The sequence below is a fragment of the Nicotiana tabacum genome, chromosome 18 (genome assembly GCF_000715075.1).
Source record: "Nicotiana tabacum cultivar K326 chromosome 18, ASM71507v2, whole genome shotgun sequence".
NCBI classification, from domain to species: domain Eukaryota; kingdom Viridiplantae; phylum Streptophyta; class Magnoliopsida; order Solanales; family Solanaceae; genus Nicotiana; species Nicotiana tabacum.
Window position 1 is genome coordinate 73,057,289 of NC_134097.1, and position 72,089 is coordinate 73,129,377.

General features: G+C 38.3%; 3 protein-coding genes across 4 annotated transcripts; 2 read left to right on the plus strand and 1 right to left on the minus strand.

Moving 5' to 3' along the window:
• Nucleotides 1-9,329: 9,329 nt before the first annotated feature.
• Nucleotides 9,330-13,739, plus strand: LOC107821270 (uncharacterized protein At4g38062-like). Of its 2 annotated transcripts, none has more exons than XM_016647698.2 (2): nt 9,330-9,624; nt 10,663-13,739. In XM_016647698.2, exon 2 carries the CDS (start codon nt 10,695-10,697, stop codon nt 13,254-13,256), a length of 2,562 nt encoding a protein of 853 aa, XP_016503184.2. In that variant the 5' UTR covers nt 9,330-9,624; nt 10,663-10,694; the 3' UTR covers nt 13,257-13,739. The 2 variants fall into 2 exon arrangements, with proteins under 2 accessions (XP_016503184.2, XP_016503182.2); XM_016647696.2 differs by having other exon boundaries at nt 9,331-9,624; nt 10,601-13,739.
• A 144-nt stretch (nt 13,740-13,883) lies between these two features.
• On the minus strand, nt 13,884-19,420 carry LOC107821271 (uncharacterized). The gene is made up of 4 exons (XM_016647699.2): nt 19,208-19,420; nt 16,888-17,059; nt 14,419-14,535; nt 13,884-14,236 (listed from the first exon to the last, which is right to left on the minus strand). The coding sequence occupies exons 1-4, from the start codon at nt 19,315-19,317 to the stop codon at nt 14,078-14,080; spliced, it is 558 nt and encodes a 185-aa protein (XP_016503185.1). The 5' UTR covers nt 19,318-19,420; the 3' UTR covers nt 13,884-14,077.
• A 37,711-nt stretch (nt 19,421-57,131) lies between these two features.
• On the plus strand, nt 57,132-57,662 carry LOC142172540 (uncharacterized). The gene has a single exon (XM_075236185.1). The coding sequence runs from the start codon at nt 57,132-57,134 to the stop codon at nt 57,660-57,662; it is 531 nt and encodes a 176-aa protein (XP_075092286.1).
• Nucleotides 57,663-72,089: the final 14,427 nt, after the last annotated feature.

Below are 72,089 nucleotides of genomic sequence, written 5' to 3' on the forward strand. Positions count from 1 at the left end.
TCAAAGATCGGATCTAAGACGTACCGGGAGAGGCGGAGCCAGGATTTGAAACTTATGGGTTCGGGGTTCTAGTCCTTTTAAGTTACTGGGTTTTAAATTAATAATTTGTACATATTTATGGATTTTTTTAAGATAAATACATGGATTAGACCGAAGTGACTGGGTTCGGCCGAACCCATACTAGATAGGCTAGCTCCGCCCCAGCGTACCGGTGAAGTGAGTCTCGATTCAAAATTTCTTTCATAGTGCGAAGACTCTATGCATATTCACACCAAGACCGATCATTGCTATCAACTCTTTGATCAATGAAATCCGCGAACAAATTGAATAAAAATATCGTGTTGAAATTTTCTCAAAAATCTCAACTCAATGATAGAAGAATAAGAAACAATTTTCTTGTAGTAATATTTTTTCTCTTGACTTTATATTGCATTCGCTCTTTTACAGAGTGATTTTCTTCTCAAGAATTACTACGGCCAATTTTCTCCATCATCTTAATATAGTATCACCTATAAACCTTTTTCCTATTCGATTGATGTAATAATTTACTTAGGGTAAAAGTTTAATTTCAAAATTGAATTTTTAGGGAATTTTCTAAGAAAAAATCGACAATCTCATTCCTTGGTAATGTGACTGCCGAGAAAGCTTTATAAACTCTATATATCCAATACTAAATTGGATTCTAATTATAAATTTTTTTATATTAATATTTTTCTACTGAAAGTATAATCCCATTCCAAATGGGGTTGTAGCAACCGACACGTCCTTTTGATTTTCCAATCCAATTTCAATTGGATTTCACGTTTTTACCGCATTTTATGTTACTAATTCAATTCAAAATTGGATTTAATTAACAAATTTCTTATTAATATTTTATATAATAGTACTTTATATTATATATATCTCATATATATATTTCAACCAAGAAATATAATTTAATTTTCTATTTCAAATAGAAAACTTTAATTTGTTCACAATATTAATTATATTCTCTGTGTTAGCAAAGAATATAATAATATTTCATTTGGACTAATAACTAAATTCATTTGACCAATTAAATTCTTTAATTTAATTATCAAATGATAAAGTAATTAATCATTTAGCAAAGATCAGAACACTCGTTAGTGTGCGACCCCATAGGTTCAATACTAAGCTAGTACTAAATTGATCACATCAATATACTAATCAAAGGTGGCGTCTAGCAACATTCCTTAATGACCGGATAGAATGAAGTATACAATTTACTCTCAAGAACCAGTAGAAGAATAAAGTAGTATTTTCTTCTATCCTTATAGCTCTGAGTCACCCTATGATATGGTTCAACTGTCAAATCCTAATAGGCGACTAACTATGTGTCCAGGTCAAATATAATCGACCATTGAATGACCTAAGAAACTCTTTTCTTCTTTCATTCAATTGCAATGGCCAAGGTCTTAGTTTGGTCGTTTATAATTCATGACAACATGGAGCTTAAACTCATTACCAAGAGTTGATAGATTCGATCTTGATCAATCACTAATTCTACAAGTATTTAATTGTACTCAATATCCTTCCAATTATCACCCCAGGGCCATAGGTTTCTATTATCAAAGCACAATAAATAACTTGTCAATTACTGTGGCGATATCAGGTCAAAGGAAACTCTTACATCACATTCTTCAAGAGAATATCCTATTGACAGTTTATGGTAATTCTAACCATTAGAAATTATTTAATTAGTCGGTTCAATGATCATATCTCTATATGCATCATCTATTATGTGATTTAGTTAATGCGATCAACTAATCTTTACCCTATAAAGACGATCACATAAATATTGATCTAACCGGATTATTAATGTTCAAATTAATAATTCTACAATCAAGAATAAATTTGGATTAAATTGTAAGAGACTTTACTCTCATTATCATAATCTCCATTTAATCAAGGACCTTATTAAATTAATCAAGCAATTAATAATAATTATGATAAAAAGAATATCAATGGACATATATTCTTATATCAAATAATATTCACAAATATATATTCAAATCATCAAATATGAGATTGATTCTAGGGCATATCTACTATCTCCCTAACATGTTTGACCAAAATGCGATAATATAACCAAAGAGAGTTGTATAACTTTCAACAATGTGAACAACAGAAATCTGTACCCCTAGCACTTGATTAAGGCTTCTTAGGCACTTGTGGTATTTCTGGCTTAGGAAACGTAGGGAATTTGAGGCAGTCCAGGTTTGGGCAATGATGGGAGCTAGGCATATCATGAGGGATTGTCCCACACTTGGGAGAAGCGGATTTTATTAGAGCACTCAGGCTACGGATTAATTTTCAATTGTTACTTCACTCGCACAACCAGTTAGGGGCTAGAACAGGTGGGTAGAGGGCGTCCTAGAGGGGGAGGCCCGACCCGTTGATATATTTGCTATGGTATGGCTAAGGGCGCTATACCAGATGGTGTCGTTACATGTATGGTTTCAATTTGTTATAGAGGAGCACTATCCTTATTTTAATTCGATTCTGCTTATCAAGGTGAGTACTCCTATCATGCTTCACATATGGGTGAGTTTCGTAATTTTATACTTTGCTTATGTGTTTACCCGTATTGGGTGGGAGATTCTATGATGGTAGCCCCGTATCTAAAATTTAATTCATGACATTATAGTTCAAAGGAATACTTTTGGATGTTGAATTATCAATTTTTTTCAATAGGTAATTCTTTTCATTATTAATACGGAAAAGGGCTATATGTGTCCTTGTACTATCAAATATTAGTTATATGTACCCCGTTATACTATTCGACGCTTTCTACCCCTACCGTTACCCATTTAAACATATTTACCCCTTCATTTAATGGACCCATTCTGGGTAGACACGTGGCAACATTTTAAACACCCTAACCCATTTTCTTTACTAATACCCAAACTCACCCGAAAAACCCGAACCAGTTCAACCTCAATCCGAAACAAGAAGTAATCCTTAACCCACTAAAGGCACTCCAACTCAGTGATACGGGACCCAAAATACCATAAAATATCGTATTCACCAGTATAGAAATTGAAGCAAATTTTCCAATTTCAGTTCGTCAGTGACAAAATCTCATCACGACCCCAATTTTGAAATTGCACTTGCTGAAATGGAGGTCGATTGAGGAGCTTAGGGTGATCATTCAAGTTTTTCCGGGTTAATAGCTCGAATCAAGGTTTGAAGAACATGCGGCTCCATCATATTGAACTTCCATAGCTTTCAATGGTCAAGATTTTATCCTTGATTCTCATAGCGTTGGCACCCCCTTCTTTCTTTATTTCCTTCGTACTTTTCTTTATGATGTGATTTCTGATGATGTCCATCTCATTGAAGAAGTATTAGGCATGTGCCTAATAAAAGTTTTTTTGGTTTGGTAATCAACCTTGTTGACTTGGTTTGGTTAGGTAGCCAACCTTGTTGAATTAGTTTGGTTTGGTAGCCAACCTTGTTGAATTTCTTTGGTTTGGTAGCCAACTTTGTTGAATTGTGAAAAGTATGTGTAAATAGTCAAATATTGTAGGCTTTAGAGGGTGAAGCTTTGGCTATAAAAGGAGAGCTTCAACTCTCATTTCTTCACACCAACAAAGAGAGAAAGAAAGAGTGAGGTTTCACAGACAAGGTATAAGAAAATAGTCTGTGAGGAAAATAGAGAGTGAGCGATATTGTAGTGAGGTGGGAATATCAAAAGAGGGTTATTTCTTTTGAGTGTTGTAGTGGTCTTTGGAGTATTTATCTCCGACCTACAAAGTGTAAAATTCCTTACTATAGTGATATCAGTTGCTCCTCTCGGGGCCGTGGTTTTTTCCCTTATTAAAAGGGTTTTCCACGTAAAAATCTTGGTGTCGTTGTTACTCTTTTATTCTTGTTAATTACCGTATCTCTGTGCTACATTATTATTCTACTTTTATTACCATGAATATTATTTTGGCAAGGGGTTTATTCCCAACAACTGGTATCAGAGCACAGGTTCTGCTCGTTCACTGAAATACTATTCACTATCGGTACTACTATACTCGGTGAAAAATAAATGTCCGGAGTAAAGTACGAGGTAGCAAAATTCAACGGAGATAACGATTTCTCAACATGGCAAAGAAGAATGAGAGATCTGCTCATCCAACAAGGATTACACAAGGTTCTAGATGTTGATTCCAAAAAGCCTGATACCATGAAATCTGAGGATTGGGCTGACTTGGATGAAAGAGCTGCTAGTGCAATCAGGTTGCACTTATCAGATGATGTGGTAAATAACATCATTGATGAAGACACTGCACGTGGAATTTGGACAAGGTTGGAAAGCCTATACATGTCCAAAACGCTGACAAATAAATTGTACCTGAAGAAGCAGTTATACGCCCTACACATGAGTGAAGGTACGAATTTTTTGTCACATTTAAATGTGTTTAACGGACTAATCACACAGCTTGCCAACCTCGGAGTGAAAATCGAGGAAGAAGATAAAGCCATCTAGCTATTGAACTCGTTGCCATCTTCGTACGATAATTTGGCAACAACCATCCTGCACGGTAAGACTACTATTGAGTTGAAAGATGTCACATCGGCTCTTCTACTCAATGAGAAGATGAGAAAGAAGCCTGAAAATCAAGGACAAGCTCTCATCACAGAAGGTAGAGGCAGGAGTTATCAAAGGAGTTCGAACAACTATGGTAGATCTGGAGCTCGTGGGAAGTCAAAGAACCGATCAAATCAAGAGTCAGAAATTGCTACAACTGTGATCAACCAGGTCACTTCAAAAGAGATTGCCCAAATCCAAGGAAGGGCAAAGGTGAAACCAGTGGCCAGAAGAATGACGACAACACAACCGCCATGGTGCAAAACAATGATAATGTTGTCCTCTTTATAAATGAGGAAGAGGAATGCATGCACCTGTCAGGTCCAGAGTCGGAATGGGTGGTTGACACAACGGCATCTTACCATGCCACACCAGTAAGAGATCTTTTTTGCATATATGTAGCAGGTGATTTCGGCACAGTGAGAATGGGTAACACAAGTTACTCAAAGATTGCGGGGATTGGTGACATTTGTATCAAGACAGATGTCGGATGCACATTGGTTCTAAAGGATGTACGGCATGTACCTGATTTGCGGATGAACTTGATCTCGGGAATTGCTTTAGACCGAGATGGATACGAGAGCTATTTTGCAAATCAAAAGTGGAGACTCACTAAGGGATCATTGGTGATTGCAAAGGGAGTTGCTCGTGGCACGTTGTACAGGACAAATGCAGAAATATGCCAAGGTGAATTGAACGCGGCACAAGATGAGATTTATGTAGATTTGTGGCACAAAAGAATGGGTCATATGAGCGATAAGGGATTGCAGATTCTTGCCAAGAAATCACTCATTTCTTATGCCAAAGGTACAATGGTAAAACCTTGTGACTACTGTTTATTTGGTAAGCAACATAGAGTCTCATTTCAGACATCGTCTGAAAGAAAATTGAATATACTTGATTTAGTATATTCTGATGTTTGCGGCCCAATGGAAATTGAATCAATGGGCGGTAACAAATATTTTGTTACTTTTATTGATGATGCTTCACGAAAATTATGGGTTTATATTTTGAAAACCAAAGATCAGGTGTTTCAAGTTTTCCAGAAGTTTCATGCTCTAGTAGAAAGGGAGACGGGTCGAAAGCTAAAGCGTCTCCGTAGTGACAATGGAGGTGAGTACACTTTAAGGGAATTTGAAGAGTATTGTTCAAGTTATGGGATCAGACATGAAAAGACAGTTCCTAGAACCCCACAGCACAATGGCGTAGCCGAGAGGATGAACCGCACCATTGTGGAGAAGGTGAGAAGCATGCTCAGAATGGCTAAACTGCCTAAGTCATTCTGGGGTGAAGCAGTTCAGACAGCCTGTTACCTGATCAATAGGAGTCCATTAGTTCCGTTGGCGTTTGAAATCCCAGAGAGAGTTTGGACCAACAAGGAGGTGTCCTACTCGCATATGAAGGTGTTCGGTTGCAGAGCTTTTGCACATGTACCAAAAGAGCAGAGAACAAAGCTGGATGATAAATCTGTTCCCTGCATATTTATCGGATATGGAGATGAAGAGTTCGGGTACAGACTGTGGGATCCTGTAAAGAAGAAGGTCATCAGAAGTAGAGATGTAGTCTTCCGAGAAAGTGAAGTTGGAACTGCTGCTGATATGTTAGAAAAGGCGAAGAATGGTATAATTCCTAACTTTGTTACTATTCCTTCTACTTCTAACAACCCCACAAGTGCATAAAGTACGACCGACGAGGTTACCGAGCAGGGGGAGCAACCTGGTGAGGTTATTGAGCAGGGGGAGCAACTTGATGAAGGTGTCGAGGAAGTGGAGCACCCCACTCAGGGAGAAGAACAACCTCAACCACTGAGGAGATCAGAGAGGCCAAGGGTAGAGTCATGCAGGTACCCTTCCACAGAGTATGTCCTCATCAGTAATGAGGGGGAGCCAGAAAGTCTTAAGGAAGTGTTGTCCCATCCAGAAAAGAACCAGTGGATGAAAGGTATGCAAGAAGAGATGGAATCTCTACAGAAAAATGGCACATACAAGCTGGTTAAACTTTCAAAGGGTAAAAGACCACTCAAATGCAAATGGGTCTTTAAACTCAAGAAAGATGGAAATGGCAAGTTGGTCAGATACAAAGCTCGATTGGTGGTTAAAGGCTTCGAACAAAAGAAAGGTATTGATTTTGACGAAATTTTCTCACCTGTTGTCAAAATGACTTCTATTCGAACAATTTTGAGCTTAGCAGCTAGCCTAGATCTTGAAGTGGAGCAGTTGGATGTGAAAACTGCATTTCTTCATGGAGATTTGGAAGATGAGATTTATATGGAGCAGCCAGAAGGATTTGAAGTAGCTGGAAAGAAACACATGGTGTGCAAATTGAATAAGAGTCTTTATGGATTGAAGCAGGCACCAAGGCAGTGGTACATGAAGTTTGACTCATTCATGAAAAGTCAAACATACCTAAAGACCTATTCTGATCCATGTGTATACTTCAAAAGATTTTCTGAGAATAACTTTATTATATTGTTGTTGTATGTGGATGACATGTTAATTGTAGGAAAAGACAAGGGGTTGATAGCAAAGTTGAAAGGAGATTTGTCCAAGTCATTTGATATGAAGGACTTGGGCCCAGCATAACAAATTCTAGGGATGAAGATAGTTCGAGAGAGAACAAGTAGAAAGTTGTGGCTATCTCAGGAGAAGTACATTGAACGTGTACTAGAACGCTTCAACATGAAGAATGCTAAGCCAGTCAGCACACCTCTTGCTGGTCATCTAAAGTTGAGTAAGAAGATGTGTCCTACAACAGTGGAGGAGAAATGGAACATGGCTAAAGTTCCTTATTCTTCAGCAGTCGGAAGCTTGATGTATGCAATGGTATGTACTAGACCTGATATTGCTCACGCAGTTGGTGTTGTCAGCAGGTTTCTTGAAAATCCTGGAAAGGAACATTAGGAAGCAGTCAAGTGGATACTCAGGTACCTGAGAGGTACCACGGGAGATTGTTTGTGCTTTGGAGGATCTGATCCAATCTTGAAGGGCTATACAGATGCTGATATGGCAGGTGACATTGACAACAGAAAATCTACTACTGGATATTTGTTTACATTTTCAGGGGGAGCTATATCATGGCAGTCTAAGTTGCAGAAGTGTGTTGCACTTTCAACAACTGAAGCAGAGTACATTGCCGCTACAGAAACTGACAAAGAGATGGTATGGCTCAAACGGTTCCTTCAAGAGCTTGGATTGCATCAGAAGGAGTATGTCGTCTATTGTGACAGTCAAAGTGCAATAGACCTTAGCAAGAACTCTATGTACCATGCAAGGACCAAACACATTGATGTGAGATATTATTGGATTCGAGAAATGGTAGATAATGAATCTCTAAAAGTCTTGAAGATTTTTACAAGTGAGAATCCCGCAGATATGCTGACCAAGGTGGTACCAAGGAACAAGTTCAAGCTATGCAAAGAACTTGTCGGCATGCACTCAAACTAGAAGACAGTGCTACCTCCTCTGGATGAATGAGACTGGAGGGGAGATTGATGATGTCCATCTCATTGAAGAAGTATTAGGCATGTGCCTAATAAAAGTTTCTTTGGTTTGATAATCAACCTTGTTGACTTGGTTTGGTTAGGTAGCCAACCTTGTTGAATTAGTTTGGTTTGGTAGCCAACCTTGTTGAATTTCTTTGGTTTGGTAGCCAACTTTGTTGAATTGTGAAAAGTGTGTGTAAATTGTCAAATATTGTAGGCTTTAGAGGGTAAAGCTTTGGCTATAAAAGGAGAGCTTCAACTCTCATTTCTTCACACCAACAAAGAGAGAAAGAAAGAGTGAGGTTTCACAGACAAGGTATAAGAAAATAGTTTGTGAGGAAAATAGAGAGTGAGCGATATTGTAGTGAGGTGAGAATATCAAAAGAGGGTTATTTCTTTTGAGTGTTGTAGTGGTCTTTGGAGTATTTATCTCCGACCTACAAAGTGTAAAATTCCTTACTATAGTGATGTCAGTTGCTCCTCTCGGGGCCGTGGTTTTTTCCCTTATTAAAAGGGTTTTCCACGTAAAAATCTTGGTGTCGTTGTTACTCTTTTATTCTTGTTAATTACCGTATCTCGGTACTACATTATTATTCTACTTTTATTACCGTGAATATTATTTTGGCAAGGGGTTTATTCCCAACAATTTCTTCTATGGTCTTTGTAACACCTCGATTGTCAGGGGAAGAAGGTGGTTGTACGGTGGATAATATAATGGTGGGGGGGGGGGGGGGGGTTAAAGGGTACTCATTTTTCAAGGTGGGAAGATTGCCAGTTTATTCGGATTGTTATGGAGCCGATGAAGGATGAAAATAAATGGTGTTTCAGCGGTAACGGTGAAAGGTGAACTGGTGGTGTTTCTAGCTTAGACGAACGAGGTGGTTTTTGGAAGGAAGGAGATGGTGTGAAATTTGTGTCGTTAGATTAGAGCTTCTTATGATCTACTAATTATGGGTATTTGTGAAAAGATCTCAAATATGATATGTTTGATACACAATTGTTTTTAGTGGAAAGATATGGCAGTTTTGTGTAGGTCGAGAGGTGTTTATGGATTTAAAGTGGTGGTGCAAAAAAGGGGATGAATTATTCTGACATGAACAAAGTACTTTATAATGGAGGAGGTTGAACCAATTTAGATTTTTCGGGGGTGGGTTTTGGTATTAGTGAGGAAAATGAGTTAGGGTGTGTAGAATGCCGCCACGTGTCCACTTGAAATGGGTCCGTTAAATAGAGGGATAATATGTTTAAGTGGATAACGGATGGAATAGTATAAAGAAGGATATATTTATTTGATAGTACAGGGACACATATAACCCTTTCCTTAAAAGGAAAAAAGGAGCGGGGAGTTTTTTTTTTATGAATAGACAAATAGAGGTGCGATTTTCCAAATTTAAAAAACATACCTAAGAAAGTTCCCGCTTCAAAGCCCCTCTCCAATTCCAATTTCTACCATCCGGGGAGTTCTCGCTCCCAGAAAACCCTAATATTTTGATAACGACAGCCGATTATACCAGTGAATTCCACTATTTTATGTTTCTAATAAAAGGTAAATTTTCATTATGTTTCGAATTGTTTAATAGTGGTCTCATATAGCTCCGAAATCTTTCTCATGTGCATTTATAGTGTCTTTTGCTTCCCAATTGCTGTAGAAATGTCTTGTTATTCTCTGTGTCTTCAAGTTATTATTGAGCCTTTTCTCGATTTGGTCAATCGATTCGTGGGTGTCCTGTATAATTTGGTTAACCTCAAGATTTTCTTCATTGTGCAATCTTTCTTTCCTGAAAACAGGGTTAAAGGATAATGAAAAGTTCGACTTTTTTTTTTTTTTGGTAAGAGTAGTGATTATTTAGTCAATTTCGCCTATAAAAGCTTTGGAACTTGTTCGGGGTAGAAATAGTCAAAGTTCTTTTGGATTTGTTGGGACGTGTTCACTAGGCACGAACTATTAAATGGACCTGAATAGGGAAGACATGTTACAGAAGATTCATACGGCTGACTCCAATTCAGACGCAGTAGTGATTATTTAGACAGTTTGATCAGCGGCGGAGTTAGAAATTCACACCAGAGCATTCACAAGAATATTAAAGCGTCGCACTTATGATTTGGACCCCTGATCTAGAGCATTTTTTTAACCCACTTTGCCACTACACTAGAATCTTCTCTTATGCCAAAAGGGATTCAACTGTTCGCGTTTAACCAAAAAGGCTTCATTTTCCCCTATTTGAACTGTACAATTTTTTGGCTAAGGGGATTTAATTGAACCCTTACCTTCTTTAGCTTCACCCCTGAGTTTGAGAGACGGAGGATAATTGCTTATGTCTTTGTTTGTCTATTTATTGTCGAATTAGTACATTTCATGGATCGATGAGGCACAGCTTCTGTTAAGCTTGATTTTGTTAGTGATTGATAATTCCCCTTGGGAGAGTGGTTATAGATGGTAAAATAGCTTTGTTTGTTGTTCAACAGTTCTTTATACTCTGATGATTCATTTTGAAAGTGAAAATTGTCTTTTATCCTTTCAGCTGAAGCATTAATGTGAAGGGAAAAAACGAAAATAATTCGTGGACTTGTGTTTGTGCATCAGAAAAATCATAATCAACATAAGAAGCTAGGCAAATGGACAAAGTTTATGAGGAGCTAGATGCTGTTAAAGGAGAGGTGGAAAAGCTCAGAGAAGAGTGCCGGACCAAATCGGATTTGACGGAGAGTTTGCGGAAAGCCCACATTGACCAATTAGCGAAACTTCAAGAAGCTAAGCTGGAAACTGAAAGAGGGGCAAATGACTTATTTGTCAAATCTGAGGAAATATTTGAGATCAAGAAACTCTGTGATGACCTAAAGTCCAGTCTGCATGAGAAAGAATCATGTCTCCAGAATCTTAGTTCTGCTCATGAGAAGCTGCAACAAGATTATAGGGAGAAAATTGGAAAGTTGGAGGTACAGAACAAGGATTTGGTGTTCTCTTTGGATGAAGCAATATCCAGAATTCAAGATTTGGAAATGCAGATTGGTACAAGTAATAAAGAAATCAACGCTCTTAAGCAACTCATGTCAGTTAGGCAGGAAATTGAATCAGAGCTAAAAGCACCGGCATCCAAGGATCTGAAAGATGGAGACGACATTATCCAAAAACTTGAGGAAGAAAATAGGATTGCAAAAGATCAGCTGAAATGGAAGGGCGAGCAGTTTAAACACCTTGAAGAAGCTCATGAAAGGATCCATGATCAGTTCAAAACTAGTAAGGTGGAGTGGGGACAGGAGAAGTCAGCAATGCTTGAAGAGATTTCGTCATTGCAAGCAAGGTTGGATTCTCAGACTCGAATCTCAGAAGGCCTCCAAAGCCAATTGAGGATGTGTAACCAAGCTTTAGCACATCAAGAAAGCAGAAGAAGAATTCTAGAAATTGAAGTGTCTGAGTTCAGATCTCGATTTCATGATATCTCTTTAGAGTGCCAAGAAGCAAACTCAAAGCTCGAGAAGTTGACCATCAAGAGGGGTGAAGAAATTGGAGAGTTAAGAAACTTACTCCGAATAAAAGAGACACTGTTCAAGGATCTAAAATGCCAAAGTATGCAGATTGAACAGGAAAATAAAGAGTTACGAGGATCTCTCAAAGAGATTCAAGAGGCTCAACTCCAGGATGCTGCTTCCACTTCTGCACTGAAGAAACTGCGTACCAATTTCCAGGATTTGAAGCAGTTACACAGAAAGTGTTCCTTAAACCTCAAAGAAAAAGAAGCTGAATGGAGCTCTCAGATAGGAAAAGTTACAGAAGTTATGAACAGATGCATGTCTGAATTGAAAGGTAAAGAAAAGCACATAGAAGAGCTAGAAAAAGAGCTGGAAAATTGCCGTGATGCGTGTGATGTTCTTAATGGTGAGATATCTGTGTTAATCATGGTCTTAAAATCAGAAATCCATGCCTTGAGCAAGGAACTCTCTAGAGCAAAGGCGGATCTGGAACCGAATAGCAAAAATCTACATCAGAAGTGTGAACAAGCAATCCTTTTAGAGGCAGAACTGAGTGAGTATAAAAAGATGCTTGAAGAGTCATCTGATTGCCAATTTCACCTCAGGGGACAGGTCCTGCAATTGGGTAATGCTCTGAAAGATGCTTCTGATGCTTCAGAAGAAGCCAAAGCTGACCTGGCCAAAGCAAGGGCTGAAGTCAAAGAGAGCAAACTTGAACTAGAGAAGTGGAAAGCTGAAGCAGGAAAGCTTAAAGACTACCTTGAAGAGAACCGGTTCGCCCAAAAGCAAGAGCAGGAGAGCTTACTTGGGATTTTGAAAGAGAGAGAAGCCAAAACAAATGAGCTACAACAAGAGATTACAGAACTCGAGTTGAAGATTGTTGAAAGAACAGAGGCAGTGGAAGCTTTAAATCAGGAGAAGCTAAAATATTGTCAAATTGCAAAAGGCAAGGATAGTAGCCTAGAAATTCTTCAAACTAAGATTTCTTGCTTGGAGCAAGAGTTGGCTGATAAAGACCTTCAAAATGAGCAAGCACAATCAGATGCTCAGAAGGCTTTTGATCAGGAGAAGGAGAGCCTTTTGCTGACTGTGAAAGAGAAAGACGGGGAAATACAACATCTTCTTGAACGGGCCAAAGATTTGGAGGATGATGTAATCTGTAAAGAAATTGATTTTACAGCTTTGGAGACTGCTGAGAGTTTAAAAATGCTTGAGATTAAAGAGAAAAACAATGTGATTGCTGAGTTAGAGGTGAAATTAGGTGATACACATCAGAAATTTGAACTTCTAAATAAATCCTTGTCTGATTCAAGACAGAAGGAGGGGCAGCTGGAAACATTGTTGCAAGCAAGTAAAAAGGAATTGGATGAGCTGAAAGCTCATTTTGGCAATGAACGGATGCATTTGGAGGCCCGAATTCAGGAGATTGAAGCTCAGAAAAATGATTTGCTTGAAGAAAATAAGAATCTTTCAGTTGATAGGGAGGAATTACTAATACAAATGGAAGGAATCAATGGAAGAATCAGTGAAGTTTGCTTTGAAAATGTTGCAGTTGTAAGCCATCTAGAAAAAATATTGGGGAACCCTGAGGAAGTAAAAGAGCCACCACTTAGTAATTTAGGAAGAGGCCAATATACTGGAACTCCTTTTTCAACTGCCAAAACAGGAACTGATGAAAGAACTCCATTGGTAGAGCTCAACTGTTAGGCCATTTTTGAAATGGGGGAGCAGTTCTGTACTTCAAACACCAAAAGAAAAAAAAAAACCTTTTGTTGTGGAGTTCTCCAAGATTTGCAAATCTGGATGGCAAACAGACGAGACTCACGGATTTTGGAACTTTCTGCATTTCTTTTCCAATGTAATCAAATATTCTTCTTGTTGCTAAAAGAAATATGGAAATCTGGTATATTGGTTCATGTGCTGGTCACTAATGACTAACCTGTGGTTCCTTTTCTAAAGGAAGATTGGTTAGTCTTTAAGTCTTAGAACTTACATTTTTACTTAATCTAGTTAAACGTCATCTTAAAACTGTTAATTTATAGTCATATACTGATATTACATTGTTAACTCTAGTTCTACAGTTTTGAGAATGTTGCTAAATTTTTTTTTTTTATTTTTTTTTTTTAAAAAAGGCCCAGATGTTACAATTACCTCTCTTACTTTGACAAGTTATGAAAATATTCAGTTTATATAAATTTTGAGAATGTTATATGATTACTTACGTTGGAAGTGTATTTGACATACTGCAACACCAAAATAACTGGCAGAGAGCAGGCCTTATATAATGGCTTGAGCATGCTAAAACACCTCTTCAAAGGAACTATAATTGGTCTGTTTTATTGTGAAAGAAAATGGATATATCAAATTCAAAGATTCAAAGCTGATAACAGAGATAACCACCGCTTTTAATGCATACAATTGTTCAAAAAGTTCCATATTGACATAAAAAATTTCTTAAATGTATCAAAATGCAAATGTCGAACTGCATATGACCCCTTAAATGCAAGTGGGGATCTTGAACAATTGGATTACTGTAGCTCATTGCTTTTTGATGAATCTGGCAGCCGTTTTTCTTTGTTCTTTTTCCCTGAAGCTGAATTCTGAGCAAACTCTGAGAGACCCTGCTTCAAAGCCCCAAGATTTACCCCATCATCCACCAATATGCTTGTCACGCCCATCTTCGAAACCTACAATATCAAACCACCATGTACTCTTAGTGAGTCTCCTGAAGTACATGACAGTACTATAGATGATATTAGCCTCAGGTAACAAGTGGGAAATGATAGAAAGATCAACAGAAAAGCATCACGCGATTCACATGGAAAAGTTTTTTTTTCCTGAGAAAATTTCACAGGGAAGAGATTTTTACCGACTCTATATTACGATCCTCATCATCAAAGAACAGCATCTCCTTATAAGGCACCCCTGTCCTCCTATTGATCTTCTGAAAGTGTTCGGTTTTGTGTGTCCAACTGGAAAATATTTCCTGCAATTCTAAGCGTTCAGATTATGGCCAAACCCATATATCGCACTTTAGAGCTGCAAAAAGTTAAAATCCAGCTGCATTCATGATGTCAACTTTCAGATATTATTATCATTAAGTTTGGTTTATAATACCAGCAGCTACAAATAAAGTTCGAGTTCTCAAAATCATTATCCCTAAAAGGCTGAGGAAACCAATCTGTAGAGAACGTGATTCATGAGAAAATCTCGTTGACAAATGTAAACAGTACAGCTATTTGTAACAGTTAGCAAAGAAGTGTAGCAGCACCATCGTGACAGTGCTTTAATTTAGAACTGGATGCATTATATGATTATATCAGTTAGTTATTTTTTTAAAATTATGCTCAGTACTCAATTTTATTCTTTCTTTCAAAGTAGTTTCTTTGGTTGACAGGAAATGAGTGTTTCAGATTGTTTGTCGTACAGTGCTTGAAGGTGCTGTATTAAAATATCGAGTTAAAGACAATTTTGTCAGTGATTTCAGAGTTTTAGTTTCCTCAGGGCTCCTTGGCTTGATAAAACAATAGGATGTTCTAGTGCTTATGTCTAAAACTTAGCTACACTTAGGGGTGGGCGGTCGGGCTGCTCGGATTGGATATGAAAATTTCGATTTGGTTTTTCAATTTTCTGATTGAAGAATAAGCTCGGACTGGATCGGATATTTTAAATTCGGTTTCGGATTAATCGATTTTGATATTTTGGATTTTCGGTTTTGAGCTTATAAGTTGAGATGCTTCTTCTTTTTACAAAAATGAATATCCAAATGAAGTACTCATGTTAAATTGCCTGAAAAGTTCCTCATTCTCACTGCAGTCATCCAAATATATATTCAAGTATTGAAATTATTATCAAGAAAATGTAATAGAGACATTAATACAGCCAATACGAGTAGCAATAGTAAAACCATGTCCAAATAGAAAGTATTCTGACAGTAACTTAGATTAATATTGAATATATGAGATAATATCTATTGGGTATAATATTTGAACTTATTACTATTTGCATATGGATAATGGACTAAATATAAAGTATAAAAATTTCGGATTTTCGGATATCCAAAAAATCGAAGTATCAAATCCAATATCCAATCCAAAATCCAATCCGTAATCCGAAAATACAAACCAAAAATCTAAAAAATTCGGACTTCGGGTTTGCCCACCCCTAGCTATACTATTGCAGACAAAACGTTAGGCTAATAGCATTAGAGCACTTTTTTATTCACCCCCCACCCCCCTCTCTTTTTGTCATAAAGACCTGGCTTATTATGAAAGATGCTTAGTGCAAAATCCTTCTATTATTTGGCCCTAGTAGCTGCAGGTGCATTATGCTGTAGTTTTTTATCCACTAAATAACTTCTTACTTCTCAAGAATTCAAAATTCTAGTTCATGGTTTTTGCCTATCACAATTCCCAGCCACGTATGACCTCATTCTTGAGAGACATACTCATAACATTCTTGAGACTTAACCATACCTTCCAAGTAAGTCATGCCCTTCGTGTTCCTTAAAGAAGATCGGTGCTACAAGATGAGATCCAATACCAAGTCCTCTAGCATTTGGGCCATATTACCACAAATCTAGGTGCTCCCCATGTTACATGTATCTTTAATTTTGCTTCACGTGCCCATGCATTCTTGAGACTTAACCATACCTTCCAAGTAAGTCATGCCCTTCGTGTTCCTTAAAGAAGATCTGTGCTACAAGATGAGATCCAATACCAAGTCCTCTAGCATTTGAGCCATATTACCACAAATCTGGGTGCTCCTCATGTTACATGTATCTTTAATTTTGCTTCACGTGCCCATGCCAAATGGTGATATGGATGGGTGTACTTCATGTAGATTTTAAAATACGAAAAAAATCCGAACATGCTAGAAATACCCATAGAATTGGCCCAATGTGGTCGGACACTTCTCCCAATCCCATGTGCAACGGGAGCTTAGTGCACCGGGCTGTGCTTTTAAACACGCCCGTACTACATAATTACACACAACCATGTAAGAAACCTACCTGTAAACGAGTACACGAATCAGACAATACTAGACCTCTTACTTCACACACTGAAATTGGATGCTCAGCTTCAGCCTACCATAAGGAATTAGAGAAGTTTTATTTTCGTCATTTTCTATACACTTTTGGTCCTAGTGTATTTTGCTTTCTAAAACCAAGAAGTGAGTTAGCGGAAGTCAACTCATACTACAAAAGGAAGTTGTGTTATGTTGTAAAAAGTAAGGGAAAGCTAAATGGAAAACAAAGTTAGCCATAAGGAAAAAATTGAGTGTGAGTACACCAAAAGGAGTAAGGTCGAAAGTAGTTTAAAGTTTTCCATCATCTCACCTTGGCTGCAAATATTGATGTTAGGCCCAACTTATCAAGAAAAGTGTTTGCTATATCAGGCGTCGGTGATCTTGAGGCAATAGCAATATTAACTCCCTTGTCCTTGAGGGCATATAAAATGTCTTTGGCATGAGGATATAAATATGGCATTTGCTGTTTTGAGCGGCATTCACTAGAAGAAAGCAGAAAAAATTATCAGAACACCAATTTTAAGCAGAATTTTAACAAAAAATGCAAATGTTATTTCCAGGAAACAAAAAGGTTAGGGGAATATTCAAAAGTCGAGTCATGGATACACTTCAACAGTCTTATGTGACAAAGAGCTCAAGAATTTTCATATGGCCGTGTATGACTTGGTTCTCAAAGAGCGAGTATGAAAAGGTAAAAAATACACCCTAAGAATCTACCTCTGTCAGTTCAATGCCGACGAGCAGATCCCTCAAACAAGTGAACGACCCTTACCTACAAAATTCTAAGCACCGGATACCATTACATATGGACCAACTTAAATCCAGAACAGACCTTGCTAAATACAAATTTCCATCTTAAACACATCTTACTTCTGAAATCCAATGGTCATAATATGTTAGAATTGTTCATTGACTTCAACAACCACCTATATCAGCAGCCTATCTTTCTCGATGCCCTGAAATTCCCGAGTCTTGTAGAGCATGTGAATGGCCCACCAAAAAGCATTTTTATCCCACAAGCTAATATTGAATCACACCTACTATACCTTCATAATCTGGCCAACAGCATCGCAAGCCATTAGGTTATTCCGTGGGTCCGAGATCCTGTATGGTTTATATTCAAGTTGATTAAACCAATATCTTTATCAAATGAATTTGGTTGATCTACCATTGGCGTTTGCTTTTTGAACAAAATGTTTATCCTTCTATCAACTCTTACATGTCCTTATTAACTGAATTATAATGAACATGGATAATAAAAAACATATATGCCCCCGATTCTAGTAGTCCTCAATGGAAGGAAAACATGGCACACCTGAAATCAAATTGTTATGGACCAAGCTTTTGCAACTAGCTTCTAATAAAAATCGAAATTCCAGAATTGCACTAACACTTGCAATCTACGTTGAGATTCAAGGTTTCCTTGAGTGACTTCTTAGTTCCAAATTCCAATTATCAGTGTTTCCAGATCTGATGTTACTATTTCTTTAGCCAAAACAGAACACTAAATAATGTCATGCTTGCAATTTGCAAGAAGCACAAACTTCCTTTTCAGTTGTTATAATCTCTATCTGGTTTCCCTTTTCAAGTAGATCACAGCAATTTATCGTGGTTCCTAATTCCTTATCATCAGAATTCACTGATATGTCACCTCTTTAAACAACTTATCTTCATATCAATCAGTTCATCCTCTTAAGACGGAATTGGATGTTTTCCCTGCTTATTAACGAAATACGCAATATGACAATAGTAAACATGATCCGAGTCTTTCGTTGGCCAAACTTTCAAGAGAATTTCAAAATCATGGCATTTCTATTTTCATTAGTAATAAGCTGCAACGACATGGCTGAACAAACTTGAGAGGTTAACCACAAACATGATCAACTAATAGCCTCAACAAGCACTCTCCTATCTCAAGTTGGCCTACCAATTACTCAGGCTAGAAACTGAAAACTATGAACACCCTTAAAGTTCTTAACCACTTACCTTGCATAAATATGAATGTCACTCTCCCATTATACATTCACACATAAATAAAACAGTCCTTGATCTGCTGCTTGTGACTCTATCTGTTGATGATAGAGTCAGAAGCAGATCAGCTACATTCCAATCCCAAACTAGTGGTATTTGGCTATACGAATCCTTGACAACCATTCCACTCTATACAAGCCCATTTTATTCCATCCAGTAGGGGAAAATAATTTGCCTTAAAAAGATTGCTGTTATAGCTAAAATATTCCACTACACGTGGATAATATGTATCCGATATGGTACCTTACATGAAGATATTTATACTAAAACACGGTAGTATACCAGTTATCTGTAAATAACTATGTTGCAAGCCCATTACCTAGCAGCCTACGGGTAAGACAAAAGAAATGAAGCTTTCCCATCATGATCAATAGAATTACAGAAGAGAACAGCCAAAAATAATTGTAAAAAGAAACGGAGGATGTAAATGGAGTCCAGAATAAACGAGTGATTGTATGAAATTTGGAATAAAAAAGCTAGGTGATTTGATTTCATCCGCCCAAACCTTGGGAGACAGAATTACGCCATATCTGTGCTGAATGCAGGTAGTCAGTGAAATAATCAACTTGTTAAAGGGAATAGAAAAAGATGGAAATTACCAGTAAAAAGGCCAGAGAGTGTAATCGAGATCGAAGACGACGAGACGAGGCAGCGCTTGGAACATCCCCATTATCTCCATTGCCTCGTTCTTTACCCCGTCGTCGCCCATCTCTCTCGTCTAACAATTGGGTTGGCCAAGAGACAACAGATTTTATCTGGCCAACTATTTAACGCTTCAGATGGAAATACATTCTAATTCCACCATTAGCTTTTCAAAAGTCAAAAAGTGTACATATATCGATGTACTTTCACCTGTATTTAAGAAGATTGTTTTTTTTTTTAAATTAAGGTGAACATGTTTGACCGGGAAAAAATTAAGATTTTTGTAATTTGTGATCCTAAACAAATTAAAAAGGAGCCCAGAGTATTTGTGTGGTTATAAAATCTTCTTATTAAGGATAGAATTGTAGGTTTAAGCTAAATTATTTTCAAATTTAGGAAGGGGTCATTCTTTTTGGAACGAACCAAAAAATAAATAGGTTCACGTAAACTGGAACGGAGGGAGTATTTTTTTTTTTAAGTGACCAATTATGTTTGAGAAAGTAATTCCAGCATTTGCTTTTTAAGATGTAAATTTTTTTTTACGCGTCAATGCATACAATTTTAACTCATTTTATAATATGATTTATAGCAATTTTTATATAAATTAATAAGAAAATGACAATAATTGAGAAATTGCTTGAAGAAACTAAAATTTGTTTAAGAAAATTGAGAAATTGATAGACTCAAATATTTCAGTCGTCGTTCTTTTAAATTATTCCGGAGTCACGTGATTATCTATTTTATCTTGGGTAGTATCTGCAAACAAATTAGATTAGAATTATAATATGGGAAATATAATAAAAAGACTAAATAAAACTAACGAGAACTTTTTTGTGAATATATTTTTTCAAATAAATATTTGATTTATGATATAAAATATGACTTGGTTTTACATAGAATAAGCTTGGACATACTTTTTTCCCAATTTTACCTTGATAGTCTTAAAAGACTTTGGGAGAAGATCTTTGGAGAAGAATATCTTTTGTCTTTTGATAGTTTTATTGTAAGATTAGCTAATCCCAAAAATTGCCGTCCCACCTGATATATGATATAAGATATAAGAATAATCTAAAACTTTGGTAAAAATAATTTTAGAATACCAAGTGCAAGTTAAAATAATTTTATATTTTATCACGAAATTAGTATTTTTATCCATGATACCATGAGATTTGAACCTCGGTCCTCTTAGTTCTTTTTCCAGTTTATTAACCACTAAGTTTACCCCTGTGTAACTTATGTCTTATTCTTTTAGGGGTCATTTGATTTGTGGGGTAAGCGATACTAATCTCAAAATTAAATGCAAGATTAGTTTATGTTTTTTTCATGTTTGTTGAATTTTCATATGCAGGATTAGCAATTCCAGGAATAATTTATAACACAATTGTGGTATAATTCTACCTACATTGAGGGCAGGATAATAATAATCCTGAAATTACTTAATCTCGAATAAAATAACTCAGTGACAAAAGATATCCTTTCAAATTACCAAAAAAAAAAAAGATATCCTTTCCCACGGCTCTTCCCCAATGCCCATTAACATATTCAAGGTTAAAATTGAAAATAAAAGTTACCCCAACTTATCTAGTACTAGTATATACTAAAAATATATTTTATATTATACTTCGTATATCCCATATTTAATCCAATGAACTAAACATCTCTCAATAAAAATATATTCACTAGATATATTTCATTACTATTTCCAATAACAACAACAATAATAACCTAGTAAAATCTCACTAGTGGGGTCTGAGGAGGGTAGTGTGTACGCAGACCTTGCCCCTACCCCAAGGGAGTATAGAGGCTATTCCCGAAAGACCCTCGACTCAAGAAGACGAAAGAGATAATATATCAGTACCGTCAACAGAAACCAAGGAATAATAACAGCATCATAAAAGCTAGAAAATAGATGAAACAATATCAATAACTAGTAAATAGACCCGACACTATAAAACGAAAGAGTAGTGAGAACACAACATTAACCACTAGCAGTCTAAGCCAAAAATTCTATAAGACTAGCCTCACATAGTTACGACCCAACCCTAACACCCTAATACTCGACCTCCACAGCTTTCTATCAAGGGCCATGTCCTCGGAAATTTGATGTCGCGCTATGTCATGCCTGATCATCTCTACCCAATACTTCTTACGTGCCCCTTACCTCTTCTCGTGCCTTCCAAAGCCAGCCGCTCGCACTTCCTCACTGGTGCATCTGGGCTTCTCCTTTGTACATACCCAAACCATCCGAATCTCGCTTCCCGCATCTTGTCATCAATGGGAGCCACGCCGATCTTCTCCCGAATATCATCATTCTTAATCTTATCCATCCTCGTGTGTTTGCACATCCACCTCAACATCCTCATTTCTGCTACTTTCATATTTTGGATATGTGAGTTCTTATCTGGCCAACAATTAACCTCATACATCATGGCCGGTCTAACCACCGGTCTATAAAACTTACCTTTGAGTAACAATGACACTTTCTTGTCACACAGGACTCCAGATGCTGACCACCACTTCATCCACCCCACCCCAATGTGGAATGTGACATCCTCGTCGATCTCCCGTCTCCTGGATAACCAACCCAAGGTAATATATAATTTCCGTATTATAATCCCGTCATTATAATCTTAGAATAACTCCCAAACCAAAGGACCTTAGAGAAAAAAACTTAGCTCTACGGAAACTTACAAGCATGTAAATATAAGAAGAAATACAATATTATGAAAATACTAAGTGAATTAGTTCAAATTGGAGGTCCCATGTTACCAATAAATCTCACGTATGTACAAGTAGCCTCAAATTCGTGTAATATATGTAATAGTCAAAATACATGGTAGTTATAATGAATCTTCAAAAACATATTTCAGAGTGTCAGTTGCAAAAATAGCTCCAATAAGACAAAAATGAACTCCAATAAGAGCGAGATGCCACCGAATTCTGAACTGCGGAAAATCCAAAAACCTGCCTTTTGTTAAAAATTCGGCCATCTAAACTTGATATTTCCATTAAAGCCGAATACTGCGTAGTTCAAGAATCAATAGAACATTCGAGAGGAGATGGCATAGTTTGGGAAGCCGAGCTCCAACGGAAATTCGAATTTTTTGGCTTTTTGGCTTAGATTTTCAGATTACACATTGAATTTTGAATTGAAGTTTTACTTTAAAATTTGAATTTCAGATTGGACGTTGAAGTTGGTACTTTAGATATTTAGATATCCAAAAATTCAAAACTTTTTACTATTCAATTTGCCAATAGTAATAAGTCTTATACCATACCAATTAGACATTATTTCATATATTCAATACTAATTACTAAGTTACTATTAAAAATCTTTTTGTCTTAGACATAATTTTGCAATAGCTACTTTTTATTAGCCTTATTAATGTTTCTGCTGCATTTGTTTAATAACAATTTTATTACTTCAATACTTTATTTAGATGACTGCGGTGAGAACGATATTTGTAGGCAATTCAATATGAATACTTCATTTGAATGTTCATTTTTGTAAGAGGAAGAGACATCACAAACTTGGCACAAAACTAAAAATCCTAAATATTCAAACCGATTAATCTAAAATCACGATCCAATCCGAACTTATCTTGATTGGATTTAGGTTGACATTTCTTTAATTTGAAAATAAAAAATTCAAGCTTAAATTTCTATCTCCAATCCGAAGTATCCGAACGCCTATCATGTCGTAAAAATTGCACGGGGCGCCCTATTTGGTCGCCCCCATTTAACCTATACTCATTTTTTTTAAAAAAATTTAACTTGTACTCACTTTTTAAACAACTTCAGCCCCCTTTCTCCTCCTCCTTCTCCTCCTCAAAGTTTTATCTTTTCTTTTTTCAGAAGTAGGGTTCATCTTTATCTGCTTCTTCTTATTTCTCCTTTCAATCATTTTTTCCTTTTCGCCGACACCCTTAGCTTTAAAGGTTCTATCTTGATTTTGCAACTTGAAACTTATGCACAATTTTGATGTGAAAATGGGACAAGAGAAATTAATTATTAATTTTATATTGTTGTTTGGTGAATTGGGTCTGCGGAAATTGGAGATTTCAATTGTCGATTGGGTTGGTAATGTATTGATGTTTCTTGGTTCCTGTTAATGTTGCTTTAAGTTACTTCGTCTGGGTACAACATGCCCCCTAGAGCTCTAGAGCTGTAGTTCGCCAGTTACAAACAAAAACTTTAGCTCTACAGTTACAAAACAAAAACTTCAGCTATAGAGCTGAAGATCACCAGTTACAAAAACAAAAACTTCAGCAAATAGAGAACAAAACTTCAGCTACTATTCTTAAGTTTAGCAATTACAACAAAAACTTCAGCACACTTGCTACTTCAGTCCCGTCTACTAGAATGCTGAAGTTTTGCGTGATTGTCTTTGCTACTTCAATCCCATATGCTAAAGTTACGTGAAAAAGTGAGTATGCTTGTAATTTTCTTTGCAAAACAAGTACAAATTAAAACGTGACCTAAAAAGCGGGTATAGATATAAATGGCCCTCGTGTCCAAGGTTGACCTTTTGAGTTTTGGCCAAATAAGTGGATGCAAACATTAAAAACCAAAGCTCGAATTCCAACTAAAGACAAATAACAGTTGATTTCCTATATGCTTTAGTTTCAGCGGGCAGAATTATCAAATACTTTACTACAAAAAGATTATCCCCCCAAAAATAATAAAGCATGTCCTGTAAAATCGACAGGATTCAAAAAGTTGGTTTCACTGGGATACACAGAAATAAACAAGGGAGGCAAGAACTGAAATGACTGCTCCTTCTTGATATGTCAAATAGGTATACTAATTAAAAAGGGATGATGGAACCTTCAGATTTTATTACTTTGGCTCACTCTTTATGAAGGCATTCTTTTCTTTCAGAAGCTCACGGTCAATCTCTTTTATCTCAGCTTTATACTCATGGAGTTGTGTCGAGAGTACGCAAAGATTCGACCATCGTCTCTAGCTTCTGCACCTTCTTTTCCAAACACGGAGTCAGAATTTAAAGTTTATGAGTTCTGAATTTGCAATCGAATCTATTGCTTGTTAGTTACTGGTTCGCAATTAAGTATTTATACATATTTAATAGATTTCTAATACAAATATAATGTCTAGGCAAAAAGCTATTAGGTTCGTCGATCCAAACCTGTAATTAACACTCCCTCCGCCCCTATTCTTTTCTAGCTTCCACCTCCTGTAGATGAAGCGCATGCAGCTATCTCCTTCAGCTGATTTCATCCATTCTAAAACCTTAAGTATATCTGCATAAACTGATCCATGATTAAGTTGCTGTACAGAGATCCACTGTACATGAAAGAGTTTTTTGACACAACTGCCTGTCTAGCAGGGTGAGATACCTCTTCTAAGCTGGAAAAAGAGAGCAATAATATATATAATACAAAAAAAAAAACACAAACAAATAGAGTCAACGGTACAACAATAATACTACTATCTGCATGCGAATTGGCTTGCAAGGTACTCCTATAGAGCAATTCCAATTTCGTAGGTTGCCAGCTAATCAGGATGGCAATGGGGTGGAACGGGGCAGTTGCGATACGGGTTTAACCTTAGCCCACGAAGACACGTACCGCCCCACACCGCATCGCATTGCAACATTTTCAAAAACAGGTCTCACTTCGGCGTGACAACAGGTCTGTGCCCAACTCTATCAGTGGCCCTTTCCTTTAAAAGCCTTATTAAAATTAGTCCCTTATGGTCGAATTATTATATTTCTAACAAACAACATTCTTTATAATATATAGTGCGCGCGGTTGAACGAACCTGCTGGGCCTAACTTGGATTGGCCACCAGCCACAGACAGCTTGGAGGGATCAAATACGCCAGCTCGAGCAGCGGCAAGCGCAGTCTCCTTCATCACTATGGGGTCTGAAATGCTCAAGAACAACCTAATATAACGGATGTATTGCTTAACAAACAGAAATAAGGAGATCACAGCAGTGGGTGTAAATACGGATGTGTCATTATTAACAAGTTTGAGAGGCTTGACTGCCTCTAGTAATTGTTCAGCCTCCGTTTTCACTCCTTTCTTACACAGGCGGCGCAACCAATTACTACTGCGTGCCATAATATAATGGTCCGTACGTGAAACAAGGAAAGAAAGATCAAAGGGGAAGATGAACTAAACTCTGCAGGACACCTTCACTGATGGCGAATTAGTTTCAAATATATAACACAACTGATATACTTTAATGATTCACCGCTTTGGTTACTGAAATGTCACTTTGGAGACTGGGAAATATCAACCATCAACTACTAACTTAATTAGTTAATGGGAAACTACTAATTAACTCCTCACCCTAGATACTTATTCGGTCCAAAATAAGTAGTAATTTTTCGGCTGTTTTAAGAAATTCATCTTTTAACATTAATTAACAATGAAATTGATCCTATTAACCTTTACTATCTCTTCACATAAACATTCCTAACGCATACTCCAACATTATTTACTCCAAGGACAATATAGAAAAAAAATAATTAACTCATTCTTAAAATTCGGAAAAATCTCTTATTTTGGACCACAAGAAAAAAACCAAAAATCACTTATTTTGGACCGGAGGGTGCAATGATTTCTTGACCAATTACTATACGAGCTTACTCCCTCCCTTCACTTTTAATTGTCAAGTATTTTAAATATAAATTTTTATTTTTACTGTTATTTTTTCGCATATCAAGAGAAAAGTAATTTATTTTTCCTGATTTGCCCGTAACATTAATTAATCATTTCAAATCCATTAAGACTATACATCAATAATATGGTTATCATAGCAAATTATGCACATTATTTATTGGAGTATTTCTTAAGGGACGGCGTACAAAGTTAATAGTGGACAAATAAAAGTAAACGATGAAGTAGAATTTAAGATCTTTTTCTTCTTTTTTTTTCTCTTTTGAATTGAACTACCTAGTATTAAACTTGGAGTCCTGCAAGGGGCAAGGTTTTATTAATATCACCGAATTATTTCAAGGTAAAGCAGGTCATAAACCATATTCCTACTTTACAAAACTAAAAGAGGAATTACAGCTTCCTTGTGATAGAATTATGAGAAAAGAAAGAAATTAAAGAAAAACGATGAAGAAATCCAGATGCCACACCAGCATATCAACTTTGGTATTGCCAAAAATACTATACCTCATAGTGTTCATGTTTTAACTAATCGCTCCGTTCACTTTACTTGACACGTTTTGACTTTTCACGCCCCTTAAAAAATAATAAGTGAAGTGCATAACTTACCATGATATCCATATTAATTGATGCATATTTTATTGGATTTAAAAAAATGATTTGAAATGAGTAATAAATACTGTGAGTATAATAGAAAATAAAATTGTCTTTTCTTGATATACGTAAAGTAACAAGTAAAAATGAAAATTTATTTTTAAGTATACGGAGGGAGTAACTGAATAACATCTCAATCATCATATCTATGAGGCTTCAACCCCGATAAAACTGGCTCCTTGTATGATTAGGGAAGAGACAAAACTCAAAAGTCTGATTGAGTGTCACTTTTGGAAATATCAACCATTAAGCAGTAATTATTGTTGTGCTTTGAATAAGTCACCCAATTTAAGGCGTCAGACCATACAATAACTTCTTGATTATCGAACTGTCATTTTGGAAATTACTAGCTTTACATTATTTTTATGGTATCAATTACGATTTAATTGGCTATGGCCTACTTTATTTTTCTTTATGTTGCCTTATTATGAAGAGCTGCCACTTAATCGTCAGTTGTTAGATTAACTTCATCGAAAGGCGTGTAACTCATTTATTATCGTTGCGTAAAATTGAATTGATGGTACTTTAAGAAACAATGGTAACTAATATGTTGTAACAAGTTATACTATTAATGGTGTAAAAATTGAACTTTTAGATTAGTAGTATAACTTGTTACAATAGAACATGAATTTCTCAATCGCTTCTATAGCACAAGGTACACTGTAAGTATACTTGAACTCACAAATAGGCGTCAATGAAAGGATAAACCGGTTGTTGATTTCATCAATCGATGGAGGAATGCAAGCCTCAACTACAAATACAGACTTAGTGAAGCTTCTGGAATAGAAATGTGTATCCAAGGAATGCACTGGGGACTTCACTACAACCTACAGGGTATCAAGCCTAAGTCTTTTGAAGAATTAGCTACACGTGCTCATGACATGGAGTTAAGCATGTCTTCAAGTGGAAATCAAGGACCACCCATTTATGAATCTCGCAAAGGGAAGGGTAAAAAAGAAATAAAGAAAGGAGGCAAATTTGTGTTCAAGTCTGAGAGCAATGAATCAATGAATGTTAATGTCTCGCCATTAAAGGTTACTACAAAAGTGAGTAAGAAGCAAAGTATGAAGACAACATCCTTGCAGGATAAAGCTGGCCGAATGTTAACTCTGAAGGAAGTGCGAGCGAATGAATATCCATTCTTGGACTCTAATGTTCCAACAATTTTTTAAGAACTCCTTAAGTTGAAACTCATTGAGTTGCCTGAGATGAAGCGGCCAGACGAAGCTGGAAGGACTAATGATCCAAATTATTATAAGTATCATCGGTTGATTGGCCACCTATTGAAAAGTGCTTCATCTTCAAGGAGAAAGTCATGAACTTGGCCGCTGAAGGAAAAATCTTGCTCGAGGATGAGAAGGAAGGTTCGAATCAAGTCTCCGTCACTTTTGGTTCACTTGATCCCATTGCCCTTTGCAATTTTGCTGAAGTACATAAATGTGATGGCATCCGAACTGCATCACCACCAAAGATAATTAAATTGGTAACTTTTAGCCTATCAATGCGAACACATCATTGTTTCTCTCTATAGTAAATAAAATAATAGCGGAGGAAGGATCTGAAGAGGAAAGTGAATCACGTGCTGGTCAAAGTGATAATGACGGTTGGATTCTTGTGACTCGACGCAAATGCTACAAGATAAATTCACAAAGGGAATCAAATAAGCAATTGACTAGGGGAAAATGGTGAAAAGACCCAATAAGAAGATGATAAAGAAGAATTGACAAAAAAAATGGATGAGAATCACTATCAAAGGCTACGTCGTCCAGTGACATTGGAAAAATTCCTGCCAAGATGGCTATGCGCGCAAGTTTCCTGTGGATATTCAAAGCCTCATGTTGTAAGGCAGATGAATAAGAAACAAAGAAGGAAGATCCATCATTGCTGCCACCTCCCCTGTCTAAAAAACTCACCGAGAATTCTGAAGAAGTGGACATTTGTGATGCAAAAACCACATTTACTAATGATGATCTTTTTCTTGGTGAAACACACCATAATCGTCCCTTATTTATGGTTGGCTTTGTACGGGAACAGAGAATAAGTAGAATTTTGATCGATGATGGATCTGGCAACAATATTCTCCCAACTCGTACTGTCAAAGAGCTTGGCATACCGATGAATGAACTATGTGAAAGTCGTTTGATGATTCAAGATTCAATCAAGGGGTCTAAAAGCTATAGGGGCTATCAAATTGGAAATAAATATGGGAGATATGTGTTCGAGTGTCACGTGATCGATGCAAAGACCTCATATAATATCTTGTTAGGAAGACCATGATACATGAAAACAAAGTGGTTTCATTAACCTACCATCAATGCTTGAAGTATGATCACGCCCAACTATGCCTTATAAAAAGGACAATGCGGTCGTTGCAAATATAATCCGGTTTACAAGTCCGGAGTCGAATCCCATAGAGAACTAAGGTTTAGCTACATCTGTTCACTATCACCAAGAAGACAAGCTTGAACAATTCCTAACTTATAAATATTTAGATTCTTGTGTTTAACTAATTGATTAACAAATTAAAATAATAAATTAACAACTAAAGATACTAAGAGTTAGAGACAAGATTAAGGAGGTCTAGAGTTATGATTTCCCCAATTGTCGGAATCCTTCCCGCTATGTTCTATAATTTCGCCTAAGTATTCTCTACCGATCATGAGCACTCTTAATACCGTAAATCTCTCCCGAGTAATCACGACAATTTACTAGACGCACTCTCCCGAGCTACGCTAGCTGGCTTTTGATACAGCTCACTTCAGATCGCACCCAAGGCTTCGTTATCCCTAATCCCGCCTTTAAACCCTCGGTTATTGATCCCTCATATACTCTGGAAGTGGTATTGTTCAACAATTACCTAAATATGCACTCTCTTCCGAGTTATGCATACTAAATAGGCACAGCTAATTGAGAGCTCTTCAATTATCTACAATAAGAACGTAGTTGAACAAATAGAGATTATACTACGGCTCAATTATATAAAAACATAACAAGAATTTATCCTACAAAAGGTTATATCAAAACTCTAGATAATAAATTAGCTATTCATAATAGTATGTAAAACTACAATACTAAAAGTCATAACCAACAATGAAAATAGGAAGATGAAAGAAAAAACTTGTAGAAGAATTCCCAAGCCTTGCTCCTATTGTGTCTCTGCCTCCTTAGGTCAAACCTATGTCAAAAATATGTCCAATTCCTTTTCTTGGCCGGATTCCTTGGTTTAATATAGGGTTTAGGGCTTAAAATCCAGTGTTTTGCACTTTGGTACCTGAAATTTACGCATCCTGCCGCGGTTCCACCGCAGTCGCGCCGAAACCGCGGCCAAACACCCTCTCAGGTTCTTCATTTGTCCGTGACTGCCTTCTGCCGCGGTTCTGCCGCGGTCCTACCATAACCGCGATTTTTCACCCTGTTCCGTTTGGAATTTGGAAAACTGTAAAACATGACAGTTGTAGCCCTTTGAGTTATCTTTCCAACTATATATTATGGAGCCCAAATGGAGTTCTGAGAAAAGAGTTATGTCTATGTTACTAGACAGTGCACAATATGCCTCTTCGAGTTTTCGTTTTGTTGTTTTATCATCCGTTGATCCCCGAACACGATCCCGGCTTAATTCCTTGAGCTCTTACTCAGACTTCAAAGCTCCAAACCACTTAAATTCATTCCATAACATCTATATAGCTCGGAATCACACCTACAAGGTATAAAACACACAATTAGTGCAAAACACTAGCGATTAAAGCGCAAACTCAACTAAAGTGCAGTAAATTAGAGTGTAATAATCGACTAAAATACGTAATTATAGCCTATCATCAACACCCCACACTTAAACCATTGCTCGTCCTCGAGCAATCAACCTACACTTTTTTTTATAGACACAACCTTTTTAAACAATTCTCCTAACTCATCACACCAAGAGTATTTAAAATAGACTAAGCACAAAAGTGTAACATCTTCACCTCAAGATTTGACTCCCAAGTACCACGCATTATTCACAACTCACCCACTTACTCTAACATAGAGGTCACTAACATTACCTTTCCTTCATGAATCAAGTGCCCTCACACAACAAAAGAGAGTAGTTCCACACAATAAAATTTAAGAACACTTAGGAACTCAAGATAGAAAGAATTCACTCACTCTCAGAAATAACATTCATATGCCACAAAAAATGCACCATAAGCTTGCCCGTAGTGTACTACTCCACTAATCGAGCTCATTCAATCTTGGATCAATTAGGACTTTATTTGGTTGTAATGTAGGCTACGGGACGGGTAGGATACATTTAGATATAAGAGTGACTACACCTCCCTAAGCACTTTAATACACATACTTTAACATTCAAACCTCATACTTATGTTAAGCCAAACTCCACCTTCACATCAATATACATCAACTCCCAAATTATTTAAGCAAAATTATATCAAGAGTCACCACTATCAAAGAATATAGTTTTTTTCACAGCAATGCAACTATTTTTTTCTTTTCTTTTCTTTGTCAATTCGAGTGGCTTTTGCTCTTTCAAATCAGTGCACCTTTCTCCTTATTTCATTGGTTCCACTCAAAAGCCAAACCAACCACCCCACACTTTAACTTTTACAAAGTTCATAACAATTCAAGTGCTCATGAGAGGTTACAATGGTTCAAATAGATGGTTAATTCAAACAAATGGGTAAGGCTTGTAATGTGGTTGCCAAAGAAATAAGATTATAGGCTCAAAGGGGTTAACTACGATACATAACAATTAGGCGGGTAAAGTATACATATCTGGCTCAAAAAAGAAATGCCTATATCACTTCCTAGACTGAATAAAACTACTATTTCGCTTTGCAAACACACGGGGCAAGTTCTAGGCATCAAATGCAATGCACAGAATACAACAAACCTCACACACACATGACACATAACTCACTCAGGATTGGATTCATGGACACTCTAGTCAAAGCAGTTAAGCAATTTTAAGATCATACAATTTAAGGTACTTCTACAAAAGTCAGAAACTGAGCTTAAGTGTCACAACCAAAGTACTCACTATTCTCAAGGCATAACAAATTCAAGAGATATTGCTTCAATTCAAAACACAACACAATGGCTCCTACTCCCAAAAACAAAACTAACTACACCCGGTTCAAATAAAACCCTTGAAAAAGAACCGTGGTTTAAAGAAAAACCAAGGGGTAATTATTACACTACCTAACAAAAGAAAATCTTTTTGTACTTTTTCTTTAGACTTAAATCCCTCACGAAAATTGTCTAATAGATCCATCGTTAGGAAAAGTCCAATCTTTTCTATTTTAAAAAAAATTATTCAATTAAACTAACACAACTAAAATAGCATAGAAAGTCACCCAGTCAATCTCCTCACCCCACACTTAAAATTGGGCATTGTCCCCAATGCACACCATAACTAATAAAAAGGGTAAAAGAGACTCCCTGGTAGGCCAAAGGCCAAAGCACTAACAGCTCATGGGATACTCAGACTTCTCCCAAGCTTGGTCCTTCGTGCGGGTACCTCACACTTAGTTCCATCCATTTGGTTTATTATTGCATCCTTCCAATACTTTTGCTTTCCATGCTCCTAGAAAATAAAAAATTGACACTACAAAAATAATACAATTAAAAAAAATAATACAAAAAATAAAAGAAAGCAGTAAAGCTGGGTTGCCTCCCAACAAGCGCTTGATTTAACGTCGCGGCACGACGTAAATCACTTTCTGCCTCCACTTCGAACTTATGAATCGCACCCCAAGTTTTGCTTCAAGCTTATGATTATGCTCTTGGGGCGGTACAAATTCTTGCGAGCCAAAAATTAGATAGAGTCTTATGCACTTTTTGGCTCTCGACCGAGGAGTGTCACCTTGCCTAGACGGCCTTGAGAATTTCAAAATATAAGGCCCATCTACCTCTTCCTTGGACTCCTTTTTATGCTCGTAAAGATCCATTCCCATTTCACCGTCCGAACATAATGTAGAGAAGTGTTTGGAATGAGGTCCAACACGTTCCAATACATGAACTTCAAGATTTTCGACCTCCTCAACACCCAAAACACTAGAGTCAACTAAATTTGTATCTTCAACATCCCTGGTTGACTCTAGTATTACTTCTTCAACATCGGCATCCTCAAATTCTAGATGGTTAGAGTGTTGGGGTTCTACTTTGGACCCCTCAATTGGCACCTCAATTTCCGTCTCTAATGCAAACTGCTCCTGGCTACTATCCATAATATTGACATATTGAGCATTAAAAGCTTCAACTAATTGACTCACTTGAGCCTCTAAGTTGTAAATAGTTTCATCTTGCCTTTCTATTTGCAGCAGTATTTTACTTTGTTGTTCTATAAGACACTTCAACATATCTTCGATCTTCTTTAGGTCAGCTTCCCGAGGTTCTTTGTTCCTATTATCCTCACAAGAAAACATAGAATCATCATAATAAGGGGTTAGGGGAAGATAAGAAATATAAGCACAACCGTGAAAGTGACCATCTTGACCACCACACATATCACACACATTCCACACATAAGATTGAGTTGGTGCACAAAACTCGCTCTCGGAAATATTTTGATAATTTTGCCAAGGGTGGTTTTCATCACAATATGCATAAGGAGGATTAAAAGTAGAATTACCAACATCAAAACTTTCATAATTCCATGATGCCATGTTTTTTTTAAAATCAACAAGTAAAACGAAAAAAGAAAAGAAAAAAATCAAATACAAAAAAATAAAAATAAAAGTTCAAACTTGAAACCTAGCAATATGTACACCTACAGCTACACCGTTAGTTCCCCGGCAACGGCGCCAAAATTTGATCACGCCCAACTATGCATTATAAAAAGGACAATGCGATCGTTGCAAATATAATCCGGTTTTCAAGTCCGAAGTCGAATCCCACAGAGAACTAAGGAGCTACAGCTGTTCACTATCACCAAGAAGACAAGCTTGAACAATTCTTAACTTATAGATATTTAGATTCTTGTGTTTAACTAACTGATTAACAAATTAAAATAATAAATTAACAACTAAAGATACTAAGAGTTAGAGACAAGATTAAGGAGGTCTAGAGTTATGATTTCCCCAATTATCGGAATCCTTCCCGCTATATTCTATAATTTCGCCTAAGTATTCTCTACCGATCATGAGCACTCTTATTACCGTAAATATCTCCCGAGTAATCACGACAATTTACTCGACGCACTCTCCCGAGCTACGCTAGCTGGCTTTTGATACAGCTCACTTCAGATCGCACCCAAGGCTTCGTTATCCCTAATCCCGCCTTTAAACCCTCGGTTATTGATCCCTCATATACTCTGGGAGTGGTGTTGTGTGCTAATTACCTAAATATGCACTCTCTTCCGAGTTATGCATACTAAATAGGCACAACTAATTGAGAGTTCTTCAATTAACTACAATAAGAACGTAGTTGAATAAATAGAGATTATACTACGGCTCAATTATATAATAACATAACAAGAATTTATCCTACAAAAGGTTCTATCAAAACTCTAGATAACAAATTAGCTATTCATAATAGTATGTAAAACTACAATACTAAAAGTCATAACCAACAATGAAAAATAGGAAGAGGAAAGAAAAAACTTGTAGAAGAATTCCCAAGCCTTGCTCCTATTGTGTCTCTGCCTCCTTAGGTCAAACCTATGTCAAAAATATGTCCAATTCCTTTTCTTGGCCGGCTTCCTTGGTTTAATATAGGGTTTAGGGCTTAAAATCCCATGTTTTACACTTTGGTCCCTGAAATTTACGCATCCTGCCGCGGTTCCACCGCAGTCGCGCCGAAACCGCGGCCAAACACCCTCTCAGGTTCTTCATTTGTCTGCGACTGCCTTCTGCCGCGGTTCTGCCCCAGTCCTACCATAACCGCGAGATTTCACCCTGTTCTGTTTAGAATTTGGAAAAACATAAAACATAAAAATTGTAGCCCTTTGAGTTATCTTTCCAACCATATATTATAGAGCCCAAATGGAGTTCTGAGGAAAGAGTTATATCTATTATACTAGATAGTGCACAATATATCTCTTCGAGTTTTCGTTTTGTTGTTTTATCATCCGTTGATCCCCGAACGCGATCCCGGGTTAATTCCTTGAGCTCTTACTCAGACTTCAAAGCTCCAAACCACTTAAATTCATTCCATAACATCTAATAGCTCGGAATCACACCTACAAGGCATAAAACACACAATTAGTGCAAAACACTAGCGATTAAAGCGCAAACTCAACTAAAGTACAGTAAATTAGAGTGTAACAATCGACTAAAATATGTAATTATAGCCTATCATCAAAGTACTATGAAGATGGGGTCGAAAAAGAAGATAATTGCTAATGATAAGCCCTTTATCGAGGCTTAATCATACTTTGCTGATGCAAAATCCTACTTAAAGAATTATGTCTCAAAGGAGGTTAAGGTTGATGATGTGATGTTGACCAAAACTATAGCAAAGATGGCTGATGTCACAACTGGTAAGACAAAGATTACGATTGAAAAGGATCAAGTGCTTTATGATAGGAACAAGATAAATGAGGCATCTTCAAGTATGAAAGTGACTTATGTTCTTCGCTATGTCCCAAGGGCAAGGAAGGTTGAAGATCCATCTTTTAAACCATAAGGTAATGTTTTAGGAGACTTGACCTTTCCTATCAAGAGAATCGATGCAATTAAGTCGTCTATAAAGTTAATTAAAGGGTTTGTCAAACCATCAAACCACGATTCACTTCTAAAGCTAGCACTTCCTACAAAGCGCACAGATGAGGGCTTTGACCCAAATGCCTACAAGTTGCTAGCGAAAGCTGGATATGATCCCAATGAACCATCTAACTTAGGAAAGCTCCCACATAAAGCTTCTAACTCTAGTCAAAAGATGATGATGGAGAAAGTGTACCCCTGAAACAATCACATGAATGTTTGGGTCACAAACAACCCGTGCCAATCCGTATCTCCATAGAAAGGGCAAGTTGTAATTATATTACTTCTAAAGAAGAGTATACGACATTTAATGAGAAGCCTTCTATGCTTGATCGACTTAAAAAACCAAGAACCTCAGTTGATAGGTTGGGATAGAAGGATCCAAGCACCTGTCTTCGCTAAAAGAGAAATTTTGACCACGGATTGCCCAAGTCTAGTTCTTTAATGAATGAGGCGAGAGACAAAACTTGTAGTTTCATGCGAAAAGGTCCTCAAAGCAAAGGCTCATACTTTAGACTGTACTAAAGAACGTGAAGAAGATGAAGAAAGTGTGGGGTCATCATATCATATCATAATTCATGATGAACAAATCCTTCATCTCATACGGAAGTCGAGGAAAAGTGGCTTGATAATCATTTATGCCATCATATATCTTTCAATGATGGTGATCCTCAAGAGGATGAAGATACTAAAGATGCACCACCTGTAAGCACGTGATTTTTGCCCTATATGAGAATTACTGCCAAAAATTCAAAAAAATAAAATGATTTTCCTTGGTGTGCAATTTTGTGATATTTTTGAATAATTATTTATTTGTCTGTACATGTTTATTTGTTAAATTAATAAAAATACAAAAATATGTCGCATTTTTGCATGTAGGATTTAATTCTACAATTGTTAGTAATTAAGTTTGTTTTACAAAAAAATAAAAATTACAAAAATAGGTATCTTTTGCATTTTTAGCATTTAATGTCCAAATATACAATTTTATGCTTAATTATTACTTAATTGTGCGTTAATTGTTATTGGGAGTTAATTTCTGCTTTTATAACTTACTTTAGTTCTTAATAATAATTTAAGGATTTTTAGAATTTAGTTTTAGAAAAATAAAAGAAGAAAAGAGAGCAAAAATACAAAGAAAAATCGGATTGGGCCACTTCTTCAAATTTCAACCCCAAGCCCAAACAATTGTTCAAACCTTCCACACGACCCGGTCCATTTCAAACCGGGTCGACCCAATCTATAACCCAACACCCCCTATCTTGCATTTCAAAAACAAAACAAAACAAAACAAAAAAAGAAAACCCTAAAAAACCCTAAACTCATCCGCCCCCCCTTCTCTTTCTCTCTTCTCCTTCACCATCTTCAAGCTCCACCATCACCTCCCATGGTAGCTGTCCTTCCCCCTCATCCTCACAACCACCCCCTCACCACGTCAGTATACACACACACACAGTGGAAATGGACACACGCAGCAGTCATTCATGGCTGCTGCTTCTTCATCTTCGTCCCAAACGACCTCTGCGTTTTCTTCTTCGTTCAAGCATTCATGGACGCTGCTTCATCTCCTCATCGTCAACCTCCCATTCCTGTCGACTATAGTCGACAACCAGTAACGACCCAAGCAGCCATGGAAGCTCCAGTTGCTTCTACCTTCTGCCAGCAGCCCGCGTTCGACGTGTCCAAACGACCCTCGTCGCTGCTGCTTCCTTGTCGCAGCAGCTGCCCCTACGTCGACCTTCTCCAAACGACCAGTTGACCTCCAGCTGCATCGCGCAAGATGCCAGGTTACAACTTCTTCATCGACCCCGACCAAACGACCCTACTGTGTCATCGCTAATGTCGTTACTGTTGCTTCGTCTGTGTTTTCTTCACCATAGTTGCTGCTGCTGCTTCGGTTAAAGTTTGGTGCAGCTTCAGTCGCAGCTAAGTGCTGCTGCTGCTCACCATAGCTGCTGCTTCCCATCGCACGCACACGGAGGAAAAACAAAGCAGTCCGGTTAAAATCCGGCGAAGTTCTGTCAAGGTTTCGATTAGTTTGTTTGAGTCCATTGTTGTTCGTCGTTTGGTAAGGTCCAGTTGAAGTTCGTCAAGTATAAAAGAGAAGGTGGGTTTTCTTTGAATTTGGGATCCGTTGGGAGGTTGGGAGTCTTGATTCGAGTTTTCCGTTTCCGTTCGAGTTCATCGTCGTTATGATCCGGTTAGTTGGTTTAAGTTTTGTTTTTGTCCATATTTTTGTTTGATATTTTTCGGATCCAAAATCGATAAATGATTCAATTCTTGTTTTGTTTGTTCATCGTTGAAATAATTTTCTAGTTTGTTCATATGTTTTGTTGATTTAATTTTCAGATTCAAATGGAACTTTGATTAATTAGTTTTTCAGTTTATTTCATGTGCTTTTATTTTGTATTTTTGTAGAAGAAATTGTTAGTTTAATTTTAATATTGTTAGATTTAGTTTAAATCATTTGAATCCGTCATGTTTGTTATTTAATATGGATCTAATGCATGTTTATTCTTTGTTTGAAGTTCATCCAGTAATTTAGTGTGAGTTTATGTTTTGGTTTTTGATTTGTTGATTTAGTTTGAACCATGTATTGTGTTGTTAATATTGTTGTTTCCTTGCTCATCAATTTTTGGTCTAAGTTAACCAGGATTGGTTCCCAATATGGTTAATTTATGCACATTAATTTGATGTTGTTCAATTTGTGTTCATATGATTTGTTGTTCAATTGGTTCAGAAATTGTGTTCATGTGATTTGTTGTTTGAATTTGTGTAGAAATTGGTCATATTGGCTATATTTTGGTTGAGTTTGATTAATTGATTTGTTATAGCTTATGGGGGTAGTTTGGTAAATTGCAGTACGTTCAGGGGTAAGATGGTAATTGCAATAAGGTCGGAGGGGTAGTTTGGTAATTAAACATTTTTGTAATTCTTTATGTTAAGCATGGAGGACAAAATGTAATGGGGTGTGAGTGATATAATTGTTTAATATAAATGGGGGACAAGACATAATGTAGTGGAGGGGAATATGGTAATTGTTTATGTTAGGCATGTGGGACAAAATGTAATGAGTTGAAGTTGATATATTTGTTTAATGTAGTGGGGGATGAGTGGGAAGATAGTGGGTTCGGTAGGAGAAAATGATGGTTTTATTAATGGATTAAAGGGTTTGGGATGGGATATAAATGAGAAACTTGATCAGATTTAAAAGGGAGAAGAAAAATTTTAAGAGGGAGGAAATTCCGAAAAATACTAAGACTTTAGAAAATAAAAAGAAAAACATTCTGGAAATTCAAAAGAAGAATAGTATACACCTGATATACAATCCAAATATTCTGATATACGAATTCAGAAATTAAGGGTTAAACACTAACTAGTCTTTCAAAATCTGAAAAGATTCCCTTTGCTTCTGTCCGTTGATTGTTGTTGGTGTTTCTGGATTTTTGTCTTGATTTTAAAATCTGCCACTAAGTTTCTCGTTGCTGGTTGTTACTGGTTGTTGGGGTTGCTGTTGTTGTATGCTACTGAGTTTTTGCTGATCTCACTTTTCTTTTGCTTCCAATATCAGGTACACAACTGACACGCTGATTATTGTAAACTGAAACAGGAAGCATGAATACGAAAAATGAAGAATTGAAGTTCTAAATTTATTTTAAATTATATTCTGAATTTTATTTGTATATATAAATTATTTAGCTTACAAAAATCAGAATCATGTAGCTATTTAATATATATATATATATATATATAGTGGAACATATAGTGGAACATCTGACGATAGCTTAACGGATGAACTATCTATATATATTGCCTAAAAATAAATAAATGGTGTAGTAACTCCGTCTAAGTTAAAAATCAAACGAATAGACCATTTCGGAACTTGTAAGAATATTGTTTAGTTAAATAATATTGGTTAATTCCAGCATGTAATTGGTTTAGGATTAAAATTAGATTGCTAAGTTTTTTTTTAATTTGACAAACTGAGAACATGCCTAGTATAATGTAACTAGTTAGTAATACGTGAATAAGACGGCCCAGGTTTAGTTTTATGCCATACACGTTGGGCCTGGGCCCGCATTGGCAACGGACCGCCCTGCTTACATCATTTTCAGAATTTATGAATCATATCCGAAACTCAACTATAACAACTCAAGCATGTAAATAAATTAAGACCTTTTCTCTTTCATTTTGTAGAGACAATTTTAATAGAAAAATGTAGGCACTTTAGGATTATCCTGTTAAAATAAATGAGATGAGTCTCGCCCAATAAAATGCACAAATTGTGGGGCCCTCGATAAATGTTTAATTAAAATTACTTAGACTTCAGGATGAGCCGTTTAGCAAAATTTCACGGCCTTACCCAGAAATAATAATACGACAATTGCTTCAGGTGCGCATTTTAATAATCTTACCTTCTTAAATTCGGGTGCGCATTTATGTGACCCAAATCCAAATCTCAACGGAGTCGGAATGTATTAACAACCACGGGCGCATTGATTGTGACGTGGTTCGAAATACATTTTCACGACGTTGTAATTCCATAAAAAATAAATAATAATAATAAAAGCGGTTTAAATCTAATAAAAGCACACAAGTTATAACATGTCTTTAAAATCAGATATTTAGCCATTATAACATTTAAGCGACCGTGCTAGAACCACGGGATTAGGGGGTGCCTAACACCTTCTCTCGGGTCACCAGAATTCCTTACTTAGAATTTCTGGTTCGCAGACTTCATTTGGAAAGTCGAACATTTTCCTCGAATTGGGATTCAAGATAAACCGGTGACTTGGGACACCAAAAGCCAAACCTTTCCCAAGCGGCGACTCTGAATTAAATAAATAATCTCATTTCGAATATTGTCACTTAAATTGGAAAAAACTCCCTCACGCATTCAACCCTTCGGGGCGGGCGCGCAAAAGGAGGTGTGACAGCTCTGGCGACCCTGCTAGGGAAGGAACCCAGAACCACTGGTTCAGGGTTCAAGAATTCGAGCTTAGAATAATTGTTATATTTGGCATTATTATCTGATCTTTATTACTTGTTTTGGCATAACGTGCTAAATGTTGTCTTTTACCGCTTTGATATTATCTGAACTGTATATAAACTGTGCCGAAACCCTTCTCTTCTTACCTCCGGGGAGAAGCTCGCTGGTCGAGACTCCCCATTCTGTTAGTGTCAATACCTGAAATAAGAAAGAGGTTGGACAAGTTACAAAGCCGGACGATCTCGCGGGTCCCCGGTACGTAGCCCCCTCCTCGACTCGAGTTGTCCGCTCGGGTACACAGTCTAGAACATATACCCAGGTTATAAACCTAGTATAACGAAACCTCATGCCGGATCCCTAGTAGGAACGCTTATTTGCATCATGTTGCATTTGACGTAGGGGACTCAACACAGGGGTTGGGTCCGTCTAGGACAGGCAACCTGAAATGAAAAGACCATCCTGCTGCATCCCGTTTGTTGGCGCATTTATTTGCTTCAGATCTGCGTGCTGACCGGTTTCTAAAAAAAAAATTCAAAAAAGGGAAAGAAAAAATAGCAGCGTAGGGAGATAATTACTTATTTTGAAAAAGATAAAACCAATGTCCAAGTAGTGTCAAAACCTCACCGGAATTTTCTAAAAAAAAAAAAAGAAAACAAAATGAAAACAAAATTTGTCTTTTAGTTTGATTTATATATATAAAAATAACATATTAAAAAAAATTCCTTTTAATCACTTTCAAAATCCAAAAACGGGTATTTATTTAAAAGTAAAAAAAGGAAAAAAAATTCAAAAATAAAATAAAATAATATATTGTTCCATTTGTAGTATCTCTTTAAAGGATTTTCGAAATTTCAAAAAAAAAAGGTGAAAAGAAGTTTAAAATTCATAAATATTTCCTTAAAAAAAATAAAAAAAAAATATATAAAAAAAAATCCAGAAAAATACTTTTTCTCCTTTCCTCTAAAAGATTGTAGTCAGAAGGGGTTTAGTTTATTTTACTCTACGCCTGATCGGCCCGAACTACGCCGGTTTGATTTTCGCAGGGTGCGAGATACGTAGGCAACCCTCATCAAATGTTAGAATTTTAATTTCGTCATGAATGAGTCGGGTGATGCCGTTTCGTCAAGGATAGCCGAATGTTCCCCAAAGGGACGCCGGAAGGCTGACTTTGCACAAACAGCCATTATTGGTCATTTTTATTTTTTTGACCAAATTGCCCAACGACCTTAGAATCCTCGTCCCTGAGGCTCTGTGAGGCCATGTTCCCCATGTTGTTCTCATTACTACTAAAGGGTCATAAATAAATCAAGTGATCGTTTTGTCAAAAATAGCCAAATGTTCCCGCAAGGGACGACGGAAGGTTGATTTTGCATAAAACGACCACTTTCGGTCGTCTTTTAAAGTTTTTGATCGGTTGACCCTCACAACCTTAAGATCTTCATCCCCGAAGTGCTGAAAGGCCGTGTTCGAAAATCTGATCTTCTTTTTTTAGAAAGAATATAGTCAAAATATTTTTGAGTCAAGTCATTTTTGCTTAAAGTCACCTTAATAAATGTGCAGGATGAGCACAGTGCAAAATGAGCACTTTTCGATAATGACTAAAATCTCTGTCAAGTTACGGCTATGGTGGAATGATCTAGGTGCTGAAGGACAAGATGAGGTCAAGAAATATCTGAAAGGTCTCACGGGTTTACTGGAAATCCAGCCTCGGGGAGATATCATAAGAGCTTTGGTCACTTACTGGGACCCAGCGCACAATGTTTTCCACTTCTCCGATTTTGAACTCACCCCAACTCTGGAGAAAATGGCTGGGTACATCGGAAATGCTGAACTTCCATTAAGGCAAAGATACCTGGTCGCCCCAAGAGCTGTCACGGTGCATCAATTTCTAGACTCACTAAAAATACCCAGGACGGTCCACAACTCAGATTTGGCCGCCGGTTTTTGTAATCCATGCTTCATATACGACAGATATGGTCATGTAGGAGGATTCAACAATCCGATTAACAAGCTATGCAGCAAAGGTAGTCGTCAGAAGTGGGATAAGCACAGACGGGTGGCTTTCATGATAACATTTTTGGGCCTTCTGGTATTTTCGAGGAAAGATGGGAATATTGATCTGAAAATATCCGGGGTCGTCAGTACTTTACTCACTCAAAATGACAGTACTCTCGCGCCTATGGTGGTATCCGATATCTTTCGAGCTCTCACAGCCTGCAAAGCCGGGGGGAATTTCTTCGAAGGTTGTAACTTGCTGCTACAAATATGGATGACTGAACATCTCTGCCATCGTTCCGAACTTTTGAGCCATGGTTCCTCGGAGAACCCAAAGGAGTTATGGCATGGACCTCATTCTTTCAAGCTCTTACTGCCAGCCAAATACAGTGGACACTGGGATGGTTGCCTGTTGATGAGGTCATGTATATGCCAGCAACTAGAACTCATTTCCTACTGATGGGACTTAAGAGCATTCAACCTTACGCGCTCTGCCGAGTCTTGAGACAACTCGAAAGATACCAGATAGTACCACACGAGGAAGATCTTAGTGCTCAAACAATTGGGATAAGCCTTGACGGACAATTTCCTGAAGCAAAAATCCGCCAGATCTGGAATGAATGTCAATATTTGAAAGCAGATACTTGTGTGCAGGATCGGGCCAAAAGTGAAATGGCGCCAGGTTACCTTGCATGGTACAGAAGAGAACTCGAACACGAAAGGCTGGCTAAAAGACCCCACATCCTGAATTTCGCCGAGTCATCGCAAAAGCAGTGTGATTGGTTGGCAAAAGAAAGAGGCTATCGTACCGAAATCAACAAGTTGAAGCAACAAGTGGAAGGTCTGAAATATGAGCACAACGTGCAAGTTGCTACCGATCTGGGAGAAAAGAATAGGTTGGCTCAAGAAAACGAGATGCTCAGGGCCCGGATCAAACAGATGAGGATAGATGCTGATAACCAACAAAGGAGCCGGTCGGATGAACAATTGATAAAAGCTTTAAGGACGGAAATTGGGGGGTGCCGGAGTGAGTCAGAAAATACCATAGCGGGGCTCGAGGCACACTGGGCAAGAAGGACAGAAAAACATAACCGACACCTACAGCAGTTGGAAAGGGATCACGAGCGAACCATTGCCAATCTGAAGGAAAAAGTGGACAGAGCGTTTGAGCAAACCCGAACCCTAGGAGTTGAAAATAGACATTGCCGCAAGCTTTTAGCCCAGATGGAAGTAGAAATTCAGCAGTGGCAAAATCAATGCCTCCAGGATTCTCGGGTTATGACAGCCCGTAATGATCAAATAGAGCACTTACTCAAAGAAAAGAGACAAACCAGGGATAAGATCAGGACCATTTGCCCATGCCATCATCAGAAGATGTCTACGGTGTGAAAACATGACCACCATTACCGTTCTCTCGCCAGTGATGGTTTATGTCAAGCAAACCATGCATGAGCTGGAACAACTTGAAAGGGACCTCACACCTAAGACCGCGGCAAGGCCGAACGATGCCCCGCGGGCGCCAATTCGCGAAACCTTAATGTATTCATAGGTCGAGTCTGTCCGTCTTTTGCATCGAGGTGTATTAGTCTATTGAGTCTGTACCTTTTTCAAGGCTTGTTATTTTCCTTTTTTCAAGAATGTTAGTTTGTAAAAGATTGTTCAGTAATAAAATGTGTGTTTCTTCTACACTCATTTGTTTTCGAACTACGTAAAGTTTTGATTCATGCGGCATCGTGATACGTAGGCAATCCTCATCGGATCCGGTCATATTTTTAACTGCAAATAATAATAATAATAATAAATAAAAAAACAAGAAAGAAAAATGGTGATAAATAAAAGAAAAGCCTAAAGAGAAGCCGGAATGACGCATGTCTTTGTTGCAAGCATGTAGAAACTCACCTAACTGTATAGGTGCATCACACCCCAATGTGAGATTACCTGTCTGTTATTTGTTTCAAACTAACCGTTTGTTTGTTGATAAGTTCAGGTTCCTAGAAAAGTGGCTTGGTTTTGTGGTAATCTGGCCTCACATTCATACTTCACGAGATCAAAAGGAAGCGTTCAGCCACCCGTCGCTAAATCAAGAGGAAGTGTTCATACATACTTCACAAGGTCGAAAGGAAGTGTCGAAATGTCTTCAGAAGTTCCTCTGCCAACGATTCCTATTTCGGAAGAAAGTTCAATCTCAGCCATCCCAACTTCTGAGTCAGCAACGGTCGAGGAAAATAGAATTCTACGTCTCCGCATGATGGAAATGTGGGACGCCTGGGCCAATGGAAAAGAGCCACCAAGTGTGATCCCTGGATTCCCTGAGCTTTTTCCTTTGGCAAGTGGGACCTCCAACATCCCCATAAGTTATCCAAATACCCCACTGGGATTTCCTACCATCTCAGCCTACTTTACTGGAACACCTTCTGAGTCTCGCCCCCAGGTGTTAGCTTCCGGTGCGGCTTCAAACATATTCACTGCTCCGCCTTGTTCAGCCACGGCACAACCTGTTTTACCCAGGCCTAACTTCGATTCATCATCCTTCACATTTCAAGCGCCCCCTCTTCCATTGGAACCTAGCCAATTCACTACCAACGCTTACCCTCAGCCATCTCGGTACGAGTTTATCGCAGGGCAGGAGAAAGCCGAAAAAACACCTGAACAAGAGGAAATGACCAGAAAAATGAGAAGCATAGAGCAAACTCTCAAAAATATACAGGGTCTGAGCGGGCAAAAGAGCGTATCTTACGCTGACCTGTGCATGTTCCCGCACGTACATCTGCCCTTAGGTTTCAAAACCCCAAAGTTTGAGAAATATGACGGGCATGGGGACCCCATAGCCCACCTCAAAAGGTACTGCAACCAGTTGCGGGGAGCGGGCGGAAAAGAAGAACTTCTTATGGCTTACTTTGGACAAACTTTGATCGGCATTGCTTATGAATGGTATACGGATCAGGAAGAGTCTCGTTGGCACATTTGGGACGACTTGGCTAGGGATTTTGTCAGGCAATTTCAATATAACATCAACATTTCCCCCGACAGGAATTCATTGTCGAATCTAAAGAAGAAGCCTTCGGAGAGCTTCCGAGAATATGCTGTCAAATGGTGCGAACAAGCGGCCAGAGTCAAACCTCCGATGGATGAAACAGAAATGGTCAGTGTTTTCCTTCAAGCCCAAGAGGCTGATTATTATCAAAACATGATGTCTGCATTGGGAAAGCCGTTTGCTGAAGCCATCAAAATCGGTGAAATGGTGGAGAATGGGTTAAAAACAGGGCGAATCTTGAGTCAGTCTGCTATAAGGGCCACCTCCCAAGCAATCCAAGGCGGGTCTGGAGGAGGAGCAAACCGAAAGAAGAAGGAAGAAGCAACAATGGCAACTTCGAGTGTAAGAAAACCCCATCCATCCAGATTTCTCTGAAAGAGCCCCGCAACACTACTACCCCCATCAAGATGCGGCCTATGCTATGAACCTTCAGCCCTACACAGTAATGAATGCACAACCATATATTAGGCCACAACAACAATTTCACCAAAAGCGAGCTCAATTTCCAAGAAATCAACCTCCCCACCAAGCTCAGTATAATCCCCGACCTCCACAAAATAATCTCCCCTACAACGCCCGCACTCGAGAGCCGCCCAGGAAAACGGACTTCACACCTATTGGTGAGTCATATTCCAACCTTTTCCCTAAATTGGTCCAAATGGGTTTGTTACAACCCGTACCCCCAAATAGGCAAAACCTAGAGTCACCCTCTTACCAACCTGGTGCCCGATGTGCCTATCATTCTGGAGTGGAAGGGCATGACACTGAGAGCTGTTGGACTTTGAAAAGGGTTGTTGAAAACCTCATAGAACAAAAACGGATAGTGTTAAAGGACGAAGACATTCCTAATGTGACAAACAACCCGTTACCGGCTCACAACAATGGACCGATTATTGGGATGATCTGCGAAGATAAAGAGTTTGATCCTGTCTTGAAAGCCATCATTGCAATCGCCGACATTAAGAAAAAGCCCAAGATGTATGCAAAGCAAGAAAAGCGGGACAAGAAGAGTAAAACCCCCCTGAAAACACAGAAAAAGCAGTGGAAACCAAAACTGAGGTAGTACCCTCGAAAGATGCCGTCCTTTATGTCCCTCGAGGTTCGAAGAAAGGACAAGTGACATTGATCCCTCCAAGAAGGTTTGAGCTGAACAAAGGATCTAAAATGTAAGTGCCCAAAGGGACCTATGCGGAATGGGGGCCAATAATTTCACCAAGGCTGAATGAGCCCGTGATTATTGGACGCGCGCCGCAGAGGCCCATGACAGATCCTAATACCGTCCCGTGGAATTATAACAAGGCGGTAGTAACCTACACAGGAAAAGAAATCCTGGGAGAAGTAAATGAAACTAACCCAACTGAGAAATACCTCAACCTGGAGGAGTTGAATGATTCTACAAAGAAGCGTTTCCCACTCAAGAAACTAGTTAGCGCCGAGGAAGCGGAAGAGTTTTTCAGGAAAATGAAAACTGCGGACTACGAGATAATTGACCAACTCCGAAAGTCTCCCGCTCAGGTCTCGTTATTGTCTCTATTAATGAATTCAACTGAGCATCAGAAAGTGTTGATCAAGACCCTTAACGAAGCTTACATCCCAATTGAAACTACCGTGGAACAGCTAGAGAGGATGGTAGAAAGATTCTTCATGATCAATCAGATTTCCTTCAGCAAAAATGATCTGCTCCCGGAAGGGGCCGCTCACAACAAGGCCCTCCACTTAAAAGTTAAATGTGAAGGGTACTATGTGAAGAGGGTCATGCTGGATGGCGGGTCCGGAGTAGATATCTGTCCCCTTTCGACTCTGCAAAGAATGGAGATCGAGACAGGTAGAATCATGCCTAACAGCGTATGTGTTCGTTCCTTTGACGGCATCAAAAGGGACAACCTAGGTGAGATCAATTTGATTTTGACTATTGGACCTGTGGATTTTGAGGTGACCTTTCAGGTCCTAGATATGAATACTTCTTACAATTTCCTTCTAGGAAGGCCTTGGATTCATGCGACGGAAGCCATACCTTCTCTCCGGATCATTGTTGAAGCTGAAATTGAAGATAGTGAGTGGGTCAAAACCCGTTTGGAACAGTTAACGCTGATCGATGAAAAGCGAATGGCTGCGGTCTGTCACGGGCAGTTGTACCAACAAAGAATGGCCCGTGCTTACAACAAGAAAGTGCGACCCAGGAATTTTGAAGTAGGTCAACTGGTGTTAAGGCGCATTCTTCCACATCACCAGGAAGCGAAAGGAAAATTTGCTCCTAATTGGAAAGGTCCATACATCATCAGGAAGATATTGCCTAGGGGAGCATTGTATCTAGGTGATATTGAAGGAAAAGATCCCGACACAGCCGTGAATGCGGATGCAGTAAAAAGATACTATGTCTGAACTTGCTTTGACAATGTTTTTGCACATTTGAGAGGACGAAGGCTTTCATTCCCGCTACCCAAACACTCAAATCCTTTGCTAACCCTTTGAGCCGTTTACCTTTCTTTCATTACCCTCTTTGGAACCTGGAAGTGCTAGTAAAAAAAAACATAAAAATGAAAGTAGCCTGAACTACGTTTGACTTGATTCCGAAAGGATACGTACGCAGCCTCTCTATGGGGTTCAGTCACACCAAAACAAAAATCCAGTTTTTTCCCCAAAAGTTAAACTGGGGCAGACGTTATAATAATTCGGCGATAATCCCGCCTGGACGGTTCCAAAGTTGTAATTCGATCCAAGTTCTTTTGACCCCAAACCTGTTGCAAGTCCTTCCGATCAATCGGTAAAAGTTTCTTCAAAATCAAAGGACGCAGTTGCTCGGATCCGACACAGTCAGGATGAGAGAAATAAAATGAGAGAGTCTTATTGGTGAAAACCTACATGCACCATAAGGTGATGGCGAGCAGAGAAATCAAAATGAGAGAGTCTTGTTAGTGAAAACTCATGACGAGCACTATAAGGCGACGGTAAGAAGAAAAATGAGAGAGGTCGTCTAGCGAAAACTCGCAAAGGGCGCTGTCGGCCGAAAAGAGGATTTCACCACAGAAGGTTCTGGCAAGGCTCCCTGGTTTGGAAACATAGATCCGTTTGGTTCGTGAGAAAATGTAGGTTCGTGAGAGTCGGGCATCCAGTCCAAAAAGCAGGTCATGTCAATTTATAGCCAGCATGCACCTCAGATAAGTCTTTCTTTTCCCCGAAAAAGACGCTTCTCTTTTAAATTCATTTCCTCGCTCTTTGTTTACCTTTCTTTGGATTCTTTTTCGTTTTAACCCTAAGCCCCAAAACATGCTAGAAAGAAAAGGTGGCAGGACCGATTTCACAGGGCTCTGTCTGGCAAGAGGTGGAGAACATACCCGGCCTCAGTGGTGCGTCGGTCCAATCCCGACTGATCGTGACGTCTGGTTACCTCAAAGTCCCCAAGCATAGTTTGAGACGGAAGAAACAGAGCCTTACACGCGCAAATCATCGTGAAATCCTGAAATATTGAGTCTTATCAGTTTGAAAGGAGGTAGCCTTGGAAGCCAATCAATGGCGAATTTTCTCAACAGAAATGAGGCTTGGGACCAAGAAAAACAATGAAGGCCACAAAACCGACCACTATTTCAAACTAACAATTTTCCTTTGTTTGGAGTTGAAGCAGTTGCAATACAAGACGAACTAAGCAGGAAGCAGGTACAACCGTGCGAGAGGCAGGTGCAGCCAAAAGGAAATGCGCAAGGGTTAGAAATAGCTATGCTGCAATAAGGGAAGTCTCCTCCCGATTCTTTCCTGCATTTTTTCTAACCCGATGATTTCCCCGGCATAACCCGAGGACTCTCTCCCTTTTCCGGCATAACCCGATAACTTCCCCGGCATAACCCGGGGACTCTTTCCCTTTCCCGGCATAACCCGTGGACCTCCCTGGCATAACCCAGGGACCTCTTTCCCTTTTCCGGCATAACCCGATGACTTCCCCGGCATAACCCGAGGACTCTTTTCCTTTTCCGGCATAACCCGATGACTTTCCCGGCATAACCCGATGATTTCCCCGGCATAACCCGAGGACTCTCTTTCCTTTTCCGGCATAACTCGATGACTCCCCCGGCATAACCTGAGGACTCTTTTCCTTTTCCGGCATAACCCGATGACTTCCCCGGCATAACCCGTGGACCTCCCTGGCATAACCCAGGGACCTCTTTTCCTTTTCCGGCATAACCCGATGACTTCCCCAGCATAACCCGTGGACCTCCCTGGTATAACCCAGGGACCTCTTTTCCTTTTTCGTCATAACCCGATGACTTCCCCGGCATAACCCGATGATTTCCCCGGCATAACCCGAGGACTCTCTCCCTTTTCCGGCATAACCCGATGACTTCCCCGGCATAACCCGAGGACTCTTTTCCTTTTCCGGCATAACCCGATGACTTCCCCGGCAAAACCCGATGACTTCCCCGGCATAACCCGTGGACCTCCCTGGCATAACCCAGGGACCTCTTTTCCTTTTCCGGCATAACCCGATGACTTCCCCGGCATAACCCGAGGACTCTTTCCCTTTCCCGGCATAACCCGTGGACCTCCCTAGCATAACCCAGGGACCTCTCTCCCCTTTCCGGCATAACCCGATGACTTCCCCGGCATAACCCGAGGACTCTTTTCCTTTTCCGGCATAACCTGATGACTTCCCCGGCATAACCCGTGGACCTCCCTGGCATAACCCAGGGACCTCTTTCCCTTTCCGGCATAACCCGATGACTCTTTCCCTTTCCTGGCATAACCCGATGACTTCCCCGGCATAACCCGATGAATCTTCCCCGGCATAACCCGATGAATCTTCCCGGCATAACCCGTGGACCTTTTCCGGCATAACCCGATGAATCTTCCCGGCATAACCCGATGAATCTTCCCGGCATAACCCGTGGACCCTTTCCAGTATAACCTGGCAATCCTCCCAATTTAGGGCTCCGATCCCTAAGTTGAGCAAGTTTCTATTTAGCCAGCATTAGGGCTCCAATCCCTGAACTGAGCATTTTTTATTTAGCCAGCATTAGGGCTCCAATCCCTGAACTGAGCATTTTTTTTGTTAGCCGACATTAGGGCTCCAATCCCTGAGTTGAGCAACCTTCTTTTAGCCGACATTAGAGCTCCAATCCCTGAGTTGTGCATTTTTACCTTTTGCGACATTAGGGCTCCAATCCCTAAGTTGCGCTTTGTAGACTAGGGTTTTTTCCAATCCCCTCATCAGTGCTGTAAATTTTCATGACAATTAACTCACGAAATTTTCCTAGTGAAACTGGGGCAGAAAATTTCGTTCATTTGTTTTGTTGTCTCAGCAGGTTTGACCCTGAGGTGCATGGATCGAGACGACCTACGGGATGAGTCTCAATCCAGAATAAAGAAAAGAAGAAAAGAACAAAAGAAAAAAAGAAGATGTTCCCACATTTTGGAACAAACAAAGGGCAGGTCGCTCAAAAATTGGATCAAATTCCCGAGCTCCGCCAATCCCGTTTCATTCAATACTGCAGAAATAAACAAGCGCCTACAATATGCAAGCATCAAGATTCGGATCGAAGTCTACAAGCAGAATCAGCTAAGACCCAAGATTAAGTTGCAAAAGAATTATAGATAGGAATCTTGTAACTAGCGGTTGACAGACATTAGTAGTTAGTTCAGTTTCAGTTTCCTTTGATTGTAATAAGGAGGTCAGTAAAGCGGTAGTAGCAACAGCAACAGCAGTAACAGCAAGCATTGCAATCCCATGGTAGTCCCAGCTACCAAAATTTCCCGAACTACATTGACCTGATTCCTGTTTAGCCCAGGATATGTAGGAAACCTTTGAAGCAAAGGTTCGGTTAAATCTTTTTCAAAAAATGCTTCACACGGAGTACTCGGATGGGCAAAAATCACTCGTTTTATCTTTGCACGAAAACCCTTCGTGTCTTCGGGCAAAGAGGGGCAGCTGTAAGCACGTGATTTTTGCCCTATATGAGAATTACTCCCAAAAATTCAAAAATAAAATGATTTTCCTTGGTGTGCAATTTTGTGATATTTTTGAATAATTATTTATTTGTCTGTGCATATTTATTTGTTAAATTAATAAAAATACAAAAATATGTTGCATTTTTGCATGTAGGATTTAATTCTACAATTGTTAGTAATTAAGTTTGTTTTACAAAAAAATAAAAATTACAAAAATAGGCATCTTTTGCATTTAATGTCCAAATATACAATTTTATGCTTAATTATTACTTAATTGTGCGTTAATTGTTATTGGGAGTTAATTTGCGCTTTTATAACTTACTTTAGTTCTTAATAATAATTTAAGAATTTTTAGAATTTAGTTTTAGAAAAATAAAAGAAGAAAAGAGAGCAAAAATACAAAGAAAAATCGGATTGGGCCACTTCTTCAAATTTCAACACCAGGCCCAAACAATTGTCCAAACCTTCCACATGACCCGGTCCATTTCAAACCGGGCCGACCCAATCCATAATCCAACACCACCTATCTTGCATTTCAAAAACAAAACAAAACAAAACAAAAAAAGAAAACCCTAAAAAACCCTAAACTCATCCCCCCCCCCCTTCTCTTTCTCTCTTCTCCTTCACCATCTTCAAGCTCCACCATCACCTCCCATGGCAGCTGCCCTTCCCCCTCATCCTCACAACCACCCCTCACCACGTCAGTATACACACACACACACAGTGGAAATGGACACACGCAGCAGTCATTCATGGCTGCTGCTTCTTTATCTTCGTCCCAAACGACCTCTGCGTTTTCTTCTTCGTTCAAGCATCCATTGCCGCTGCTTTATCTCCTCGTCATCAACCTCCCATTCCCGTCGACTACAGTCGACAACCAGTAACGACCCAAGCAGCCATGGAAGCTCCAGTTGCTTCTACCTTCTGCCAGCAGCTCGCGTTCGACGCGTCCAAACGACCCTCGTCGTTGCTGCTTCCTCGTCGCAGCAGCTGCCCCTACGTCGACCTTCTCCAAACGACCAGCTGACCTCCAGCTGCATCGCGCAAGATGCCATGTTACAACTTCTTCATCGACCCCGACCAAACGACCCTACTGTGTCATCGCTAATGTCGTTACTGTTGCTTCGTCTGCGTTTTCTTCACCATAGTTGTTGTTGCTGCTTCGGTTAAAGTTTGGTGCAGCTTCAGTCGCAGCTAAGTGCTGCTGCTGCTCACCATAGCTGTTGCTTCCCATCGCACACACATGGAGGAAAAACAAAGCAGTCCGGTTAAAATCCGGCGAAGTTCTGTCAAGGTTTCGATTGGTTTGTTTGAGTCCATTGTTGTTCGTCGTTTGGTAAGGTCCAGTTGAAGTTCATCAAGTATAAAAGAGAAGGTGGGTTTTCTTTGAATTTGGGATCCGTTGGGAGGTTGGGAGTCTTGATTCGAGTTTTTCGTTTCCGTTCGAGTTCATCGTCGTTACGATCCGGTTAGTTGGTTTAAGTTTTGTTTTTGTCCATATTTTTGTTTGATATTTTTCGGATCCAAAATCGATAAATGATTCAATTCTTGTTTTGTTTGTTCATCGTTGAAAGAATTTTCTAGTTTGTTCATATGTTTTGTTGATTTAATTTTCAGATTCAAATGGAACTTTGATTAATTAGTTTTTCAGTTTATTTCATGTGCTTTTATTTTGTATTTTTGTAGAAGAAATTGTTAGTTTAATTTTAATATTGTTAGATTTAGTTTAAATCATTTGAATCCGTCATGTTTTTTATTTAATATGGATCTAATGCATGTTTATTCTTTGTTTGAAGTTCATCCAGTAATTTAGTGTGAGTTTATGTTTTGGTTTTTGATTTGTTGATTTAGTTTGAACCATGTATTGTGTTGTTAATATTGTTGTTTCCTTGCTCATCAATTTTTGGTCTAAGTTAACCAGGATTGGTTCCCAATATGGTTAATTTATGCACATTAATTTGATGTTGTTCAATTTGTGTTCATATGATTTGTTGTTGAATTGGTTCAGAAATTGTGTTCATGTGATTTGTTGTTTGAATTTGTGTAGAAATTGGTCATATTGGCTATATTTTGGTTGAGTTTGATTAATTGATTTGTTATAGCTTATGGGGGTAGTTTGGTAAATTGCAGTACGTTCAGGGGTAAGATGGTAATTGCAATAAGGTTGGAGGGGTAGTTTGGGAATTGAACATTTTGAATAATTCTTTATGTTAAGCATGAGGGACAAAATGTAATGGGGTGTGGGTGATATAATTGTTTAATATAAATGGGGGACAAGACATAATGTAGTGGAGGGGAATATGATAATTATTTATGTTAGGCATGGGGGACAACATGTAATGGGTTGAAGTTGATATATTTGTTTAATGTAGTGGGGGATGAGTGGGAAGATAGTAGGTTCGGTAGGAGAAAATGATGGTTTTATTAATGGATTAAAGGGTTTGGGATGAGATATAAATGAGGAACTTAATCAGATTTAAAAGGGAGAGAAGAAAAATTTTAAGAGGGAGGAAATTCCGAAAAATACTAAGACTTTAGAAAATAAAAAGAAAAACATTCTGGAAATTCAAAAGAAGAATAGTATACACCTGATATACAATCCAAATATTCTGATATACGGATTCAGAAATTAAGGGTTAAACACTAACTAGTCTTTCAAAATCTGAAAAGATTCCCTTTGCTTCTGTCCGTTGATTGTTGTTGGTGTTTCTGGATTTTTGTCTTGATTTTAAAATCTGCCACTAAGTTTCTCGTTGCTGGTTGTTACTGGTTGTTGGGGTTGCTGTTGTTGTATGCTACTGAGTTTTTGCTGATCTCACTTTTCTTTTGCTTCCAATATCAGGTACACAACTGACACGCTGATTATTGTAAACTGAAACAGGAAGCATGAATACGAAAAATGAAGAATTGAAGTTCTAAATTTATTTTAAATTATATTCTGAATTTTATTTGTATATATAAATTATTTAGCTTACAAAAATCAGAATCATGTAGCTATTTAATATATATATATATATATATATATAGTGGAACATCTGACGATAGCTTAACGGATGAACTATCTATATATATTGCCTAAAAATAAATAAATGGTGTAGTAACTCCGTCTAAGTTAAAAATCAAACGAATAGACCATTTCGGAACTTGTAAGAATATTGTTTAGTTAAATAATATTGGTTAATTCCAGCATGTAATTGGTTTAGGATTAAAATTAGATTGCTAAGTTTTTTTTTAATTTGACAAACTGAGAACATGCCTAGTATAATGTAACTAGTTAGTAATACGTGAATAAGACGGCCCAGGTTTAGTTTTATGCCATACACGTTGGGCCTGGGCCCGCATTGGCAACGGACCGCCCTGCTTACATCATTTTCAGAATTTATGAATCATATCCGAAACTCAACTATAACAACTCAAGCATGTAAATAAATTAAGACCTTTTCTCTTTCATTTTGTAGAGACAATTTTAATAGAAAAATGTAGGCACTTTAGGATTATCCTGTTAAAATAAATGAGATGAGTCTCGCCCAATAAAATGCACAAATTGTGGGGCCCTCGATAAATGTTTAATTAAAATTACTTAGACTTCGGGATGTGCTGTTTAGCAAAATTCCACGGCCTTACCCAGAAATAATAATACGATAATTGCTTCAGGTGCGCATTTTAATAATCTTACCTTCTTAAATTCGGGTGCGCATTTATGTGACCCAAATCCAAATCTCAACGGAGTCGGAATGTATTAACAACCACGGGCGCATTGATTGTGACGTGGTTCGAAATGCATTTTCACGACGTTGTAATTCCATAAAAAATAAATAATAATAAAAGCGGTTTAAATCTAATAAAAGCACACAAGTTATAACATGTATTTAAAATCAGATATTTAGCCATTATAACAATTTAAGCGACCGTGCTAGAACCACGGGATCCGGGGGTGCCTAACACCTTCCCTCGGGTCAACAGAATTCCTTACTTAGAATTTCTGGTTCGCAGACTTCATTTGGAAAGTCGTACATTTTCCTCGAATTGGGATTCAAGATAAACCGGTGACTTGGGACACCAAAAGCCAAACCTTTCCCAAGTGGCGACTCTGAATTAAATAAATAATCCCATTTCGAATATTGTCACTTAAATTGGAAAAAACTCCCTCACGCATTCAATCATTCGGGGCGCGCGCGCAAAAGGAGGTGTGACACCACCTGAGCTTGAAGAAGGGGCAAAGACAACGATTGATGCACTAAAAGAAGTCAATCTCAGAGCTGTTGAAGATCCAAGGCCCACATATGTAAGTGCCTCTCTAAATGGTGATGAATAGAGCAGATATACTGAGCTACTTAAAGATTTCAAAGACGTATTTGCTTGGAGTTACAAAGAGATGATATGTTTATATCGCAAGGTGGTTATTTATCATCTTGTTGTCAAATGAGGTGCTTGTCCCGTGAAACAAGCACAACGTCTCTTCAGAACTGAAATGGTTCCCTTGATTGAAATCAAAGTTAACAAGTTAATTGAGGTTGGTTTTGGCCGTAAAGTTAAATATACTACATGGATTTCAAGTTAATCCCTGTAAGAAAGAAGAATGGCCAAATCCGAGTTGGTGTTGACTTTAGGGACCTAAAAAATGCTTGTCCTAAGGATGAATTTCCTTTTCCCATCCCGAAGCTCATGATTGATGCCACGACTAGATATGAGGCGATGTCTTTCTTGGATGGTTCTTTTGGTTATAATCAAATTCTCATGGCACCAAAAGATGAAGAACTTATCGCCTTTCGCACCCCTAAAGGTATATACTGCTACAAGGTATTGCCTTTTGGTTTGACAAATGTTGGTTCTACATATCAACGTGCCATACAAAATATTCTTGATGACATGCTTCATAAAAACGTGGAGTGTTATGTTGACAACTTGGTGGTGAAGTCAAGAAAGAGAGATGATCACTTACAAGATTTAAGGAAGGTATTCGAATGGCTTCAGAGATACCAACTCCAAATGAATCCATTGAAATATTCCTTTGGAGTTACCTCTGGAAAGTTCCTCGGCTTTATTGTTCAATATCGATGTATCGAAATTGATCAATCTAAGGTGGATGTTATCTTGAAAATGTCCGAACCTAAGGAAATTCATGAATTAAAAAGCTTACAAGGTAAATTGGCATACCTTAGAATATTTATTTCGAATCTGGTTGGAAGATGCCAACCGTTTAGTCACCTCATGAAGAAAGAGGTTTCTTTTGAATTAGACCAAGCTTGCAGAAATACTTTTGAAAGCATTACGTCCTATCTGATGAAGCCTCCAGTACTGGCAGCCCCCATACCTAAAGAACCATTAATGTTATACATTTCAGCACAGGAAATGTCAGTAGGAGCACTTCTGGCTCAAAGAAATAATGAAGGCAAAGAAAATGCACTTTATTACTTGAGTAGGATGATGAGGACAAATGAGCTCAAGTATTCACCTGTCGAGAAGTTATGTATGGAACTTGTCTTCTCTATTCAGAAGCTGAAGCATTACTTCAAAGCTCACGTTGTGCGACTCGTCTCGAGAGTAAATCCTATCAAGTTTTTCATGTTTAAACTTGTCCTAAGTGATCGATTAGCGATATGGTACCTCCAATTTCAAAAATTTGAAATTGTGTATGTGCCTCAAAAGATGGTAAAAGGACAATCGTTAGCAAACTTCTTAGCTGACCATCCAATTCTAGATGATTGGGAGTTGTCTGATGAATTGAATGATGAAGATGCAATGGTCATCGAAATTCAACCTCCTTGGAAGATGTATTTTGATGGCCGATGTTGCACATCATGAAGGAGATATCATTGGAATAGTGTTTATCAATTCTCAAGGGGAAGTTTTGCCATATTCTTTCATTCTGATACAATGTTGCTCCAATAATGTTGTTGAATATCAAACGCTCATACTTGGGCTTGAAATGGCTGTGTATATGAAACAATTTCAACTACAAGTTTTTTGTGACTCCAAGTTAGTAATCAATCAGCTTTTGGATAGCTACGAGGTCAAGAAGTCAGAGTTGGTCTTATATCACAAATATGCTCAAAGACTGATAAGTTGGCTTGGAGAGGTAACTATCCAACACATGCTGAAAAAGGAAAATAAGAGAGCTAATGAATTAGCAACCTTAGCTTCTACATTATTTTTGCTAGATCATACGCAAGTCGCTGTTTGCCAAAGATTGGTAGTTCTTCCACCAAATGAATATGAAGAAGAAGAAATCAAAGTTGAGCATCTTGCTTTCATTCTTGAGGTTGAAATTAAAGATTGGCGACAACCATTAATCGATTATCTTTGTTATGGGATATTGCCAGAAAATCCCCGAAGGAAGACAGAAATCCGAAGGAGAGCTTCTCGCTTTCTTTATCACAAAGATACACTCTACAGACGATCATTTGATGGAGTGCTCCTATATTGTTTAGGGGCCGATGAATCCCTTCAAGACCTGTAAGAAGCACATTCTGGAGTATGTGGAGCACATCAATCTAGGCCAAAACTTCATTTCCACATAAAAAGAATGGGTTATTATCGGCCAACCATGGTGAAAGATTGTTTGAATTATGCTCTAAGGTGTAAAGCTTGCCAATTCTATGCTAATTTTATACATCAACCACCTGAAGTATTGCACCCAACTGTTTCCTCTTGGCCATTTGATGCTTGGGCTTTGGATATTGTTAGTCCATTGTCAAAGTCTTTTGGTGGACATTTATGCATTTTGGCAGCAACTAATTACTTCTTGAAGTGGGTTGAAGCTGTTTCTATTAAGGAAATAAAGAAGGAAAATGTGTCTAACTTCATCCGAGTCAATATTATCTATCATTTTGGCATTCCTTGATATATATATATATATATATATTGATGGACAATGGTAACACGTTTGATAACAAGATGACGAATAAAATATGTGATCTTTTTGGCTTCAAGCAATGCTATTATGTATTATGCTGCTACCAATGGACTTGCTGAAACATTGAACAAGACGCTCTATAACTTATTGAAAAAGGTTGTCTGTAAGTCTAAGAGAGATTGACATGAGAGAATGGAAGAAGCTCTTTGGTCATATAGGACCACATATCGCACACCAATGCAAAGGACTCCTTATGCACTTGTTTATGGAGTTGAAGCAGTCCTTCAACTGGAGTGTCAAATCCCATCGTTGCGGCTTGCCATTTAAGAAGGACTCACTGATGAAGAAAATGCTTGGTTATGCCTTGAAGAATTGTAAGCTCTTGATGAAAAGAGGCTAGAAGCTCAACAAAGCCTTGAATGTTATCAAGATCGCTTGTCTCGATGTTTTAACAAAAGCGTGTGTCTTTGATTTTTCCAAGTGGGTGACCAAGTTCTTCTGGTGAAAAAACCATTATTATCTCTCGTCGATCTGGAGGAAAATTCTTTGCTAAGTGAAATGGGCCACATATTGTACAAGAGGTATACTCAAGTGGCGCTTACAAGATAGTTGAATCATAAGGTTTGCAGATTGGCCCCATCAATGAGAAATTCATGAACAGATACTATCCTTGAAGAAGACAAATATGCTCATCGACGCATGAGCATAAACTGCATATTACTCGTGGCCCACAAGAGTTTAAACTGTGCACGACCCAAAGAAGAAAAAAATCTGCTAGGTTGAAAACCTCAAAAGAGGTGTCCTAGGTGAAAGTTAGGACATTAAAAAAACTCACTCTTTTCGAACTACGGTATGACTTGATCCTTTTCATCGAGGTACGTAGGCAGCTTAGAGTTTCATTTTAAGTTCAGTCATATGAATTCAAAAATATATATTACCCAAGACATTATTTGAATGAAGTATAATGGAATATAATTCACTTGATTGACACTTGAAAATTAGGTGTACGTATATTCCTTTGTTGAACTCTTTATCTTATCAGATATTGATGGCTCAATGGGGGCAAGCACTCAATGTCAAATTGAGGTTTCTTATGGAATAATAATTGTAGTCTTTTAGTAAATGGCTAAATATTTCCAATGCTAAGTCAAGTTGATTTTATCAAATCCACTACATCATCTATTTGAAGTATTCAAGCATGCTAGGTGTTTAAGTTGAAGTATTCAGGTCCACCAAGTCTTCAAATCTGTCAAAAAGAATTATTGTTTTGAACTTAGGCATGAATTGATTCTCTTTAGCGATGTCTTTATATATTCATTCGATGAACTTTTGGACCTATTAATAGTAATACTACAATGGGGGAAAATCTTCATAGCAAATAGGTGTCTTCGAGACAATTATAGTCTTTAGCAGGCTGCAAAGTTATCAAGACCACCATGTCTTTGTGTTGAATTCTTCAAATATGCTAAGTTAAGCTGAGACCTTCATTTTTGCCAAATCTTCAAGTTGAAGTCTTCAATTCTGAGAAGTCTTCAAATTGAATCTTCGAGTTAAATCTTCAAATTCGTCAAGTCAAGTTAAGGCCTTTGAATTCGCCAATCTTCAAATTGACGTCTTCAATTCTGCAAAATTTTCAAGTTAATCATCAAGTTAAAGTCTTCAAATCCACTAAGTCTTCAAGTCGAAGTCTTCGAATACGTCAAGTCTTCAAGTAGAAGCTTTCAAGTCTGCCATATCCTCAAGTTGAAGTCTGCAAGTTAAATTTTTCCAAGCAGTAAACCTTCAATTGAAAGCCAATCAGAAGCCACCATAATAATCTTGAAGTCTTCAAATTATTGCTTTCAATTCTTTAGTTGGAAGCTTCAATATATCTCCAAGTGTATGATAGAAGCCTTTTGAGATAGTTTGCACTTTCTTCAAATGTTTATATCTTGAATTATCTAAAGGAAGGTTTTAATGTATCTTCAAATCTACTGAAAGTCTTTAATATATTGGCTTTCATGACTTGATTTATCTTGGGGGAAAAATGATTCTTCAACTGTGAGGTCTTCTTTGATAAAATAAAGTCTTTTAAATTGATTTTTTCGTCTATAAAAGAGAAGGAGAAATATATCTATATAAAGGAGATTATAAAATTACCTATGCAGATTGAAGTTGAAGAGATATTTTTGGTGGTCAGCTTTTAAAAAAAAAATCATGCTCCATACAATCTCTTATTCGTGTATCTTGAAATGAGGATGAGTTTTTGTTCCTTTGTGCCATAAGGCCAAATCTTTTGACGGTAAAGTAAAATCTGCAAGTTAGACTATATAATGGTTGATGGTATATTTCTTGGACAAAATATAGTCTTCAGCTTAAACGGTATAACGATCTTAGCCTCGGACAAAATAAAGTCTTCAGCTTAGATGGGTCGCATTGGACAAATAATGACTTTGGCTTAGATGATGTAATAATTTTAGTCTCGGACAAAATAAAGTCTTCAACTTTGACGGTGTAATAGTCTTTATTTCAGGCAAAGTAAAATCTTTGGCCTAGGCGTTGTAATGGTCATTGCTTTAGACAAAGTAAAATCTTTGGCTTAGATGGTGTAGTGGTCTTTACCTCAGACAAAGTAATTTTTTTGGTTCAGATGGTGTAATGATCTTCACCTTAGACAAAGTAAAATCTTTGGCTCATATGGTCTTCGCCTTAGATAAAGTAAAGTCAAATCTTTAAACAAAATAAAATCTTTGGGGTTAGACATTGTAATGGTCTTTGCCTCAGACAAAATAAACTTTTTAGTTTAGATGGTGTAATCGTTTTCACCTCAGGAAAAAAAGTCTTCTACTTGAGACAATTTAGACGGTGTAATTGTCCTCGCCTAAAAAAATAAAGTCTTCTACTTGAGACGGTGTAAAATCTTCGCCTTGTATAAAGTAATGCCTTCGTCTTGTATGAAGTAATGTTTTTGCCAGCATGAATAAAAATTCGGGCAGGTAAATTTTAATTAGTTCAGACTTGTTGCTCTCTTCAACTCTTCTAGCAAAGAATAGAAGAAACAAAAAAAATCAAAGGCTATAGAAGAAGATGAGGTATCTGTCTAAATTTGGTGGTTTGGTAATAGTAGATAAACAGGATCAAGGACGGGGTCGACCACGGTGTGATAACAGGAAGCTATCATCGAGAGGACCGTTGTCAAGGATGAGCAACTGAAGTGAAGAAATAACGGTAGTATATGTTCAAATATGGACATATGGAATATTTCTTTGGATATTCCTTATTTTGTACCTTCTTAGGATTTCTTAGAGATAGCCCTCATAAATAAGAAGAGATAGAGAACAAAATGGGGGATCTTTACTTTTTGTGAGAAACATACATTGTAAATGGTTGACTTGAGAGAATTTACGAAAAGTTGTCTTGTTCATTGATTATATTACTTGAGTGCATGTTACTCAATCTTTATCCACAAGATCCAAAGATTCCATAACCATCTTCATTTCTCTTCTTTCCACGTTGCTGTCCGAAAAAGGAACCATCCAAATCGTATAATAATTGGGTGGCAGATTTCTTCTTATTGCATTTAATTCCATCCTCTGTATTTTTTACATATTTATGTTACCACATTTACTAACATTCATCGAATATAAACGTGTTATTTAACACTATCAAACGTCGTTCATCACCTCGATTCCTTAACACATTTGATCTTCAATTTATTATTATTAACTAAGATTCATCCTATATCTCATCATTAATCAGTTTAACTAAAAGGTTTAATACTTTTTTGAACAAACAATTTGGCGCCGTCTGTTGGGAGTCTTTTAGTTAAAATTTTAGTTTCTTCTAGATCATAAAAAAAGGGACAACCATCTTTTCCTCGTTTGCACGAACTAACAAATGGAAGGAAAAGTATATGAAAGACAGAAAGCAATAATGAGTGTCACTACCAACATCCTAAACACCATCGACGAGGATGGCAGAGAAGAAGACGAGAATGTGACACCGAGTGATGGCAGGTAAACAAACATTCATTTAATAAACAGTTAAAAGAAATTAGTTTTTTTTAACATGCAAACTCAGGCAGAAGGATAATACGAGCAAACACAGCAAAACATATCAAAAATCAAAGAAAAGTTTCGAAATAACTTAACAAAACCTTAATCAGAAAGATAAGGAGTTTTGAAAGCGGAGTTTTAAAGAAACTTCGAGAAAAGTGCTTAAAAGTTAAGAGCAGACATAGATCTGAAATATATCTAAGAGAAATCGAGAGAACCTTAAAGGTTAGGATTTCAGAAGAACCCCAAGCGGTGAGAAAGGCTTTGAAAACCATCGATCTAAGCAGGAGAGTCAAGAGTCAGACTCGAATAGCCATGGTTGGCCGGAGAAAGGTCAGAGATGACCGGAGAACAGCCGTAAACTGAAATCAACCAACGTCTAGACCAAGATCCTTCAAGATCTATCCCTGAAACCATAATAATCGAACACGTAGAAGCCATGAGAGGTGGATACAGGTCTCCGATGACCTTGGAAGCCATGGATTTGGGAGGTTTTAGGGCTGTAGTTGAGGGCGGCGGCTAGGGTTTGAGAGAGGATTGAGAGAGAAGGGGATTCAGAGGCGGAAGAGTGTGTGAAATGGGGTTAGGGTTAGGGTCGTTTGAATTAAAAAAGGTAAGGATTGTTGTTGGCTGTTGATTTGAATGATCAACGGCCTGGATTAAAACGGGCGAGTAGGTGGGTTATGAAGACGGGTTTGGGTCGGATTAACCGGGGATTGGGTCAAGGTAATTGGGCCTCAGATTAGGTTTAATTGGGGTGCAAAATAGGCTAAAATTGAAATAAAATGGTGCTAACATTTAAATAGCCACTTTTCCCTTTTAATTTATAAAAAATAGTAAATAAATTTCTGAAAATCAATTGAAAGCACTAAAATGATTTATAATACATAATTAACAATTTAAAAATATAGGATCCCATTTTATAAACATGAGACAAATTTAAACCTAAAAATGGCTAATATTGCAATTATGTGCAATTAGCTTTTAAAAAATACTAAATGAAATTGTAAAATATGTAAAAATTACCTTAGCTATATTTTGGCTAAATATGAGAATCCAATAAATGAATCACCAAAATAATAATTTTGGAAATTATTATTGGATTTTTTTATGAACAAAATAGGGAAATAAATTGGTTAAAAAATCTTTAAAAATTAAGGAAATTAATAAAGCATTTGGAAATACTTATATATGCACATATATGATATTTTGAAAGTATTTTGCATATTAGAAAAAATATATAGGGAAAAATTGGGTATCAACACTTGGCGACTTCGTCGCTGATTTCAATGCCAAAATAATAACCGAAGTCGAAAAGGAAATTTCTCTTACCTCGTCTGGTCTACCCGACCTGTGGGTCCTATACACCGACGGCGCGTCCAACGTGTTAGGATCTGTACTGGGACTAGTACTCGAAGTCCCAACAAGCGAAGTCATTCGCTAATTCATATGTTGCCGTGATATGACTAACAATGAGGCTGAGTATGAGGCCATAATTGCAGGATTGAATCTAGCTCTCAAATACGGAGCACGACGAGTCGTCCTTAGATGCGACTCGCAACTCGTTGTCAACCAAGTCACATAGACTTTCCAAATCAAAGAGTAGAGGCTACAAAAGTACCAGGCAGAAATTCATAAACTGTTGCCCGAGTTTGATGAATGTCGACTCGATCAGATACCTCGAGCATAAAACATCAAGGCAGACAGTCTTGCCAAGTTAGCAGCGGCCACCAAAAACATCATGAAGGAAAATGTGATCACCCTCCTACACTCATCAATAGACCAGCTCGAGGTACACTCTGTAAATTTGACTTGGGACTGGTGCAAATGTATTATATCATATTTGTAGGAAGGAGTACTCCGAGCAGACAAAAAGGAAGCCAAAAGACTTCAAATGCAGGCGGCCAGGTACAACATCATAAATCACAACCTATACAAAAGAACGTTTGGAGGCCCATTGTAAAAATGCCTAGGGCCGAATCAAATAAGTCGCGTGCTCGAGGAAGTACACGAAGGCCACTGCGGTGCCTATACCGACAATTGGGCCCTCGTCATATGCCTCATTCGAGCAGGTCATTATTGGCCCACAATGAAAAAAGGAAGTCGCCGATTACATCAAGAAGTGCGAACAATGCCAAAAGTATGCTCCTATGATACATCAAGCGGGCGAATACCTCCACTCTGTCACGTCGCCATGGTCGTTCATCAAATGGGGAACAGACATCATCGGATCCCTCCTAGGAGGGCAAGGTATTGTATGGTTTCTTTTGGTTTTAACTGACTATTTCTCCAAATGGGTCGAAGCAGGTGCGTTCACCCAAATACGCGAACAGGAAGTTATCACATTCATATGGTGAAACATCATATGCCGCTTCGGCATACCCAAAGAAATTAGTTGTGACAACGGACCACAATTCACCGATAAGAAGACCGCTGAGTTCTTCGAAAAATGGCATATTAAGCAAATACTCTCCACGCCATATCACCCTGCCGGCAATGGTCAGGCCGAATCCTCCATCAAAACAATACTGAATATCTTGTTGAAAAAGCTTGAGGACGCCAAAAGACTATGGTCGAAATTACTACCAGAAGTACTGTAGGCATACCGCACCACGCCAAAAACAAGAACTTGAGAAACGCCATATTCACTAGTCTACGGGACTGACACCATGATACTGGTCGAGGTCGGGGAACCCATTCTGAGATACTCCAACGAAAGCGGACCAAGCAATAACGAGAACAGAAAACAAGACCTCGATGAAGCAGAGGAACGAAGAGATATGGCTTACATAAGAATGGTAGCCCAAAAACAACAAGAAGAACGGTACTACAACAAAAAGCCAAAGTACAATCACTCAAAGTCGGACACTATGTACTCAAGGCCAAAACACAGGCAAGCAATGATTTGAGAGAAGGTAAACTAGGAACAAATTGGGACGGGCCATATAAAATCACGGTAACAACAAACAAAGGATCATTCCAACTAGAAACAATGGAACGAAAGCTACTACAAAACAATTGGAACGTCGCCCACCTCAAATACTTCAACTTCTAAAAACAGACGCCCTCAACATCGTACTCTTTTTCCCTCACCCAGGTTTTGTCCCAGTTGGGTTTTCTCGGGGAGGTTTTTAATGAGGCGACAAAGGGGACGTCTCGAAGTTCAGGTATATTTCATCGCCCTTCCTGCCGACTACTTCTCCAGGCCGAACGATGAAGGGACTGCATACATGGGAACTTCTCCAATATATGTATGAAACAAACGAAAACATGTAATATTCTCCAATGAATGAAATAAAGCAGCACCTTCACTCTCTATCAAGTTTTTTTACATTTTACATTCGACCTCACTCGAATTGTGTTACATTCGACCTTGCTCGAATTATATTACATTCAACCTGGCTCGAATTATATTACATCCGGCCTCACTCAAATTTTGTTACATTTTACCTTGCTCGAATTGTGTTACATTCGACCTCGCTCGAATTGTGTTACATTCGACCTCGCTCGAATTGTGTTACATTCGACCTCACTCGAATTGTGTTACATTCGTCCTCGCTCGAATTGTGTTACATTCGACCTCGCTCGAATTGTGTTACATTCGACCTCGCTCGAATTACTCTACATTTGACCTTGCTCGAACTACTTGATATTCGACCCCGCCCGAACTACTTAATATTCGATCTCGTTCGAAATATTCAACTTTCGACCACGACAAACACCGATCTCACCAAAAAACACATAGCAAAAAGAAAAGAGCACAAACCAAGAAATACATAGCAAAAAGGAAGCTATTCCATTACAACTATCAAATTACAATACTTTCTACAAAGGGCCCAAGAGACGCCCTTACAAAAATAGCAAAACAAAACAAAAACCAAGTACGACGGTTTACACCGCATCATCACCATTGGAGTACTCATCATCATACCAAGAATCGAAGGCGATCCTGTCCGCATCATCATTAGCGTCATCCCCAGCAGGCGTACCAGGGGCGTAACCACAAGCTTCACGAGCAGCACGTGCCTTGACACGGACGCCCTCGAGTTCCACTTCGGAATTTTTTCCATTGGACTTCAAAGACTTATACACATCGAGCTGAGCCTCGGCATGAACTCACATCTCATACAACTCCCGCAGCACATCGGGATTGGCATAAGTATGAGACGTAGATGTCTGTGATTGCCGTCGCACTTTCTCAGCCTTCAAGGAAACAACCTGCTCGTTCAATCCGGATACTCCGCCTCCATATCGTGGATCTGCTCTTCTAACCTCGCCCTTAAGCGCCGACGTCTCCACCTCATTATCTCGCTCGTACCTACAAACACAGAGGGCATCTTCTAAGGCTGCCGCTTCAGCCACAGCAGCCACTCTGCCTTTCTCAGCACGAGTCAATTCCTCGACCCTGGCTCTCAGCTCGCCCTGTAGATCAACAGCTTCCGCCTCCCTCTGCCAAAGTTCAGTAGTTAAAGATGCCATCCGCGCTTGAAGATCGGCATTCTCAGTCATCACCCCCTTGCTCACCTCGAGCTCATCCTCCTTGGCCTTAAAAGTTGCCACAAGCTCACTGCACCAACCAATGACTCTCATTAGCTCATCATCCTCTCCTTTAGCTCCTCATCTTTCCTTACCAACTCCACGTCCTTCTATTTAATCCCATCACGAAACAACTGTAACTCACTGTCCTGGTTAAAGACGCCAGCCAGCATTCAGTACTTAGTACGATACTCTTTGTACTTAGAGGTCACCTTCTTAAAATGGCCGTCATCCGCTCCTCCTGCCGGTCACGCTTGATCCCCATGATAAGAGTCTGACATGCAAAAGAGAGGAGTCAGTATGAGCAGATTACACATGCGAAACAAATCCTAACATTAAAAAGCACTTACTCACAAAGCCATGCCAGATATACTCAGCGATAACTCTGCATCACTCATCGCCTGTAGCGCCGTGTTCTTAGAAGCCGCGCACGGGCAAAGGATGGCACCACCCGTTCAGAGTTGGCCAAAAGGTCATAACCCATGGAAATGATTACGTGCCGGTTAGGACCCTCTGTCCTTACCTCCATGCGAGTATTCCTCTGCAAGAAGGCCCGTACCTCTTCAAGATCGATATCCGATCTAGAACCGTTGTCCCCAGCATGTACCGCTCCATCTCTCCCAGCCGCCAATGACGTGCCACCTTTAGTGGTCCTTACAAGCTCCTCACCATCATGCACCCCCTTGGCCCCAGAGGACCTCCTCTCCGCAACGGTATCTGCCGTAAACATGGCCCGTATGTCTGGTGTAAGTGCAGATGCCCCTTCTGGAGCAATGAGCTTCTCTGGTTCAATATTAGTGATGACAGCCTTCCCGAGCTCCATCCTTCGCCTTTTGCTCGATGACGACTCCTCTCTATTAGACGACTCGTCTACAAGATGATAGATAGGACGAGAAGAGATTTTATCTCACATAACAGCAATCTGAGGGGCAAAATCCCTCATCGATGGAGTTTGAGGACGACCTCCACGAACGTACTCGGCCAAAGCAAACTACATCCCAGCTGATGCGATAGCTTCACAAAATGCTGGCACTAGAGCCTTCTTCTTAGAAATTCGCCAACATAGCACCAAAAGGTGGTCGCATCAACGGGCAATGGTAAATAACACAAAGCTGAAGCAGAAATAACACTTACTAGACGGGACCTTAGGTCCGAAACGCTTGTGGAAAGCCTCCCAATCACGAATCCCCACCATGTGAGGCAACATGTGAGCTACCCAATCTTCAATGTCGAAGATAAAAGAGGGTGCACGCCTTTCAGTTGAAAAGCAAACCACAAGTGAGCTAAAAACGAAAAGGATGATAGAAGACAATGAGCACACAATAAAGACACTTACGATTATGATTCCACTGCTCGGGAAACCCAGTCGGGTTCACCACCAAGTGCTCGATCTTGATGAAGAAATACTTATGCCAGAACTTCCGATTCGTTCTATTGTCCATCCCGACTACCAGCCTTTTGGTCCCATGATATCGTAGGTGTATCATAGTACCTCTATAAAAACTTGGTGAAAATAAGTGCAGTAGATGGCGAACATCAACCTCACAACCAGCCAACTCCGCGTACTTCGTCAGCATTAGAAAGGCTTTATACAAGTAAGGAGATAGTTGTGCCGGGTAGACGTTGTAAAACTGGCAAAATTCCTCCGTCAGCAGAAGAAGAGGAAGAGTATAACCAATCAGGAATATGTATACATAGAAGGCACAATACCCGGGTCGATGGACCTCCGCGATGTCGCCACCAGCTGGAACTATCTTGACATGGGGGGGAATACGATATCTGGACTGGGGGTCTGCTATATGAGGCGGTCCGGTCTTAGAGATCACCTGAGTGGGAGCGGGAGCTGGCTCCTTGGGAAAATCATTTCTAATCAAAGGGTTTTTGGGAAGTATCTCCTCCACAGTAGGGAAGCTATCACCCTCTTCAGCCATAAATTCCTCACCGCCGGGAGGGAGAGCCATCGATAACGGAGTGGCATCAGAAACTTCATCATGAATGTGAAGAGGTTGTGACATATTTCGATGATGAAACGTATTCTGCCAAGCTCGAAGAAAAAGATAACAACTGGGTAAGAAGGAGAGGAATGGAATCGGAGAAGTAAAATCAGGAGCAGAATTGGGGGAAAAGATCAAAGAAGAACAGTACTCATACAAAGTAAATGATGGTGAAAACTTCCGAAAATTGAAATCCCATCTATTTATAGGGCTGGGTAGCGCGAGAATCGAAGTAAAGGATTGGCAATGACACCAAAACCAAAGCGACAGACACACAGACGCTGCCTCAGGAAGATGTGTAATGTTGACACGTGGTGCCATGACGTCACCCCACGATAGCCACACCAACCACCACTTCACTGGTTGCGCTGTTCTCCCCACCTCGACCGATCTGACTTATCCAACACAACCAAATTTCTCCTCAACGGAAGCAAATCAGGTTCGCTTATCGAGGGCGTACAGGACCACGACCTCAACAAGCGGAGGGACTAACTGTATTGGTCTAAATTTGGCGGTTTGGTAATAGTAGATAAACGAGATCAAGGACGGGGTCGACCACGGTGTGATAACAGGAAGCCGTCATCGACAGGACTGTTGTCAAGGACGAGCAGCTGAAGTGAAGAAATAACGGTAAGATATGTTCAGATATGGACACATGGAATATTTCTTATTTTGTACCTTTTTAGGGTTTCTTGGAGATAACCCTTATAAATAGGAAGAGATAGAGAACAAAGGGGGGATCTTCACTTTGTAAGAGAAACATACATTGTAAAAGGTTGACTTGAGAGAATTTACGAAAAGTTGTCTTGTTCATTGATTATATTACTTGAGTGCATGTTACTTGGTCTTTATCCATAAGATCCAAAGATTTCATAACCATCTTCATTTCTCTTCTTTCCACATTGCTGTCAGGAGAAGGAACCATCCAAACGTATAATAATTGGGTGGTAGATTCCTTCTTATTACATTTATTGCCATCCTCTATATTTATTACATATTTATGTTACCACATTTACTAACATTCATCGAATATAAACATGCTATTTAACGCTATCAAACGTCGTTCATCACATCGATTCCTTAACACATTTGATCTTGAATTTATTATTTTTAACTAAGATTAATCCTATATCTTATCATTAATCAGTTTAACAAAAAGATTTAACACTTTTTTGGTCAAACAGTAGCTGTTAAAACTTAATTGCTCAAGTCTCCTTAATTTCTTTGATATTAAAAAGAGGAAGAAGGTGTATTCTATTCTTGCTGCCCGCAAAAAATAAAAAAACCTGAATGGGAGCACATGAACTTGCCAAAGGGTATAAAAAAAATTCTTTTTACATGTTCCAATTTTCAAAACTATTCTCGCCTGAACTCAAGAAATTTCCAAGACATGTCGAATTGGTCGATAAAAGAATAGGAAAAAGTATCAAATCCAAGTGAATATCCAACGGACAAAGCAGTACAAGTCCAACAAAAGTATCTCGGTTATGTGAGAAAAGTTTTACAGTGTATGCAAAAAATGACAAAAGGTGTCCAAGCTATCATAGACCTTTGCCACTAAATATACATAAAAGTGAAGTGCTACGTTAAAGATAAAGAGCTAAATACCAAAATAAAGGGAATCTAGAGGGGCATCACTGTATAAGCTAAAGTCAATGATTGCCGGATATAATATCAAGTTGCTACAGAGAAATTGAAGAACATCTCTGTTTACATTAGCGCTGATTTAGTACGGAATATCAAACTCGAGATCTAATCTTATTCTTAAATCTCTTTGGTGCTCTCTGTTGTCAGATGCAAATCAATACGTGTATGAAAATAATGTCACTGAACCAAACAAAAATAGAGAGAGAGAGGAAGAAAAGGAAATAATTACATGAAAGAAGAGAAGTAAATACCATCGACTCTATGAGCTTTTAGCTTCAACTAATAAACAATGTTTGTAATTCTTGGCAGGGCCGGCTAAATGAAGTTCGTGGCCTAAAGCGAAACTCAATACGAGACCTTAAATTTGTCGTAGAACTTTAGACGCAAAATTAATTTTTATAACCGATTTCTTCTAATATTTTTTTTCAGTTGATGATATAGGTAATATATTTAATTCCTTTTTAGACAATGAACCGACAACATATTTTTTTACTTGCTTTGGAAACTTGAAATAACATATTTTTCTACTTGCTTTGGAAGCTTGAAACGACAGACAAGTGGTGACTATGATTAATCTTAGGTAACATTATATTACTTTAAATTTTATAGAACTCTTTTCTGTTGAGGCGACTGTTATAGTAACTAATAACATTACTCTATAAGTAATTAGACATTTGAAAATAATTTATTTTTTTATCTGGATGAATACATCAATTAAAATATTATCTTTTACTTGTACTATTTTTCTTTATATCTTAATTTCAAAATAAAATATAAACGATTAATATTAGTACGACTATTATATTTTAAAGAATATTCAACGTTTATTCAATTTTAGCTGTAAAAATAATAAAAATTAAAATAATAGAATTTGATTCAAGAACTCAATTTTGATGTCATAATTGACAAAAAGGGGGAAAAACAAGTTGTAAGGAGAAGAGAAAAGAAAGGTGAGAAGAGGGGGTGAAGCCGAAAGTAATGGTGGTTGGCTAAAGTTTTTGCCGATCTAACAAACATCGAAGAGAATATAAAAGTATAATACCATTCATTGAAGAGAAATTTAAAAGGGATATAAAAATGTGGGTCCATCAATGAAGTTAGTGGTCAAAATGTAAATAAGGCAAGAAAATATTTGCCATTAGAGTGATTCCCATAAAGATATATTTAGCCAAAGGAAGAATCCTTTTTCCAAGATATATTAATTAGTCTCACATAATTATACTTCTCCTTTAAATACTAAATAATTTGTAAGAAAAATTAAGGCAAAAATTAACATATATAGTACTATAATGATATATCTACTATTAGAAAATTGGGGCCCAAAAAATTGAGTGGCCTAAAACACTCGCTTGAGTTGCTTTACCCTTGAGCCGCCATTGATTCTTGGAGAGGCTCTGGTGTTGCTAATGCCGCAAAATAAAAAGGAACATGGTATAAATATAAAAGAGAGGGGATGAAGGAGCTAGTGATGTTGGAAAGGGGGAGAAGCCAAATATACTATGTATGGGCGAGGCGCAATGCAAACAAGAGGCCCTTTATATAGAGTAACAATTGGAAGACACTTTTGGCATTCGTCCAGTCAGAAGTGATAACAAGAAACAAATAGAGAGCTCGTAGATCAAACGCCTCAGAATTCTCTACAAGCTACAAATTAAAGCACTCCAGCTATAGGTTCAAGTACTCAAGCTACAACTTTAAGTTCAAGATAAAAAACAAAGGCAAACTAAATATCAAGGCGTTCAAGATCAAATTACTTGTTCGTGATCAAATCCAAGTTCAAGTTCAAGAGGGAGATTCAAGACCAAGCTTTACTAGCCCTT

Bases quoted from the DNA above. Each gene is read 5' to 3' on its own strand.
- LOC107821270 (XM_016647698.2), top strand. From the start codon at position 10,695: ATGGACAAAGTTTATGAGGAGCTAGATGCTGTTAAAGGAGAGGTGGAA.
- LOC107821271 (XM_016647699.2), bottom strand. From the start codon at position 19,317: ATGGGCGACGACGGGGTAAAGAACGAGGCAATGGAGATAATGGGGATG. The intron at 17,060-19,207 runs GTAATTTCCATC...GCTTTCTTCTAG, and splicing joins ACTCTCTGGCCTTTTTACTG to TGAATGCCGCTCAAAACAGC. The intron at 14,536-16,887 runs GTGAGATGATGG...TTAGAATTGCAG, and splicing joins CATCAATATTTGCAGCCAAG to GAAATATTTTCCAGTTGGAC.
- LOC142172540 (XM_075236185.1), top strand. From the start codon at position 57,132: ATGGCTGTGTATATGAAACAATTTCAACTACAAGTTTTTTGTGACTCC.